We start from the raw sequence: 71107 nt of genomic DNA, 5'->3' as shown, positions 1-71107 counted from the left end.
GATTTGTTTTAGGTCTTCAAAGGGTACATTTTGTAAATAAAACTCAGAGCTTATGGTATTTAAATTTTCTTAAATTAATATTCAGTTTATCAAAGTCCCAGATATAAAGGCCTAGTTCTTCCTTAAGCCTTTAAATTCTCCTACTAAACTTATTTTGCACATAAAAGTAGCAAAATTGAACCATCATTTTGTGGAGGAAGAGTTTTGATTTATGCTTGGCCCATCCACATGTTTTATTAATTACACTCTTTTAAACATATTAAGCTACATTTGTACATTTAATTTTATTCAATTTTTAGTAATCTAGTCATGTTGATGAAAAAAAAAACTTCCTGAGTATTTAAGTACTGTTTTATAAATCTAATACATGAAAATATAGTGACTCACATTCTCTAAGTATTCCAATACCATATAAGTACTTAGATTTCTAGTTAAAAATCTCAAGCCTAAATTAATTACTCAATTATGGCTTTAAATTCTAATTAGACAGCTGGCCTATGACTCTACCAGATTATCTTCAACAGGACAAATGCTGAAAAGACCAAAAGCGTATGTTCAAACAACGATAAAATTGTGGGTTTCCTTCTCGTAGACATTTGGATAGACACTTCTACAGTGTTTTCATCCAAAATAATACCAGAGTTACCTTTCCAAGGAATGTCGGGCTGTGTTCTTGGCCCGCAGAGCTTTTACTCTCGGCAGAGGCCCTGCCTGGTGCCCACCTGCCCGCCAGGCTGTACTTGGTACATGGTGGCTCTGCCTATCCCTTCTCCAACCTAGCAGAGGGCCCATCTTGGCAATCGAGTCCCCGGACATGGGTCACCTGTCCCCTAATTCCTGACTCTATTCACAGATGTTGGTTCTCCCCATCCTCCTGTCTCCACACTTGTATCCAACTGGTCTATGTATTGCTTCCTTTGGTCTTGGATTCTTTGCCAGGTCTTCCTATATGTTAGCAGTTATTTATTCATTTACTTTTTTTTTTTAAGATTTTGTTTATTTATTTTGTCGGAGAGAGAGAGAGAGAGAGAAAGCACAAGCAGGCAGAGTGGGAGGCTGAGCAGGGATCCCGATGCAGGACTCGATCCCAGGACCCTGGGATCATGACTGAGCTGAAGGCAGAGGCTTAACCGACTGAGCCACCCAGGTGTCCTTATTTATTTACTTTTTAAGTAGGCTCCAGGCCCAGAGCAGAGCCCAGTGTGGGACTTGAACTCACAAGCCTGAGATCAAGAGCCGGACGCTTGCTTAACCGACTTAACCGACTGAGCCATCAAGGCGCCCCTGTTGGCAGGTACTGATCCGGCTGCTCGGTAATGTTGTCCTCTGTGCCCTGGCCTTCTTTCCCTAGCTAGACCATCTTAGACTGTGCTGTTTGGTGGTCACAGCCCACCCCAGGTGGGTGTCCAGCAGCATAGAGCAGCACAGACAGCAGTGTCCTTCCCCCCCATGGACCCGGAGTTCCAATCTGTGTGGGGGAGCAAGCCCCAGCCATGGGCGTCCCCCAGAACCAGCCTCCCCGCAACAACTCCCTCTACCCCCCCCCCACCCCACTGTGTTCAGAGACAGACAAGAACGAGTGTTGGTGAGGATGTGAAGTAACTGGAAATGTAAAGTGGTATGGATGGAAAACAGTCTGGCAGTTCCTCAAATGGTTAAACATAAGAGTTACCATGTGACCCAGCAATTCTACTCCTCGGTGGAGACCCAAAAGAAATGGACATCTGTCCACAGAAAAACATGTACGTGAATGCTCAGAGAAACATCGCTCATGATAGTCATAACATAGAAAGAACCCAAATGTCCATCAGCTGATGAACAGATTAAAAAAAGCATTCTATCCACTGAGTGGATTATTATTTAGCCATGAAAAGGAAGGAAGTACTGATACACCTTATAACATGGGTGAGCTTTGGAAAGATTATGTTAAGTGAAAGAAACCAGACACAAAAGGCCATATATTGTATAGCTTCGTTGCATGAAATATTCAGAACTGGCAAATCTGTAGACACAGAAAGAAGATTCGTGGTACCTTAGGGCTGGGGGTGGGGCATGAAGGAGAACAGCAGGGTGAAAGTAAAGGCTATGTTTTAAGGTGGTGAAAATGGTCTACAATTGACTGGGAAGATGGCTGCATTTCTGAATAATACCAAAATCCGTATCCACGGAATGGGTGAATTGCATGATCTATAAATTCTGTTTTAATAAAGTTGTCATACCTCTCTACCTATGTCCACAGGACTTCTTTTTGCAAAAGTAGGTGGAGTGTGTGTGTGTGTGTGTGTGTGTGTGTGTGTGTACACGCACTGGCAGGAACACCCATGCCTGCCGGTTACTCCATCTGTGTCCTGGTGATTCATGGGGGGAGGTTCCTGGATCCAAGTGCACGTGAGCACTTGTTGGTGGTAGGGGAGGGGAGGGCTGCTGGGCTCGCCCTCAGGCTGGGGCGCTGCTCCCTGCCGCCTCCGGCTTCTCACCTGTAAACCGGCTGTGGTGGGAGTCAGGCAAGTTGGTACCAGTCAAAGACGTACAACAGTGTCTGGGACATAATGACCATGATTTAAGTGGGAACTCTGATTATGATTACCCTCACCTTCAAGGCCAAGCAAACCCATGTCTGGCTGGGAAGCCCTGCCTGCCGCCTGGCGCGGTGCCCCCTCTTTCGTCTTGGGGAGAAGCAGCTGCAGCCTCACTCCCGAGCACAGTGGGGTGGAGTACCGTAAAGGAGGGAGACGAGCGGGGCTGTGAGTGAGGGCCTTGGGAGGGAGGAACAGAGGGTGCGTGGAAGGGGCTGTGGCGACAGCCTAGGAAGCACATGCCACCGTTGGAGCGATTCTGGGAGGGGCCGAGCGTGGTACGGGGCAGGTGTGCGCCTCGCGGGAGGAGTGTTTGTACAGACAGTCGCACAGTGTGAGGCACAGACCTTGATATCTGTGTCCAAAATGCCAAAGGTCCGGGGCAGGGCTCACTTGATGTACACCAGACTCTGCCATGAAGCCCTTGTGATTCCAACAAGGTGGGGGCTGGCAGGAAGGTGAAGAAGAGGCAGAGTTCTGGGAGAGGCAGGTGCCAAGTCAGGTAGGGTTCCGTGAGAGTGGGAAGGGGGTCATGTTCACGTTCTGATCACAAAATTATCCATGCATCTGCCTCTAGACTTGGAAGGCTCCTGCAGGGTCTGGGAGGGGATATTTTAAGTTGTATGTAGCCTCTCAGTTGTGGCTGCTGTCTTAGTCCAGGCAAAACAGAATGGGATCTGGAGCCCCAGGGCAGCACCGTGTAGGTGCTGCAAAGCCTTCAGAGAAGAATTAACTTTGATGATGGGGCCAACAGAGTTGGCATCTATCCATCTCCATGGGCAGCAGGGTCTAACTGGATCCTGGGCATGTCTCCAGAGTTGTTAAGTCTGTTAAGTCTATGTCTGGGGCAGAGACCTTCCAGAAGTTTCAGGAGGCCAGGGGAAGGGTTGTGAGAGGGGCAATAGAGGATATGCGTGTAGATCCCCAGATGGGGCTCTTGGCCCAGTTCCCACCTGACCCATGTGTGGGATCCGTGCAGAGCCCACACTGTTAAATAACATGAGCAGACTCCTCACTGAATTTCCAGAAGGACAACTGCCCAAGCTATTCTGCTTTCTGGTCCTTATACAGGTTCTCCCCAAGATATCCTTGGGAGTCCTCCAGACACTATGGCCCCAGTGACTCCAGAACATGGAGGAAGGATCCCCATGGAATGAAGCAGAGCAGCAGTGGCCCCCAAGGACAGGCATGAGGGGTCAGAAGAGACAGAGCCACTTGGGACACCACCATAGACCTTTCCAGTAAGTGAAGGACAAAGGATATGTGGTTGTGGACCACAGAAACCAGGGTATTCTGGTTATGGAATGGGGAACGGGGGAGAAGGCTGGGCCACTGGCCTCCTGGATGCGGCCCAGCAAGTCCTGGAGAGGGCTCCAGGCTCAGCCCGTCACTCACTGAGGCCACTGCCCAAAGGTGGCCTGCAGAACCTCAGTGGGCCTTCTGTAAAGGAGGATGGAGTCTCCCCTCCCTCTCCCTGGGGATCAGAAGCAGCCTTAGATGAGCTCATGCGAGTAAAAAGCACCTTAAAATTACAAAGCGCCAAGAAGAAAGCAAGTGATGATTATTGTCATTATTCCCTGAGACTACGACATCATTTTTCAATCGCGTAAGTGGTGTGCGTGCGTGTGTGTCCCATGCGCGTGCATGTGTGTCCCAGAGTGGCTTCAACACGGTCTCAGAACCAGAGGGCTGAAAGAGATGTGGGGGCTAGAAATACAAACCGTAGCAGCCAAGGGCAGCATCTGGGAGTCCTTGGGCCGTCCTTGGGCGGGAACCGAGCGCAGAAGCCGAAAGGGGCTTCCACCCGCGCCAAGGGCAGTGCCCGGCCCTGGTCTGGAAGAGGGCAGATAGTTCGAGGGAGGACAGGGGCACTCCCGGGGACACGAGATGCAGCCAGAGGATTCAGATGTAGGTGTAGAGGCAATGAGTGCCTGCGTGAACGTCTGGTGCGGGAGGTCCCACGGGTGTGGCGGGAGCCTGAGACAGAACACGGGAACGCCGTCTCCCGTGGAGCTGAGCGGAGCCGTGAAGGAAAACAGAGCTTTGGGAGGGGTGTGCGGTGACGGCCAGGGCTGGGTTAGAGGGAGAGATCCGAGGGGAGCACAGCAGCCCCCGTGAAGGAGCCCCCTGACTCTAGGCCTGCTGTCACACGTGCTGTTTCACGCCTGTCGGTCCACACAGGAATCCGGAACCTCCCTGGCTTCTATAGAAAACCCTCTCACGGAGCAGTTCTTGAATTTGGGGAATTTATTGGAGCCTGGGAAGCAAGGAGGGCTTCCCCGCCCGGCCCTTCTCTCCTCCCTCCTTCCCACCCCATCTCTCATTCCCTCTCCCTGAATGTTTCTAGGAGCCCCTGAAGGCCTGGACCCTCCAGTGTCCCATAGCCTCCTCCCACAGTCTCACCCAGAGCCCCGCCCACAGCCCCGCCCACAGCCTCACCTACAACTCCGCCCACAGACCTCTAAGCCCCGCCCACAGCCTCCGACAGTCTCCACAGCTTGGCCTATAGCCTCACTCACAGCTCAGCCCACTGTACCCCACAGCTCCACCTATAACCCCACCCTGCAACCTCTCAGAGTCCCCCACAGGCCCACACACACCAGCCCCACCCCACAGCCCCCCCCCCCACAACCCTCCACCTGGCAAAGGAGACTCATGCAGTGGAGACTGTGACATCCTTTCCTGCTTGGACAGCCTAGTAAGGGTGAGGACAAGGTGCTTCCCGCTGAGGGGGGTATGGACACGCCTGGGGACAGGGATGCTAGGGCAGGCTGGAAAAGGACGGGACTGTCTTAGAGGATGTATGAGATTTGAGTATAGAACTCTGTTCCAGCTCAGGGAGCAGACCAGGAGATAAGAGGGAAGGTAAATAGGAGTAAAATCCAGGACAGAAAAAGTGAAAGTAGAGGTAAGAGATACAGAAAGTTGACTCTCTATGTCCACCTTCCACTTATATGAAACAAAAAAGGAGACACCAGGAAGGGAGGAAAATTATCAATAAAACATCGAAGAAAATATTTCCAGTTCTCGAGAGACACATGGGATGAAGGATGAAGGAAAAAATGACCCGCTCTTACAAAGACCTGTTTGAAAGTGCGAAACAGCATGGAGTAAGAAAAACTTGAGAGACTTCAAAAATGGTAAAAGTAAAATGTTTGCTGCAAAGACCTGAGCAAAGGCTCAGACTTCCCATCAGTAGCATTGGACATAAGAAGAAACAATAGACACATGAAAAAGTGCTCCGCATCACTCGGCATCAGGGAAATACAAATCAAAACCACAATGAGGTACCACCTCACACCAGTCAGAATGGCTAAAATCAACAAGTCAGGAAATGACAGATGTTGGCGAGGAGGCAGAGAAAGGGGAGCCCTCCTACGCTGTTGGTGGGAATGCAAGCTGGTGCAGCCACTCTGGAAAACAGCATGGAGGTTCCTCAAAAAGTTGAAAATAGAGCTACTTTAGGACCCAGCAATTGCACTACTGGGTATTTACCCTAAAGATACAGATGTAGTGATCCGAAGGGGCATGTGCACCAGAATGTTTATAGCAGCAATGTCCACAATAGCCAAACTATGGAAAGAACCTAGATGTCCATCGACAGGTGAATGGATCAAGAAGATGTGGTATATATACACAATGGAATACTATGCAGCCATCAAAAGAAATGAAATCTTGCCATTTGTGACGACGTGGATGGAACTAGAGGGTATTATGCTTAGCGAAATAAGTCAGTCGGAGAAAGACAACTATCATATGAGCCCCTGATATGAGGAAGTGGAGATGCAATGTGGGGATTTTGGGGGCAGGAAAAGAATAAATGAAACAAGATGGGATCAGGAGGGAGACAATCCATAATAGATTCTTAATCTCACAAAACAAACTGAGGGTTGCCAGGGGGAGGGAGGTAGGAAGACGGTGGTGGGGTTATGGACATTGGGGAGGGTATGTGCTATGGTGAGTGCTGTGAAGTGTGTAAACCTGGCGATTCACAGACCTATACCCCTGGGGCTAATAATACATTATGTGTTTATAAAAAATTTTAAAAATAACAAAAAAAAGAATTTCCATATACCTCCCCCACAAAAAAGAAGACACTCAGGAGGTAATTTTGAACCTAGTGTTCTATATTTAGCCAAATTATCACTCCAAGTATGAGACAGAATAAAGATGACACCTTTAAAGACGCAAAAATACGCATATACACTTCACACACATTCTTTCTTGGACAGTTACTTGAGGATATATTGCAGCAAAGTGAGAAAGAAAACGAAGAAATAAAAAGACGCGGCGGAGGCACCTTACATTAGTTTGCTAACAAAAAGGAAGGGGATTAAAAGCTACAGAAGGAAAACATGTATATAATAAAATGACGTCTCCAATATAATGCAAACTAAAATGTGATATGATTTTAAGCTACTGATGGAATAAAATGTGTTCACCCAATTTGCACTGGATGCTAAGAATATCTTTCTGTAGGCTCACAGAGAAGGAAATGTCCCCTAGCCTAGGGCCTGGCTGTGCAGTGAGTGACAGGTGTGTCACCAAAATGCTCACAGCCCCGGAGGATAGAGGTGCTTCTTGCTGTGCCACTTGAGTCCATGTTTACTGTGCAAAGTTTGCAAGAGTACATGACTGAGGGGTGGCCTGGGCGGGGGTGGATGGCAAGGGCCATGGGACCCTCACTTTCCAGAAAGGGAATTAAAGACATGGACCAAAGGTGGGGCAGCATTCATGGGAAAACCAGCAGTTTGTAAAGCTTCAGAGAGAACCTACGGAGCTCAAACATTCCCCGTCATGTAAGCACAGGGTGGACAGATGGAATTAACCAATCCTCTTTCATATCAGGAAGCCCGTATATTTTATCAAATGCTCACAGACCACAAAACAGGAGGACAGACAAGCATTTCACTGAGGCTTGAGGGAATAACTAAAAAGATATTTATAAAGAGAAATGATAATAAGGAAAGGGTTAGGCCTGGGGTGGTAGAACTTGGGTGGGGGCGGGGGAGCAGGAGGAGGGAGATTACTTTATCACTGGATTTTCTGGCATTTGTTTTTTTAACCTTGTTCACATGTATTACTTTGATTAAAATTCGCAAATGTTAAAAATGAAACCAATGGTTGAATTGCTTCCAAAGTCCTTGAACACCATGACTCAACACTCCATAAAGCAAAGTAAACATACTTTGCTGTTTTACTTGGTAAAGCATGTCACTTTCTCGGTGAGTTTTGCAGTCATCACCAAATGTGTACAAAGCATGCCTTCCTTACTCTACCTGTGCACATGAAGGGGAAAAAACCTTCAGGCTTTTACCTAAGGGTACAGTGCTGGGCGGGGTGAGGAATAACGAGTCCCCACCCCCACCCACAGCTGGGGCTCCAGGTCCCAGAGTAGGTAACAGGGTCCCTTCCCAGCACTCAGGGCCAGCATCCCTCCATAGTCTCAGATCCGTGAACACTGCTCTCTTTCCGGAGGCTTCCCAGCAAAGAGCCCCCCCGCCCACTTCCCTTTGGCTGGAACAGGTCTATTTTTATTTCCTGTGATCCACAGCTTACATACCTAGCCAGCGGCCAGGCTCCTGGTGCCAGGCTTTGCCCAATGCAGGGGGCGGCCCGAGGCCATCACAGTACACTGCAAGGACGGCCTGCAGGCCTGCCTGGACGGGTGCAGATGCAGGAACCAAATCCCAGGACCGTGTAAGATTGTTGAATGTTTCACACCTAGAGCAAATATGCAGAAAGAAAAACAGCCCCCACAGTTCCCACCACCTAGCAGGTACAGGTGAAGGCCTCTGAGCTACCTGCCTCGACGCCCCCCAACCAGCATGGTTCCACACGCCTGGCTTATGGGGATGGATGCACTAGGAGCACCCAGCATTGCCCTGTGTTTTCCAGCTCATAGACATGTCGCCCTATGGCAGGGCTTCCTTTCTGCTGCTTGCTTTCATTACACAGCGCTGTTTCGGAACGCTCTAAGGTTGATGCCCTCGGTTCTACATTGCACCTTTGCATGGATGGGCCGACAGCCACCGCATATGTCCTTCCTCACCCGGCTGTGTGTTTAGGAGCTTTTGGGGTGTGTCTGAGTTTTGTTGTCCCCAAGGACACAGCTATGGTGGATAGTGGCCATCTCCTGGGGGTGGGAGGTAGGCCTCCTAGCTTCCTCTGACAAGCTCTTAGCCTTAGCCACAAAAGTGGTATTATAGTTTTTTTTTTAATTTTTTAGTTTTTATAAACATATAATTTTATCCCCAGGGGTACTGGTATTATAGTTTTTAATTACAAAAGTTATACCTGGGTCGTTTTGAAAACTTAAAAAATAAACAAAAATAAGTAAAGAATTACAAAAGTTATACCTGGGTTGTTTTGAAAACTTAAAAAAGTAAACAAAAATAAGAAAATAAAAAAATAATTTGTAATCTCCACTACTTGCAGATAAAAGTGCTTGTGTTTTGTCTTTTACCAGGAATTTTTCTATGCATATATACATAAGCACAATTATATAGGTAGAGAGAAAACTTTTTTTAAAAAAAGATTTTACTTATTTATTTGACAGACAAGGATCCCAAGTAGGCAGAGAGGCCGGCAGAGAGAGAGGAGGAAGCAGGCTCCCTGCTGAGCAGAGAGCCCGATGCAGGGGCTAGATGTGGGGCTCTATCCTGAGCAGAAGGCAGAAGCTTTATTTACCCACTGAGCCACCCAGGTGTCCCTGAGAAAACTTTTTAAATAACATGTGATTTTACTTTGTAAACTGTTTTATTACCTGCCTTTTTTACTTAATAGTATACTGGATACTAGACACAATGGATGTTACATGGTTCACTTAGCCAATCCCCTATTCCTATATATGCTATTTTAATCATTTTGGTGTTTTTCAACAGATGATTTTAAGTATTTTATTATTGAATATTTGCTGCGTTCACAAGAATATATATAATGGAGGTGCAAGGTGGGTTTTTGCTGTATTTTTTGTTTTGTTTTGTTTTGTTTTTTTAAGAGAGAGAGCACAAGCAGAGGAGGGAGGGGCAGAGGGTGAGAATCCTAAGCAGACTCCACACCCAGTGCCCAACCCCGCACAGGGCTCGATCCCACAACCCTGAGATCATGGCCTGAGCCAAAATCGGGACTCACCCAGGCGCCCCCAGAAGTATGAGTTTTGGCCTCCCCACCGCAGCGCCGGTCATGGCTGCCACTGGCCACTGGCTGGTCCCTCCACACTAGAGGCACCCACTCTTCTCCATGTGGGGTTTGTGTTTCCATGACAATCGAGGATCAAGCACTAGCAGCTGTTCTTCCTTCCCCAGGTGAAAGTTATATAAGAAACTCCCTGGACCAGGGTTGGGAGAGAGCTGGGAGGCCCGGACTGAGCTGCCCTCCCTGCTCTGGGCGTCCTACCCCCCGGGGGCCCTTCGATCAGTCTCTACTAACCTTCCAGAATGTGCTCATAGTTAGAAAGGGCAGGAGAAAGACCAAAGACAGGGAGCAGCTTACGTTCATCAGAGCCAGCCGTCAGTAACCATTTCCCAAAAGCAATAAGGGATCAATCAGCAGAGGTCTCCCGCGGTGGCTCTGTGTGCTGATGACTCCTCTGAGGAGGAAGCCTATTGATGGTGCAAATCATATTGATATTTCTTGTTGATACTCTCCTGGTGCTCCTGGGGAATTAATAAATGACTCGCTGCCCCGTTGTGAGGCTGGGAATAGAAGGCACTAGGGCCAGGACGGGGGTGGAGAAGCAGACTAAGTCCCCGAGTGCTGTTTCCCCACCTCGCCCTGCTGGGGAGCCTCCAGGTGAATGGGGGGCCCTGCCCTACCCTCTGCCTGTGTGGAGGGTCTTCACGGGAGGACTGAGTTTCCTAACTGCTTGCGATGGGGTTGTCTTGGTGGCCGCGAGTGGGAGTGGAGGCCATACCTGAGGGAGCCGTTGTCTGGGCACAGACAATTCTTGCTGACTTGGTGCCTGACATCTGGTGTATCCCAGTGAACTTGACAACAAGTGTGCGTGGCCCCCCCACCAAGCCGGTTTCCCCAGTGAGGCAGGAAGGTGAGGCTCAGAAAAGGATCTCTCTAGGGCTGCTGGGTGGCCTGCTCAGAACTGAGAGCTGCTGTGCTTGTGTCTGTGCAGAAACAGACCTTTGCTCTGCGTGAGGGTCCTGCCAGCCACCGCAGGCCCGCTGGGCTGCAGTTCTCAGACGATCAATCACTTCTTCTTCTTCTTAATGGTCAGATCACTCATTTTACTTTTATTGTTTTTAAGATCTTATTTATTTATCTGAGAGAGAGACAGAGCACGAGCACAAGAAGGCAGAAGGGCAGAGGGACAGAGAGAAACAGACTCAATGCTGAGCAAGCAGCCCCATGGGGGGCTTGATCGCAGGACCCCGGGGGGATCATGATCTGAGCCGAAGGCAGAGGCTTCACTGACTGAGCCACCCAGGCACCCCTCCCCATCACGTCTTTAGAAAGAATTGCAGCGGAGTGACTACTGTTTCCATAGTTGTTATTTCTACTTTTCAGAGATGACAACAAGGAAAATACCATGGAGGACTATGGAATGCACGTGGCAGACACTGGGTCTGGTTTAATTTCCCGTGTGACCACAGGGTTCTCCCACCACGTGGGGGTCGCTCAAGCCTGCGTCTCTCTGACGTGGCCCCGCCCTGCCTCTGTGCTCTCCCGTGGCTCGGGGTGGGTGCAGGAAGGCCACGAGGGCTGGGGCAGGTGCGAGGTTACCCAGCAATTCATCACAAAGGCCCTTATAAGAGGGAGGTGGGAGGTCAAAGAGGAGAGACGTTGCTGTACTCTTGGCTTTGAGGATGGACAGAGGGGCCAGGAGTCCAGGAGCGGAGGTGATCTTTGCAGGCTGGAAAGGGCAAGAAACAGATGCTCCAGAGGACACCAGTCCTGCTGACCGCTTGAGTTGACCCTATTAGACTCATTGCAGATTTCTGACATCCCAAGCCACAAGAAACTATGTGTCGCCTTAAGCTACTCTGTTGGCAGTGACTTGTTACATCGGTAAGAGGAAACTACGATGGGCCAATGCTTCCAACAGCATCTCTATCAGACCCTGCGTGCCCTGTGTACCACTGCTGTGGGCTCTCCAATCCATGCCAGTGGCAAGGTCAAGACAGAGGCGACAGCCCTGTCAGGAGGGACCAGGTGCCATCCCTGGGCCAAACTGCTGTATACTAAGGACGCTTAGGGCTCGTGCTAATGGCGGAATTTTTTTTTTTTTTTGAAGATTTTAATTTATTTATTTGACAGAGAGAGGGGGAAAGAGAACATAAGCAGGAGAAGTGGCAGGGAGAGGGAGAGGGAGAGGGAGAAGCAGGCTCTCCACTGAGCAGGGATCTCTGCATGGGGCCCCCGGGATCAAGACCTGAGCCTAAGGCAGATGTTTCACCAACTGAGCCCCCCAGGTGCCCCTAATGGCAGGAATTTTATCACGGAATGCATGAGGTTTGATTAAGGGGTACTAAGCCATCCATGTCCCCAAAGTGAACTACACAGTCTAACCCACCAAACACCAGCCGCATCCCCAAGATGACTGACATGGGCATAAAGAGATTGGTTCAGAGGATTATGCCCCATTGGGTCCCCCTGGAAAATCCTGTGACCTTAGTTTTGCCTGCCAACCAGGCTCCCATCCAGAGTCGCTCTGTGGCATTTGGGACGGGTAGCACCTCAGCCTCTGCTTGAAAACCTCCAGCAGTGCAGTCGGTGATCACTGCTTTGCAGACTCCTGCCAAATGATGGGAAGTTTCTGCAGTTGGTGGACCCTGCAGGGCTCTGCCCTCTGATGCTACCCTCCTATCCTCCCCACTCCACCCCGCTCAAAGCCAGCACTCCCGGTGTCCCCAGGAGACCCGAGGGCGGGTCAGCAGCAGCCAGACATAGTCTCCTCCAGACTCAGTGTGGTAAGGTGGGTCTGTCACATTTGGTTTTGTCGGTTATGGTCAGGGGCTTGTTGTCATGCTACTGGCCTGTTGACGCTATTTTGAATCCTCTGTTGGTCCAGAAATTAACTACTACATCCCCATCTCTGTGCAAACCCTCCCCTACAGTGCACACTTCAGCTAACAGCCCCGGGTGGGACGTTGTAATGCAACGTCCTGATAAAAAGTGCCAAGAGTGTTGGGCAAGGAGTGTCTGGGGGCTAACCACACTGTAACACCCAGTCCCTGCTCTGTTCTGATAGCCCATCACCACAGACCCTCCGCCCCCACATACTGCTCGTGTGTTTTTTTAAACACCAGGAAAACCTATTGCTTGAGCGTTTTCTTTTTTCTTTTCTTTTTTTTTTTTTTAAGATTTTATTTATTTATTTGACAGAGAGAGATCACAAATAGACAGACAGGCAGGCAGAGAGAGGGAAGCAGGCTCCCTGCTGAGCAGAGAGCCCGATGCGGGGCTCCATCCGAGGACCCTGAGATCATGACCTGAGCCAAAGGCAGCGGCTTAACCCACTGAGCCACCCAGGCACCCGCTTGAGCGTTTTCTTCCTTCTGCATGACTGGGTACCTCTCAAGGTCGCAGGACACACCTTGGCCCTGAGATGTAGCCTCCCTGATGCCAGGCCCCCATCTTCTAGAAAGGAGCCCCAGCAGGAACCCGGAACTTCTTGCAAACCTCAGCAGCAATGTCACAATGTCAGGATGGATGGCTGCATTCCCCCAACCCCGTCAGTATTTCTTTCTTTCTTTCTTTCTTTTTTTTAAGATTTTATTTATTTGAGAGACAGAGATCACAAGTAGGCAGAGAGGCAGGCAGAGAGAAGAGGAAGCAGGCCCCCTGCTGAGCAGAGAGCCCGAATCGGGGCTCGAACCCAGGACCCTGAGACCATGACCTGAGCTGAAGGCAGAGGCTTTAACCCACTGAGCCACCTAGGTGTCCCCCTCCCCCGTTAGTATTTCTAAAGCATCTGGGCTCCTGTCAACACACAGCTATTTATGGAAATGGATCCATTCATCCGGCTTGCTGTGATCAGGGAGTTCCCCAGCAGAAAGGAATGGTGTCTGAGAAGGCGGAACACCGGCTCTCCTGGGAAAATGCCCCCCCCAAGACGGGGTTCCCCATGTCTCAGCACCAAGAGACATTTGTCTGAAGATGCGTGCTTGTTTTCCGGCTGGTTCCTGTGTGCTCTGGGGCCTTCACTTGACGGGCCTCCCTCCTCAGCTGTGATACAGAAAAAAAAAAATTATATATATATATATATATTTATTTACATATATATTAAATTTTAATATAATTAATATAATAATATAAATATTTAATATAAATATATTAAATATTAAAATATTTTCTGGGAATATATATGTAAATATATATTTATATATGTAAATATGTATATATATATATTCCCAGAAATATATATATTCCCAGAAAATATTTTAATCAGGAGCGCCTGCCAGTGTAGATGTCGCTTTAGGAAAAATCACCTTTGATCAGCTCCAATGCGTGTCGCTCTTATCACTCATTTTACATTTCTCTGTGTTTCTGAGTGCTTGCTGAACCACAGGTGATAATGTGAGACACTCGCACTGTCCCAGAGGCAGGCCTGGCTCTGCCCCTGGCTGCGGGCTTCTCTCCGTGCTCTGTGGGCACAGACCACAGGCCAGACCCATCACCCATCTCTTCCCACTAGCTACAGGCTTTACACTGCCTGCTGCAGAAATGCCCTGTTTTGGGGGAGCCCCACAATCACGGGAGACTTAAACGAGCTTTGGCATTAACACGTACCATGCCAGTCCCCAGACCCCAAGACCTGTTGCCACAACTCCGGGTTGCCATCTGTGACAGAGTGCTTTAGGGTCAGTGCCCCCAGCCACCCCCAGGGGCATCAGTGGCTGCAGGCAGGTCATTCTTCGGACTCTGGGCAGAGGGGCGAGGGGAGCAGATGGGCATCTGGCTGAGGGACAGCATGGTCTAAGGGGCTGTCAGAACCTCCGAGGGGATCTGGGGTGGAAAAATGGGGCTGCTGCCCTGGGGAGACAAAATGCTGGGCTTTATGGGGAGTTCAAGGGACAGTCACTATGCCCTGCTCAGAAACCCATCATTGCTGCCACCCCAGGGCCTGCCTTTCTCCTTGATGCTCTTGGGGATGGAACTGTCAGGGTGACCTTTTGGGGGGAGGAGGGTGGGAAGGGGAAAGAGTTGAGGGATGAAGCTGTGACAAGCTAAAATCAGCTGAGTAGATGGGAGGGGATAGCCAGAGGGGCACCGACTCTGTAAAGCCTTCGATCCTACAAAGTCCCAGGTGGGTTTCTGCCCCCTCAGCCAATTACATAGAGCTGCTGGAGTTGGTCCCCTTTGATTGCTCCCCTCCCCCACCCTGGGGCTCTCCAAGGAACCAGCTCTGGCAAATAAAATAATGAATCATAAATTTTATTTCAAAATGTAAACGTCACTAAACATGCATACACGTTAAAACAATAAAATTTACAATTTAGTCATTTTTTTTCTTTTTGCATAGGACATCATTACAATATAGAATCTATGCCATACAAAATACATACAAAGTTTTATCCGAGCAAGCCAAGGCCAGATTGGGAACTGTACAACTGTAATACTTCACTGTAGTGATCCAGGAAGGATGAAACGTGGCCTTCGGAAGCATGGTGTGGTGCTGGTTAAAAAGAAAAAAAAAAGTTCCTACAGAAAAGGAAAATGTGTGCTCCATGGAAATGGTCTTGGACCCTTGGATTCTGCCTTGGGATTTTGGCAAACGGTTCCAGAGAGGCTCCATCAATGGCTTTGGATGAGGAAGGGGTCATTTGTGTGGGTCTGGGGGTAGCCGACTCATGTGCCCGACACACCCACACAAGGTACTCCCGGTTATGTGGGGACACAGCAAGCCCCCCTCCCCACAATGCATAGCTCCTGGTGATGCCACGGAGCCCTCGGGTTCCTCGGCACCAAGCACGCGATTCTCCAGGGGGAGATGAGAGGGAGCCCACCCGCCCCACCCCACTCCACACTGGCACCCTAACCCGGGAATGGCCGCCACACCACTCCCCAAGTGGCATTTGAGCCCAGCTGGGAAGTGGTCCTTGTCACCCCACACACAGGGCGGGCTGGGGAGGGATCCTGCCGGTACACCCAGCCCTTGTGCTCCTGGTCAGGGCGGGGATCGGTCAACCTCTGGCCAGACTGTGGTTGTCTCGCCGGCATTCAGCTCACGTACTTGGGTTTCTACATGAGCATGTACAGCATCCTGCCAACATGTCACTAGGAAAATGCCCCTGAGCCCTGGGAGAAAGCTGCTCTTGTGGTCCACTCACCTCCCATCCTGATCATCTTTAAATAAAAGTAGTAAGGTTTTAAAGCTGCATGAGAAGGGGAGAGGCTGGGCAGAGCCAGCCAGCGGCCGCACTGCAAGTCCAACATTGCTACAGGGGGTCGGAAGAAACCAAGTAGGGCCCCTCCACCCTCATGGATCTGGGGCCACGGCTCCCACCAAACCTAATCTTCACACCAGTGAGTGGCAGGGCAGGCGGTGGGGGAAGGGCCTCGCCCTAAATGACGTTCAGGCGTTTATCAGTAGTAAGCTGGATTGCACATCCAAATTCTGGTACAAAATTCTCTGGAATGTGTCTTGGACAAACCTTTGAAACTGAGCCTCAGAATGAGGAGTGTCAGTCACAAGAGCTGGCTCTTCCCTGGGCAAGCCTGCATTCGGCAAGTGGCCAACATCCTCGATTCTACCTTTGGAAAACATGGTCACCAGAATCACATATGGAATCTTTGGGTAGCAAAATATGCAGGTGACCAACAAAGCATCTCTTACTGTTTTCGATGCAACCGCTACATCAGACCCTTTAAACCTTCCAGCACTGTTTTTGACTGAATGACTTTTTAAAAATGGGTTAAAAAGAAAAAAAAAAAATCAGTGCTATCTGTCCGAAGTCAAAATAATCAGGTAGTCTTGTGAACAGCCCATACCAGGAGTCAAATGACAAGGGGATGCTATTGCTCAGATCCCGCTTGCTTGTTAGGTGGCACTCCTGCTAGCTGAGACCACTGATCACGTCCCTGGGGAGTGCTGTGACCCTGTGCTTAGCACCTGCTTCTGGCAAGAAAGGAGGCTGCGTCTTCTGAAGACTCTGGGCTGGGCAGCAGACAGCTCACCTGGAGACGCCAGCTCGGCCACACTTCACTTGGGACCACAGGAAGCCACCAGCCCTCCCTTCATGTCCCAACAGGTGGGCTGGGGGGGCCACCTGTGGCCTGGCTGTCCCTACCTCCGAGTCCCTACCCACTGGTCTGAGCTGTGACCCAGGGTACAGTGAGATCTGGGGACCCCAGTGCCCCTGATGTTTGCACCTGGAGGCTGCACTGTGGCAAATCCTGCACCTGCCTGGTCGCATGGCCTCGGAATACAGGGTGGGCGGTGTCCTGCACCTCCAGAGCCAGAAGTGGGGGTGTGGTGGGATGCAGGTAGGGTCCCTCCAGGACTACATTCCCATCAAGGGCATCGCTGCCTGTTCCTACATAGCACCCTGTAGAAGAGGACCCTGAGGCCCTTTGTGGAAACGGCTGTGTTCACCTGTTCCTTTCCGGATGGCTGTAGGATTCCATGGGCATGTGGGGAGGGGACAACTGGCTCCCTCACATGGCTGATGCAAAGAGGGGCTTTCTTATTTGGGATGTGATCTAAACACCAGCCCCCTGATGGTTGAGTCCTGGGTCACTTTTAGGACTTTTTGGAGGAAATCCTCCCTGTGTTCAGGCAACCTTCATTTTGAGATCTCTGCCCCCTTGGCCTGTGAGAACAAGTCTGCTACAAAATAAAGGTTTCAGTTTTCACTATTCTGTCTAGGAGTCCTATGGGCTCTTCAATCACACTGAAGCCAGTAAGCATGGCCATAAACCAGAAAAATGAAAGACCCTGAAATAGACCCAGGCTGGGAAGACATTCTACATCTTAGAAGAAAATGCAGGCTGTATCAGGAGGGCCCGCTCCATTAACTACTTCCAGTGGGGGGCCCTGGGGAGTCGCTTTCCAAGGCCCACCACCCCCTTCCACGAGCACTCATTTCATGATGATGAGATGCCGGTGAGAGCCCATTTAAACCTTGCCTGAGGTTCATGGATCTTTCCCCCACCCTTCAAGTGAGATGAATTCTAGCCCCAGATGAGTTAGGATGGTCCAACCGGAGCTCCAGGCCAAGTGCCCAGGGATGCCAGGTGGGAATTCCCTCCAGGTGCCCTAAGTCAGCTGAGCAGTGTCCCATCTCTCCGGCCAGGCCCACAGCGGAAGGACCGCACCCTGCCATTAGACCAGAACCACTTTGGGAATGAAGACACACTCGTTTGCCAAAAATAGCCAATGCCTGCATATTTCTGTTTTAAGGCAATGTTACCCTTCCATCTATCTGATGGAACAGCCCTGGGTCATTTAGAGGAAAAATTAAATTAAGTGCTCTCTTTGGAAAACAGCAAACACCCGCTTTCCCTCCCCCACCCCCCACCCGCCTCTAAAACAAACCAGCTCTTCTTTTATTCCAAGATGACTGGGTTTAGAGTCCTTACTCCCCTTCCTATGTGCAGACAGATGTGGGGTTAGAAACCCTCCTTCTGAGATGCCAGTGGGCAGATCACAAGGAAACTCCTGGCTCCTCAAGGGGACAGCACTGCGTGGCCTCCCAGAGACACACGGCTCCCTCTCCCTGCCTTTCGGGGACCCGTGGACGGTGAGCACACCAAAGGACTTTGGAATAAAATTCCTGAACCTGGAATGTGAGTTCCTGAGACATGAAATGTATTCAGTGTGGCTTTCTATGCCTCACACAGAAACGACTTTGGGAGGAGCCTCCAAGGGCCTTCTGGGCCTCACTTTGGAACTGGGCACCAAGACCTCTCACCCTCAGCACTCAGGGCGCTCTTCTGTCCAGGTCTCTATAGGATCTTCCACTCTCTCCCCCAGATCAAATGCAAGCATGGCTGTCATGCAGCCCAAAGGGGGCACCGTGGCCAGGGCCAGCAGCTCTGCACCTGACACCCCCAGCCCCGCTTGGCTTCCACCCACACCAAGAACGCTGCCGCCCAGCTTGGTACACCTAACACGCCACTCAGAGGCTACCACCATGCCACTGGCCGAGCCCAGATGACTCACAACAGAATTTGCAAGGGGTACCCAAGTATTGCAGAAAGCAGACTGTACTCTTGTGCTCACCATGGGCAGAGGGTACCAGCCTAAAGCCGGGGCCAAGGGCTGTGAGCACCAGCCATGCCTGGGTCCCTGGGGCTTCTCTGTGCTGCAGCCCACGCCATGAAAAGGTGGGGACAGAAGCAGGACGGCCACAACCAAGGCACTCTGGGCCCAGGAAGCCCATCTCTAGCCCTCTGAGGTCCCGAGGGTCATTCCTCCTCACCAAAATGAGCAGAGGTCTCTGCAAGATACCCCAGATCCACCCCAAACCCACACCCCCCACCCCAACACACACACATACGCACACACTGTCCTGGGGCTTGTATTTACACGCCCCAACTCTCAAGAGGAAGGGAAGGGAGGTGCCTGCGCAGCAGCACTGAGGTGTAACCTCCAAACGTGGCTGAGCAGCAGCACGCTGGAGCCCAGCCCAACTGCCATGCCAGTGCTCAAAGCCCGGCCCAGCCCAGGCGGGGGCTCCCGGAGATACCGCTTGGCTCTCTGCTCTTCCTCTCCCTGCAGGAGAACGCCGGCGACAGAGCCCCCAAGCCCCAATGCCCCCACGAGCAGGTGTGGGCTGGATCCTCCCGGGCAGGAGGGGACAAATGGGAGGGAAAGGGAGAAAGAAGTCCAGGGGGTGCAAAGCTCATGGAGAAGCTGGAGGTTTGCTAATTCCAAGCTGGGAACACGGTGGGTCTGAGCAAAGTATTTCCCACAACTTTCTGTCTGGCGTTCCCCAGGGAGGAAACAGAATGCACATTCTCCGACAGCATTTCCCTTAACATCTGCTTTACCACTCCCGAAAAGTTCCAAGTCACAATGTTCCGGTCTCTTGCTACAGAACTGTCTCTGTGAAGCACCGAGCGCTGCCACGTGCACGGCCACATACACTGGGCCTCTGGCCAGGTGGCCCAACGACCTTCCCCACGGTTGCAAACAAAGGTGTCTTGAGACCAGGGCCATCCAGGAGAACGCAAGAACTAGAGGCACGGAAGACACTTTCAGACGTCTCTGAAGACCAGGATTCCCAGGCTTTGTTTTCCAGTCAGAGGACGTGGCTGAGTGAGAGGTCTCCATGTGCCTTCTGCAGGACACAGACGACCAGGTGTCCCTCCACAGGGCACATACCTCAGGCAGGCCAAGGGCTGGGCAAACGTGGCCCCGGGCCCCATCACATCGGACTTCAGATGGTGCACTGGACTGACCAGCCGAGACTTGCATCTCTACTCTCAGTGCTCTGAGAGGCCCCAAAATAGGCTCCTGGAGGCAGGGGGAGGGAGATAGGCAGGGCCTCCCCCGCACAAGGCAGGCATTTCTGTGGTCTCCCCAGGTGGAGTGCTTCTTTTGCCCGGTACAGCTTAAGGCATCCCTCTGAATCATCTATGTCCTGAGCCCGGCCGGGCTGCTGGGGCAGAAGCTGGCAGCTGGGAGGCCCCCTGCTTGGGAATCTGGCCTGGAAGCAAATGTCAGTGACCGTGTCCGCTCAGAAGTGACTGATCAACTGACCCACAGGCTGGATGCTGAGCCCCACCTGCACTGCTCCATCTCCTTTGTCCCCAGTGTGTTCCCGAACCTAACAGAAAACTCCAGAGTGCAAATCTATGTACAGAGTAAGGCGGCAGGAAGGGGGTGTCCTCACTGACCTCGTGGAACATGTCCATCCCTGAGAAAGGGGGGGGAGGGGTTCAACACCACTGAATCTCACCTTTGTGGGTATGTCTATTGTGCAATTTGTGGATGGTGTTTTTTGAAAATTTTTTGTTTTTTTACAAATTTACTTTTGACACCTGAGGTGAAGAAATTGTGTTGTTGTTACTGACTTCATAAAGTTCTCTCTTCTTTCTTATTACAAAAGGAAAGACACGGCATCAGGAGAGGAAGGGCGAGCATCTGCTCATGGCTGTAGTGGGGGCGGAGTGTCCTCGGCCAGCCCTGGGGCGGGGCGCCCGCGGAGGGGTTGGCGACCCCGTGGAGGGGCGGGGCACCCGCGGAGGGGTGGGGTGGGGCCCCGGGGAGGGGCAGGGCGGGGCACGGGGTGGGGGTGTGGGGTGGCCGGGTAGCCGACGGAGGGGTGGGCGGAGCCCCGGGGAGGGGTGGGCGGGGCGCCGCAGAGGGGCGGCCGGGGCTGTGCTGCTGGGGGCGGGGCAGCGGCCTGGCTCAGGGCGAGCTGGCCGGGCTGATGGTGGGGCTACTGGCGTCCGAACGGCTGTAGTCGCTGAGGGAGCCGGTCCGCGAGCCCCCGCTGCGCCGCTGCAGCATGCCCGGGTGGAAGTTGGCGTGGCGGCGCGCGTGCTTCGTCAGGTGGTCACTGCGCATGAAGCGCTTCTCGCAGATGGGGCAGCTGAACTTCTTCTCGCCGGTGTGTGTGCGGTAGTGCCGGGCCAGCTCATCGGAGCGCGCAAACTTCTTGTTGCAGTCCTGCCAGCTGCAGGCAAAGGGCCTCTCACCTGTGGGCGACAGGGCAGAGCGTCAGCCCCAGCTCCTGACCCTGCCCTCCACGACAGCCCCTTCCTTTCTCCCCACCCCTAGCTGTCTTCCCACCCTCTGCGACAAACCCATCAGGGCAAAGGTGTGCCTTGCCAGTGCCCTCCAGCTGGTACCCAAGGCAGACAGCAGACCTCTCCCAGGATGAAAATGGCAGCATCTCAGGTAATGTGGCTGCAGAGCCCACGGCCCCTGGGGAGCTCAGGCCCATCTTCAGAATCAAAGACTGGTTGGTAACCAGGAGTAAAGGGTCTAGGGGCAGGAAGAGCTTTCAGGCCTGCACAGTCCAGCTGCCCCCACACTGGCCCTGGGGGAGTCACACTTCAGAGCCCCACACCTCTCACGGCCAAGAGACAATTCCCAGACCCGAGTGCCCTACCCCCATCCTGACCTCCGCTCAGTTTCCTCATCTATAACATGAGGAGCCCAGACCAGGTAATTTTCTTCTCTTGTTGCGCCTTCTCTTATAGAAGTTCCAACAGGGCCAACAGGCAACAGCCAGCAGAGCAGGAGAGTACAACTAGGCTTTTGCAGACCCAAGCCCAGAGACAGATAAGGGTGGCTACTCAGAACACTCCATGAGAGGGAGGTAACAAATATGTAGGCTATGATCAGAACCACTCCCTTCCCTCCTATTCCTTGCTCAGAGCAAGGAACAGTTGAGCATTTACCCAGGCAAACTCTGAACCACAAGAAAAATGACATCAACTGCTCAGAGAGAGCCAGCAGAAGCTCCTGGCACCCCAGAATACAGCCCTTATGGCACCTGGGTGGCCACACAGCCACCTTTCCAACCGTTTACTTTCCCCTCCCTCCCCTACTCTGGCTCTAAAGCTAACAGCCAGTCCTTATAGCTGGCCCACCTGTGCCTGGAGGAGGAAATCCACACCACCCACCCCAAATGAGGCCATCAACCTTAAATATAAACAAACACCCAGGGATAGCCAGATGGCCAAGGAAAATCAGCAGCATGAAAGGGAAAAATCCGAGAGCAACAAAACAAAGCTTACTCCAGGGGAAAAAGAGTGAAGCCAGAAGACAGAAGAGAATGTCAACCTAAAAATTCTAATTAGTATTCAAAGAGCAATTTCAGACAAAATTCATGCATCAAGCAAACGTGATACCATCAAATGGAAGTTCAGAGAATAAAAAAATGTGTTTAAAAACGGAGAGCATTGTTGCCCAAACAAAAATTCCACAGAAAAGCTGGAAATAAACTCAAGGAAATATCACAGAAAAACAGAACAACATCAAAAACCTCTAGAACATGTGAATGTTGCTGTGTTTTCTGTCTCCTAGTAATGCTAAAGCTAAGAGCTATGTGTGGTTGTATATGTTCTTATTGACTTTATGTGGGTTTTTTGGAGAGGGAAAGGGTGTGTGTTGGGGCGAGGGATTCAAAGTCAAGTAGGAGAGTAAACCATGATCATTTCCTAAACCTATCTAACAGTTTACAAATGATAGTTCAGAGTTACAGGGACTCAATCCTGGGGAGTGCAATATTTAACTAATTTCTGTTAAAGAAAAAAAAAAAAAAACAGGGAAAAAAGGGAGGAGAGCAAAGTACCAAAGAAACAAGAACACCATATCTGTCAGGATCAAGTAAGACTAGCTACCACAAATGTGGGCAGGCTAGTGAGTAAAGGCTCCCGCCATGAGAAATTCTGCAATGTCAGAACACTGAATAAAAAGAGACCACAAAATTCATTAGAAAGAGGTGAGAAACAAATGCCAAGTTATCTGGAAGGGAATAAGGCTGGGACACACACTAGACTTCTCATAAATCACACTGGATTCTAGATGACAAAGAGAGCGGGTCTTCATGTTTACCTCCAGCAAAAATAAGAAAAAAACAAAAACAAAAACAAACCTGAGAAGCCAGAGAGATGAGCGAGAAATGAAGGGGTGTTCAGGAGAGTGAGGTAGAGACCTGGGGACCACTGAGGCAGGATTCATGGGGGGTAGTTCCAAGAAGAAAGTGAGTTCCATGCATCAGAGAGTATGATCAAGAGGCTGAATATACTTCAGGACACAGTGAGGGTACGTATTATTCTTTATTTAAAACAAAAAAGAGAGGCAATTAGAAACTCCAGGAAAAACAGAAGACATGCAAGAAAACTGGGGTCTAAACTGGAAGCAAACTAAAATGCTGCAAGACTCTGAGCAATCAGGGAAGAGCTCTGAGCCAAACAGTGGTCTAGGGGCTTTTTGTATGTTAAACTATTTATCTTTCACAACAACCCCATGAGGCAACAGGAGGGAATGAAATCCCTGTACAGGCCCTGGCATATGGAAGTAATCTTTTCATAGTCATGGTCATGTGAACCCTAGCATCAGTTAGTTGTCAGTGTGTAGAATCAATGTTATAGACAAAGTCCACGCAACTGACTCGGCCCCAGGAGAAAATGATTTATAAGAAAGGTAGGAACACACACATGAACAGTCAAAGGAAATGTCTAAATGAGGTTAAAGTTATAAGGATAATCAATAAAAAAATTAATAACATATCCATCAATTCAGGAAGAGGTGATGGGAAGGGTAGGAATGAGGTAAATCCTTAAATTTCATGGCAGGAAGATCATACCTACATCTAAATCTAAATCTGAAATATCAAAGAACAGTAAAAAAAAAAAAATTCACATATGTTTATTTATATCAGTAACCACCAAGACAACTAAAATCAGAGCAGTGTTGGTCACTGGGGAGTGAAGCTGCACTGGGAACAGGATTTTTGTTGTTGTTGTTGTAAGCTCTTCTGTGTTACATGTCTTCTTAGAACTGAATATATTGTTAGTTGGTTCTGGGGGGAAAAACCTCGTCACAAAAATATCCGAGAAATGCTGCATGCTAAGTCCACTTTAGGAACTTCACAATGCACGCTGGTCATTAAATGTTTGGAAAGGTCCAGCATTAAATACAATGGTTTCATTTCTGGGTCGCTGGGTGCTGAGTTCAAGAGCTCGGTGTGCCAGGTGTGAGGTTTAGACCCATCCTCACAGTTTGCTGAGTGTGGCCTCAGATAAGCGTCTCTATGGAGGAGTCAAGAGTGCCTTCCCTCTAAGAAGTCCAAGTCCTAACCCTTGGAACAAGGAATCCTCGAATCCCTTTTCTTATTTGCAAAAAGGGTCTTTGTGCATATAATTAAGGTGAAGATTTTGAAATGAGATCACAAGTGACCTTAGAAAAACACAGACGAGAAGGCCAAGAGAGGACGGAAGAACGACCGGAGCACGCACCCGCCAGCCCAGGGCCAGCAAGCACCGTAGGGCGCCCCGGAAGCCAGGAGAGACACGTGAGATGGATTTCCCCTCCCTGCTGCCAGCAGAGCCTTCAGAAGGTGGGCAGGGGAGTGAGCTGCCAACACCTTGATCTTAAATTCTGCCCTCTAAAACACTGAGAAAGTGCATTCCTGTTGTCTCAAGCCACCCAGTTTACAGTGATCTGTTTCCAGTAATCTGTTCTGTCAGGCTACTTAATTTAAGGTAATCGCCCAGGAGACGAATAAACGACTCCTTCCTCCCAGTGGGGTACACGTGGTGATTCCTCGAGGTCACACACAACCAGGTCGTGGCACCGTGCCTGGCACGGGCCAAATGCTTACCTTTGAAAAGTTAAGCTGTTAGTTTTGCTCTTATCCATTATTTTTGTCACCTGTGTCTTCTCAAATTGAGGCCTGTGGTGGGAGCAGGGGAGGACCAACCCAAATTCAGACTCCCCTTTGCTTTCTAAGAAGCCCTGGGGCCTCACTGGGGGTTTGTCCTTTTCAGGGTCCTTAATGCTTACAGCTCTGGGAGGCACGTGAGGCAGGCATAGTCAGAGATGGCTCCAGTGATGTCAGGGCCGCAGAGAACTGCAGCATCCGGTGGCATGGGATGTGGTACCAGCCGGCCTGGCGCGGCAGTGGCAGAAGGGAGGGAAAGCCCAACACCACCCCTAGGCCAGCACGCGGCTCTTGGTCTGTCTAGGCGTCAGCAGCTCGGCACTTTTACTGAACACACACCCAGTGTCTGGCCCTGGGGACAGGGTCCTGATGCAGACAGGGTCCTCGATATTCCATCCTTCATGCCTCTGTCAGTCCACTCCAGGAGGGCCGATGGCAACAAAGTGGCCCACCAACAGATGAAGCAGACGCCTGCAGACACCTGGAAGTTATGATTCATGCTGGTAAGGAGCGGCACCAGGGTCTGGCTGGGCTGGGGACACTCAGGCAGCACCCAGGGGCCTAATGAGGAACAGCCAGTAAAATCGAGAACAGGTGGGGTTAAGGCAGCCTGGACGGGGGACAGAGTCACCCACGACAGTGTTTCTCATACTTGTGGAGAGGGACCCAAAGAGAGTCTGTTCATATGGGCTATATATGTTGGTATTTACCATATTAGAAATTAAAACAAAAAAATTCAAACTCAAGCACACATTCCAGTAGCTGACAGAGGGATGATGTCATCACTCATCATTTAGCTTTTGGAATATTCCATTATATTCTTTTGAGAGAATAAAGGATAAATGATGTTATTATTTTGAAAATAGTTTTCCTAGAAGGGTCTCAGGTACCTACAGGTGTCCCTAGGCCTCCCTCTGAAAACTGCTCTGCTTGGGATTGGCCCCAAGGTGGTGCGACCAGACTGGAGTGGGGACTCAGCAGGTCTGGGTCCTACAGGGTGTGTCGGGACTAAGTGGATCCTAGCTTCCCTCCTGCTGGGCTCAAATTCTGCATCTGCTTCCTCTTGGGCACATGACAGGGAGACAGCAGGAGAACCACAGGGCCATCACACGGAGAGTGCGCAGTCTAGCTCAGAAGTGACATGGGCCCTCTTGGAACAGGAAACCTAACCGAGGATTCCAGATCCTTGAAGGGAGCTCAGCCCTCCTGCAGCACCCTGCCTGAAGCCTAATCCTGGCATCGCTCACTTAAGACCCCCTGCCCTCACTTTCCCAAGGGGGCCAGGATTGGGGCTGTGGGACTGAACGGTGAGAGGGCCTTGGGAGGGGGAAGCAGAGTGAGAGGAAGTGGGTAGAGGTCAGGTTTTGTGGGGTACAGGGTACACAGGGAGGGAGGGAAGCTAGGGGAAGGCTGGAGTCACTGTGGGGGGCTGGGGAAGGGGCCAGGCCATGCTCAGGGTGGAGGGAGGGGCCTGAGGCTGCCAGGCTGCAAGGCCAGGGGATAAATGGTCTGTACTGAGCGGGGTGCTACTGGTGTGTAGTAAGGGGGGGGGGCAGCTGGGCAGCAGGGGCGCCAGGGCCAAGGGCTCGTGGGGCACAGGGCGGGGGTTACATAAATGTTCCCTGGCGCTGCAGTGAGGCTGTGAGAGCGATTGCCTCATCTTATCAGGGAACACTGCGTCCCACATGCTCCTCTTGCCCAAGCCACAGGCCTGGCCTGGGACAGCTTGTTCCTCCCGGAAGCCGCAAGAGGCCAGACTGGGAGCACAGGGGCTTTCCTCCTTCGAGCCCCCGACTGGGCACTGAGCCCTGGGCCCTCCCCTCGCCCCCTGCTCGGCAGCCTGCAGGTGCAGCTTAGGGAGTGTGCACCATCCAGCCCCTGCCCGGGGTGCAGGCTCCGGCCACAGGGAGACTCCCTCTGGCTCTCACCCCTGTCCAAAGGGCATGCTCCCAATTAACTCAATTGCTCCAACCAGTCTGGGCCAGACTGCCAGCTCCTACAGGTGAGTGGGTCCCTCCTGGCTCCAAGAATGCCTGCACAAGGCAGTTCTTTTCTATCTGTGGGCCTCTTGGGGGCAGTCCTGGGGGTCCTTTAGCATTGGCTCCCAGTGCCACTCACAGAGCTGGGGCCAGAATCATGTCTGTGGACTAAAGCCTTTCCTGCCTGTGGCCAGTAAGTGCCCTCGACTATTGGCCCCCTTGACCTCCTGCTGGCTCGTCTCAGCTCAGGCCAGCTCGACCAGCCAGGGCTCTGGGAAGCCGAGCTGAGCTCCTCTTTGTGGAAGTGAGAAGGGATAGGGTACATCTCTGAACAGAGGGCCCCAGAGAGAAGACCCATCGATGTAACGGCAGTGCCTCAGGTCCCATGAGCAGACCTCAGCGAACAGAAGGAATCCACATGGGTGTGTGTCTGGGCAGTGACAATGAGGGGCAGAGCTGGTCAGAGTCCGAGGCAAGCACAGGGAGAGTCTGCCCCCCGCCCCAGACACGCAGCTTCTCCAGGGCCCCCAGGCCCCAGCACCCAGGTCCTGGCTAGTCACTGCCAGCAAGTGGGCTGTCCCCTTTCAACAGCTAGCTCTGAACTGCGGCCACTGGCATGGGGCCACTTCCAGCTCCCCACCTTGACACTGCCATGTTTTCCCCTCCGGGGAATCCCTCCTGCTCACCCTCCCACCCTGGGGCAGCTTGGCAGTCGGCCAATCGCTGGAGCCAACCAAGGGCCAGCCTCCAAGGAAACCCGGGCTCACAGGCAGCCTCAGGGTCAGCAGAAAGGCCTGTCCCCTGTGGTGGAAAGCAGACTCTCCTCTCCTTAAGGAGGCCACTGGCTACTCAACTGATCACTGACAATGCCCACGGTTTATAGACCCACGTGGGGCTGACAGGAGGATGCCCTGTCTCGCAGAACACCCCTGTTGGAAGCCCCTCCCCACTACGGTCGGTGCAAGGGAGGGAGGTGAGGCCCAGCAGGAGGGAGAGCTGCCACTCAGTGGGGACCCCTCTTGCCCTGGGACTCTGCCCAGAGCTAGAGAGGTGCTTTCCACATGGAAGCAGCCCCTGCAGTGGTCAGGCCCCACCACACCCCTGCACCCCCCTCCCCAATTTGCTGACAGCTGCAGAGGCTGTCATCTTGCCTGTTTCTTCTCACAGTTACTGGAAGACTGAAGTGGGAGCACATACATGCTCATACGAGTGACACTGTTATCACCAGTTGCAGGGGGGTTGCTCCTGGGCTCCCCAGCCCCTTGAGGGGGGCTCTCATGAGCAAGCCACCAGCAAATGACCATGGTGGCAACCACTGGTTGCACATGCAAGCTCCACACCCGTGAGCATTCCTCTTTGCTGGAACTGCCCCCACCCCAGGGCACTCTGGTCTCCTGCGGCTGTAAGAGCTGCACCAGTGCTACCGATCCCTCGCTCCTGACACTGTGGCACGAGCCAGGCCGTGTGGAGGAGGGACAGGAGACTGCTGCACAGCCTGGGGGGCACAGTGGGAACAAAACCTGCCTTTCTACAACAGATGCAAGTGTATTTTTAAAGTAGGCGGTTTTGGTGTTGCTTTGCTTTGTTTTGGACTGGGATAACTTGATTCTAAAATTCCTACAGAAAAACAAACAAATAGAAACTGCGAGGAAAACAAAGATTGACGTGGGGGTACCAGACCACCAGATATTCCACATCTGCCACATAAGCAGGTAACGGGCCAGTGGAGAGGAGCAGAAATGCCAGAACTAGACCCCAAAAGAGCGGGGAAACAAGTATGGCATAAATGAGCATCTCAGATGGGTGGGGGGGAGAGGACCCAGGATACGCGCAAGGACAGCTAAGTAGCATCTGGAAAGAAAGTAAGGACCATGCTAGGGTAGACGTTAGACGTTCTTTCTATGCACGGAAGCCCAGTAGCCATAAATGAAAAGATGGATGAGTCTGACTACAAAAGCATAAAATACTTCTCGAAGCACAAAGCTACCAGAAACAAAGGCAGCAGATAAATGACAATCCGAGGAAAAAAATATATTTGCAGCTCGTATCACAAAAGGCCTGCTCTCTGATACAGAAAGAAAATACAGAAAAGGAAAAACCAACACCCAATAGAAATACGGGTAAAGACTATAAGACAGTAGAGAAAAAGAACACAAAGTACTCCCCAACACCTGAAAAGATGCTCAGCCTCACCTATCAGTGAGCAAATGCAAACCGACCCCCCACTGAGGTCCAACTTTGCACCTGCCAGGGGCCAAGGCGGCAGGATGCTTGCACTCCCAGCTTGCCCAGGGGAAGCACAAACTGCCCCAACCTCTACTGGGGGCCACCTGGTGAGGAGGCTGATCACAATTACAGACATGGGCAAAATTTGACTCCACAAAACAACTCCTGGGAACTTATTCTATAGACATACCTGCACCCCTACAAAATGGGATAGGTACCTGATTATTCAAGGCAGCAAAAGCCACAGAACAACTCATGCCCTTTCACTGGGGCCCATTAAATCAATTCTGGAACAGCCACAGCACAGAAGACTGTAAGAAAGAAGTGGACTGGGCTCCTTGTGAACTGATGCGGGAGATCTCTAAAGCAGTACTATTGATATTGAGGGAGGAAAGCAAGGTTCAGAGCAGAAGGCATGAAATAGGGTACATGGCGCTTGTACGTGTGTGCATCTCCCTGTGCATGCAGCAGGATCCTCTGGGAGGACACCTAAGAAAGTCACAGCAGAGGTCACCTGGGGACAGAGCTGGGAGGGTGGAGGGGAGGTTGGGACTTTCCTTGAAAACTGCTTGCATCTCTTGGAGTTCAAAACACTCAAACGTATTTACCTATTCAAATGATGAAAAATAAGAATCCACAGCAAACTAGGAAACGCTAGCCACAAAGAAGGCAAATTTTAAAACAGGAGTCAAAGAACAACATTCTCTGCCTTCCTGGCCAGGCCGACTCATACCACACGTGGCCTTGCATATCCCTCAGCAGATTCCGCAGACACAGACGGTCCTGAGAGCACCCCTTAAAATAGATTCTCCTCAGGATGGGGGAGGGGGCAGGGGAGCTCCTTGGCGTAGGAGAAATCCAAAAATAGCAATGAGGTCCAATCTACCTTTCTGGAAGGTGTTCCTGGGTGTCCCAGGACTTCTGGGGCTCGAGTCCCTGGGTCACACCACAAATTGCTAGCGTTGGAGGGCGCTCCCTGACACCTGGTTGGACAGACCGGTCTGACTTAAAGGGCAAGGGAGAAGGAAACGAATGGCAGCGGACCCAGATTTGTGACTGCATGTGCCCGAGGCCCCTTCAGGCTCCTAAGCACCATGCGCCTATCATTAGTGTCATTGGGTCCAGCCTCACAGGACTGGACAGTGGAGAGTCAGCCTCGGTAGATGGGCGAGGACACCTACCAGGACACAGGCCCCAAGTTCAAGACAGGAAAAATGGTCCCCTGGTCCCCTCTGCCAGGGACTGGGAAGAAGGTGGGGACTAGAGAACCCGTGCAGGCTTCTGGGAAGATTTTTCTCTTGTACCAAGGGAGAGGAAAAGGAAGGGAGGGAGGGAGGGAGGGAGCACAGAGGGCCAGGCGTGTGGGGGTGGGGGAAATAGCCACAGATCAGAAAAGCCTCTGGCAGGCTGTGCTGGGCTGTGACATCTGGGGTGGCACCAAGTCATTGGCGGCCACACAAGGAAGTCTGCAGGGACTCATAGAGAAGCCAAGATGCTCCTAGACACAGACGAGCAAACCTTGAACCGACCTGAGGCTGCCCACACCACCCCCTCCCCAAAGAAACAAAACTTTTCAAGGTCAGCCACGGCCCCTAGGAGAGGGCAGGGAGCAGAGCAAACGGGTTCCCTTCCAGACACCATCTGCCAGCGTGCACCACCAGCTGCCCTGCTCTGCACCCCAAGGGCTCTCTAGGCAACCAAGGGAGGGGCCCTGCTCTGTAGAGCCTTTGGCAACCATTCTGTCCCACTTCCTTTTCCTGTGTCTCCCCCCTCCCCCAGCCTTCATTTCCTCACTGGGTGGGTCTCGCCAGTGCCTCCTGGGTGGGCCTCGCCAGCAGGGACCTGGCCTGACCACAGCTGCCCCCGTAGCAGGGACAATCCACAGCGCAGACATCTGCAAGCACAGAGCCTACCAATGCACAATTTTTACTTCTGACATCTGCAAGCTCCTGGGACTCTACCCTGAGGGAAAGAAGGGTGTCGAGATGAAACCTATCTCAGAGATGGGGACTAAAGGCAGAACGTCAAAAGGGCCTCACCAAGGCCACACACCTGGCATGGCTTGCCCTCCAAGTCTAGATTTCCCTTAGAAGGAGGACATTCTCACAGCTTTCCCCACTGTGGAGCAGGAACTGCTACGGCAAGCTGCCCAAGCTGACCTCGGCCGTTAGTGTCCTGGGAGCTGAAAGAGGAAGAGTGACCATCAAGGCCAAGGGGCCCATCTCACAGATGAAGGCACAGAGGCCCAGCACACACACCACAAGTTGCCACCCTCGGCATCCTAGGGCCTCCAGCTTCCCAGGGAAGAGAGCTCCCCAGGAGCACGCCCAGCTTAGGCGAGCAGATCTGGGCCCCTCCGCCTACTGGCAGCCTTGGCAGGCAGCCACCAGTCCTTGTGCAGCATGTGGCCGCACCTAACGTGGGGACGAGCTGGGCAGTTTTTTTCCAAGAGGCCCTGCCCACCTGTTTGAGAAGGACTAAGCACCCCGAAGCAGTGCGCTCAAGATAACTGAGCTCAGAAGTGGCTCCTGGGGAGCATGTGCTCGTCCTCCAGACCCCGCACCTACACCTGGCCTGTTCCATGTACTAAAGCAGTCGTCCACTTCCCTCAGGGGGAGAAAAAAAACAGTCACAAGGTTTCAAACAGAATATAGCAGAACAATGTATTTGTTAAAGCAAATAAATCAGGAAAAAAACGAGTAAGTCATTTTTCTATAGTCCTAAAAATGCTTTGGTTTTTGAGGTAGCTGATGCAAAAAAAAAAAAAAAAAAAAAAAAAAAAAAAGGCAGTCACTGACCTACCTTTTCTAGAACAGCTGAAGAGTGCTGAGGAACTGCTTCAGACACCCCCGAGAGCTCCTAGGGCCTCTCCTTCAGTAGCCCAGGTCACCAGACCCACCACAGCCTCAGCCACTGGGAGCAATTTACACCCTGTGTGTTCTAGGAAAACTACATTTTTTGTTTTTGTTTTTGTTTTTTTAAAGATTTTTAAAAATTTATTTATTTGAGAGAGAGAGAGAGAGAAAGTGAGAGAATATGAGAGGGGAGAAGGTCAGAGGGAGAATTAGACTCCCCACAGAGCTGGGAGCCCGATGTGGGACTCGATCCCAGGACTCCAGAATCCTGACCTGAGCTGAAGGCAGTCAATTAACCAAAGGAGCCCCCCAGGCGCCCTCTAGGAAAACTATCTTGTTCACAAACCCACCTGCAGAGAACAGGATACTAGTACTGTAAGCCAGAGGCTTTGCTCCTCAGCAAATCTGAGTTCCGTCCCCAGAGAGGAGGTGGCCCCCCAATGCCTTCCGCAGCCAGCCCTCTCTCTACCTGAAGAAACCCACGTAGAAGGAAGAGCATTCCCAGGGCCCTTTGAGGCTCAGGGCACAAAGGCCAGCCCCTTCCCTATCACAGGACCTGCCCACTGCTTCTCATTCACATCCTGCCTCGCGCTCAACCCTGTTCTTGTGCCTAGCATGGAACAGGTCACTAGGGGGGCTGACCCTGAGGACAGCAGCCAGCAAGAAGCAGACACCCCTCTGCACTGCACCCCTCACCATCCCTCAGAGTGACCCCTTCCTTCTTCCGGTGACAGCTCTGTAGGAGTCTCTATGACCCAACACTACCTGCATCAGACTGATGACAAGGGAGGCCAGCAAAAGCTGGGACAAGCTGCTCAGGGCAGGTGTCACCCCCAATGTCACTGGAACCAGGCTTCATGTGCTGGGCAAGCAGACAAAGGAAAGGTCAGCACAGAGGCTGACTGGCTGTCCCCCTCTAAAGTCCTGGAAACCACAGACAGGGATGCAATTTTAAGTAGTTGTATTTGCACAGACCAACCAAGAAAACAGCACCGAGCAGGTGAGCCCCACTCTCCCAATGTGTGCAGGAAATGCACACACTACAGAGCTGTAAGGGCAGGAAGGAGAAAAAGCCATTCTCTTGGAAAGATAGGATTCACGCGCGATTGTCCTTTCTGTGTTTCTGGACTCTTCAGCTGAGCTGCTTTTTGCAGAGTGCAGCGTGTTATCTCATGAAACTGGATGCATGCGTATTTATCTGAATGTGTGTACTTATGTGTATGTGTTCTAAACCTCTGTTACAAAATGATAATAGCTCACCCAAAGTCCCGCTCACTAACTGGCCTGCTTCCATTGAACTCAGCACCTCTGGCCTCTTGTGAGGGAGTAGCACTAACTGACATGCACGGGCGCAATGTGGCTGGAAAGGTCAAAAGATCACATGCCAGAAATTTCACAAAGGTGTTTCCCCCATTTTGCTAAGGGTTACAAAACACATTTAAAAATTTCCATTCCCAAGGTCCCATTTAAAATAGCAGTAATAATAACGACACACTGGACCAGATGGACATCACGGATATATTCAGAATATTTCATCCCAAAGCAAAAGAATACACATTCTTCTCTAGTGCACATGGAACATTCTCCAGAATAGATCACATCCTCGGTCCTAAATCAGGACTCAACCGGTATCAAAAGATTGGGATCATTCCCTGCATATTTTCAGACCACAATGCTCTAAAGCTAGAACTCAACCACAAAAGGAAGTTTGGAAAGAACCCAAATACATGGAGACTAAACAGCATCCTTCTAAAGAATGAATGGGTCAACCGGGAAATTAAAGAAGAATTGAAAAAAATCATGGAAACAAATGATAATGAAAATACAACGGTTCAAAATCTGTGGGACACAACAAAGGCAGTCCTGAGAGGAAAATATATAGCGGTACAAGCCTTTCTCAAGAAACAAGAAAGGTCTCAGGTACACAACCTAACCCTACACCTAAAGGAGCTGGAGAAAGAACAAGAAAGAAACCCTAAGCCCAGCAGGAGAAGAGAAATCATAAAGATCAGAGCAGAAATCAATGAAATAGAAACCAAAAAAACAATAGAACAAATCAACGAAACTAGGAGCTGGTTCTTTGAAAGAATTAATAAAATTGATAAACCCCTGGCCCGACTTATCAAAAAGAAAAGAGAAAGGACCCAAATAAATAAAATCATGAATGAAAGAGGAGAGATCACAACTAACACCAAAGAAATACAAACTATTATAAGAACATACTATGAGCAACTCTACGCCAATAAATTTGACAATCTGGAAGAAATGGATGCATTCCTAGAAACATATAAACTACCACAACTGAACCAGGAAGAAATAGAAAGCCTGAACAGACCCATAACCAGTAAGGAGATTGAAACAGTCATTAAAAATCTCCAAACAAACAAAAGCCCAGGGCCAGACGGCTTCCCGGGGGAATTCTACCAAACATTTAAAGAAGAACTAATCCCTATTCTCCTGAAACTGTTCCAAAAAATAGAAATGGAAGGAAAACTTCCAAACTCATTTTATGAGGCCAGCATCACCTTGATCCTAAAACCAGACAAGGATCCCACCAAAAAAGAGAGCTACAGACCGATATCCTTGATGAACACAGATGCGAAAATACTCAACAAAATACTAGCCAATAGGATTCAACAGTACATTAAAAAGATTATTCACCACGACCAAGTGGGATTTATTCCAGGGCTGCAAGGTTGGTTCAACATCCGCAAATCAGTCAATGTGATACAACACATCAATAAAAGAAAGAACAAGAACCATATGATACTCTCAATAGATGCTGAAAAAGCATTTGACAAAGTACAGCATCCCTTCCTGATCAAAACTCTTCAAAGTGTAGGGATAGAGGGCACATACCTCAATATCATCAAAGCCATCTATGAAAAACCCACCGCAAATATCATTCTCAATGGAGAAAAACTGAAAGCTTTTCCGCTAAGGTCAGGAACACGGCAGGGATGTCCATTATCACCACTGCTATTCAACATAGTACTAGAGGTCCTAGCCTCAGCAATCAGACAACAAAAGGAAATTAAAGGCATCCAAATCGGCAAAGAAGAAGTCAAATTATCACTCTTCGCAGATGATATGATACTATATGTGGAAAACCCAAAGGAATCCACTCCAAAACTGCTAGAACTTATACAGGAATTCAGTAAAGTGTCAGGATATAAAATCAATGCACAGAAATCAGTTGCATTTCTCTACACCAACAGCAAGACAGAAGAAAGAGAAATTAAGGAGTCAATCCCATTTACAATTGCACCCAAAACCATAAGATACCTAGGAATAAACCTAACCAAAGAGACACAGAATCTATACTCAGAAAACTATAAAGTACTCATGAAAGAAATTGAGGAAGACACAAAGAAATGGAAAAATGTTCCATGCTCCTGGATTGGAAGAATAAATATTGTGAAAATGTCTATGCTACCTAAAGCAATCTACACATTTAATGCAATTCCTATCAAAGTACCATCCATCTTTTTCAAAGAAATGGAACAAATAATGCTAAAATTTATATGGAAGCAGAAAAGACCTCGAATAGCCAAAGGGATATTGAAAAAGAAAGCCAACGTTGGTGGCATCACAATTCCGGACTTCAAGCTCTATTACAAAGCTGTCGTCATCAAGACAGCATGGTACTGGCACAAAAACAGACACATAGATCAATGGAACAGAATAGAGAGCCCAGAAATAGACCCTCAACTCTATGGTCAACTAATCTTCGACAAAGCAGGAAAGAATGTCCAATGGCAAAAAGACAGCCTCTTCAATAAATGGTGCTGGGAAAATTGGACAGCCACATGCAGAAAAATGAAATTGGACCATTTCCTTACACCACACACAAAAATAGACTCAAAATGGATGAAGGACCTCATGTGCGAAGGATCCATCAAAATCCTTGAGGAGAACACAGGCAGCAACCTCTTTGACCTCAACCGCAGCAACATCTTCCTAGGAACAACGCAAAAGGCAAGGGAAGCAAGGGCAAAAATGAACTATTGGGATTTCATCAAGATCAAAAGCTTTTGCACAGCAAAGGAAACAGTTAACAAAATCAAAAGACAACTGACAGAATGGGAGAAGATATTTGCAAATGACATATCAGATAAAGGACTAGTGTCCAGAATCTATAAAGAACTTAGCAAACTCAACACCCAAAGAACAAATAATCCAATCAAGAAATGGGCAGAGGACATGAACAGACATTTCTGCAAAGAAGACATCCAGATGGCCAACAGACACATGAAAAAGTGCTCCATATCACTCGGCATCAGGGAAATACAAATCAAAACCACAATGAGATATCACCTCACACCAGTCAGAATGGCTAAAATCAACAAGTCAGGAAATGACAGATGCTGGCGAGGATGCGGAGAAAGGGGAACCCTCCTACACTGTTGGTGGGAATGCAAGCTGGTGCAGCCACTCTGGAAAACAGCATGGAGGTTCCTCAAAATGTTGAAAATAGAACTGCCCTATGACCCAGCAATTGCACTATTGGGTATTTACCCTAAGGATACAAACGTAGTGATCCAAAGGGGCACATGCACCCGAATGTTTATAGCAGCAATGTCCACAACAGCCAAACTATGGAAAGAACCTAGATGTCCATCAACAGATGAATGGATCAAGAAGATGTGGTATATATACACAATGGAATACTATGCAGCCATCAAAAGAAATGAAATCTTGCCATTTGCGACAACATGGATGGAACTAGAGCGTATCATGCTTAGCGAAATAAGTCAAGCAGAGAAAGACAACTATCATATGATCTCCCTGATATGAGGAAGTGGTGATGCAACATGGGGGCTTAAGTGGGTAGGAGAAGAATCAATGAAACAAGATGGGATTGGGAGGGAGACAAACCATAAGTGACTCTTGATCTCACAAAACAAACTGAGGGTTGCTGGGGGGAGGGGGTTTGGGAGAAGGGGGTGGGATTATGGACATTGGGGAGGGTATGTGCTTTGGTGAGTGCTGTGAAGTGTGTAAACCTGGTGATTCACAGACCTGTACCCCTGGGGATAGAGTATTATGCCTCCATCAGAAAGGATGAATACCCAACTTTTGTAGCAACATGGACGGGACTGGAAGAGATTATGCTGAGTGAAATAAGTCAAGCAGAGAGAGTCAATTATCATATGGTTTCACTTATTTGTGGAGCATAACAAATAGCATGGAGGACATGGGGACTTAGAGTGGAGAAGGGAGTTGGGGGAAATTGGAAGGGGAGGTGAACCATGAGAGACTATGGACTCTGAAAAACAATCTGAAGGTTTTGAAGGGACGGGGGGTGGGAGGTTGGGGTACCAGGTGGTGGGTATTATAGAGGGCACGGATTGCATGGAGCACAGGGTGTGGTGCAAAAATAATGAATACTGTTATGCTGGAAATAAAAAAATAAAATTAAAAAAAAATAGCAGTAATAAAATACTAATGATTTCTGCCAGCAGGGAGCCAGAAACCACCCTGAACAAGGGCCCTAGAGGTCCCCCACCCCCTTCACACAGACACACACAAGCACGCACACACATTCTGCCAAAGGGACATGGAGAGAGAGGTGTATCAGCTCCCATCCCCAAACACTTCCAGATTCCGGACTGGAACAGTCCACCAAGTGGCCAAATTTGGTGAGTGAACCCATGGGAGGTGCCCCAAAGCACAAACACGTCCATCTCTTTCCCATCTCTTCTGAGGGTCACATCGCTCACTGTCTCCAAAGGGAACCCAGGAGCACTTCCCCTGGGCTGACAGTGTGACTCACGTCAGGCTCCCCAACCCCCCTTCTCTCTGCAATCTCAGAGGGAGCACCCCCTGTTTGGGAAGCCAGAATGCTGTCCCCAACCCTGTTCTTGCATCTGTGATCTATGGCACATACGGCACTAACAGCAGCTGACAACTTAGGGATGACGTTTCAGTTGCTCTTTTCAGAGGTTTTCTCAGACAGCAAGGACATGAGTTTGGAATCCGTGATTAAAGATTCAGGTTTATTCATTTGATAAAAATGTTCTTCATTTGAGGCTGACTGAAAATAAAGGAAACTTTATTTTCCTTATTTTATTATATAGAGCAACTGGAACTCTTGTTCATTGCTGGTGACAACGTGTCTTATCATAGTCATGTGATAAGACAGTGTGGCACTTTCTTATAAAGTTAAATACAGACTCACCATACAGCCCAGCAACCCCAGCCTTCGGTATCTACCAAGTGAACTCAAGAGCCATCTACAAATGTTTATAGCAGATTTACTCATAATCAGTGAAAATTAGAAGTAAGTATTGATTCACAAACAGAAAAAATGGTTGAGTATCAAATGCATTTTGCTAAGTCAGAGAAGCTAGATCCAGAAGTCTATGTATCCTATGACTCCGTTCATATGACATCTGCCAAAGGCAAAACTGTAAGGACAGAAAACACACCAGGGGTTGTCAGAGTTGGGGAATCAGGAAGTGGCTGACCTCAAAGGGGAATTTTTAGGGCAGTGGAACTGTTCTGCCTGGTACGGGACTGGGACGGTGGATACAAGACTCTTCATTGGTCAAAACCCACAGCACTGCACATCGAAGTGTGCCCTTCAACGTACACAAATTCTGAACACGTAAAGAAGGCTGGGGGATCCCAGGATGGAATGCAGACTGTGACCACAGCTTCTGACCATATTACAAATGTATGGTGTGGCCTCTGGGAAGGGGGCGGGGGTGGAAAGCAGCTGACTTAAGTATCTTGGGAAAATGGTGTTTTGACCGGAAACTGAAAGACTGCAGACATAAGTAACAGTACTTAAACACTGCTCTAGCTTCTCACAAGATAAACAATTACGAAACCATTTCACATGTGTGCTGGGATTGAACAAACAGGCGACCGCACAGTGAATGGTGGGAGCTGGTGTCTCACTGTTGGCGAGAGAGGTTACAGATTAGCAGAGGGAGGCAGGATGAGTCCTTCCTGAAGGGCTGCCCCAGCATCTGAGATAGCTGTGTGAATGTATGCTTAGCTCAATGTGTACACAGAGGGCCAGATAAAGAAATTATTAAGGGCATGTACTTGTAAATGGGCTGGGACACAGACATGTTTCCTGGGTCCGTCCACTGGGATGGGCTAGAAGCAGTGACACCCCCAAAACAGGGAGCACACTCAGTACCCAGATCTGGTTTCTAAATACCATTTTCCAGCAAAAGGAATCAGGGTTCCTTAGAGAAATAGGTGATCCTAGGACTAGAACAGGAAAAATAGAAGACGAACTTGATTTATCTTACTAATGCCAGAAAGTAAGGAAGTGCACAAAAACCCAAAAGGATGGGAATGGGTTAAAGGGACAGCAAAACTGACAAGAGTTCCTGGCCAACGCTGGAACAATGAGCAACAAAATAAGTATCTGCAGCAATCACGTGGTAATGTTCTCCCACTGATACAGCCTGATGAGAAGGGTACTTCACCTCTGGTATTTTTCCCCCAAAGCCATAAATCAGTGTCATCGCAAGAAAACCACCAGACGAATACAAACTGAGGGACAATCTACAAAATATCTGGCCACTGTTCCTCAAAACTATCAAGGTCATGGAAAACAAGGGAAGTCTAAGAAATTGTCACAACACACAAGGAGCCTGAGAAGGCATGATTACTACAGTTCCGCTAATAAATTACAGAAAACCCATTTCACTCACATTCTGTGATAACTGCAGCTGCGACCATGTAGCTCATTTCTAAGTAGTAAGTCAGTACTTCCTAGCCAGGACGAATGGCTGCTATAGCTTCACTTGCTGGGGAAAAGGTAAATGATGGAGAAAACATTTGATTTCTGAGGTTCCTCAAACACTTTGGGAGCACTGGCTCATGCAGTGGTCACCTTTGCCAGCGGGGCCCTTCTCTGATCAGTGCTTGCTGCCTTGAGGACAAATGCATAGGAGTCACCCAGCGACCATGACAGTGACAACCCAATGACAGCTGGGCCAGCGTCTGTTCTCCGTCTCTTCTTTCCCTAGACAGCACGACTGACGTTTACAGCCACAACGCACCCAGAAAAGGTGGTTCCTTTCCGACTCCCTTGCAGCTAGGATTGGCTTTGTGAACTGACTGCGGCCAGTGAGTTCTGGATAAGTCACCGGGTAAGTCTCATCATGATAAAGAGGACCACGTGCCTGCTGCTGCCCTTCCTCCCGCCTGGAGAATGTGCCAAGGTTGTAGGACCAGCAGCTGTCATGCGGTCATGGGTGGAAAGCACAGCCTAATTCATGTGTCAACAATGTCTAACGAGAAAGATACGATGAGACTTGGTCCGTTGGTGGCATTCTAGAGCTGCTATACCAGCCCTGGATATCCACTCTGGGACCTGTAACTGAAGAAAGGAACCCAAACCTACCAACCTTAGGTTTAGACCTTCTTCTTTTCCCGGGCAACTGTGTTCTTGTGAGCTGCCTACAGTTGCTTCAAGATTATTGCTCACTGGTAGCTTGGGGGCTGGACAGTTCGGCCAGTAGATAGGAGCCTATGCGGGAAGGAACTCTCCTGCTACTGAGGGAGGTCCTCGTCTTGCCCTCTCATTCCTCCCTAGACTTCCCTGCACTGGCCCACAGGCCAAACAGGAACTCTGGATAAACACAGTAGATCACCACCTTCGCATCCCCAGATCCCTCTAAAATGAAAGGAAAGGGATTTTTCAAGGACTAAGTGAAAGGGAAAGGAGAAAACAATAGTAATTTGGAAGCTGGAAATTAGAGGGATGGCAGAGAGAGAGAAGCACGTTACCCTGCAGGACGTGACCTCCCGAAGGCTCAGGAGCTGGCAGTGAGGGTACAGCTGGGCAGAAAGAGGGGGCACCCGACACATCACAGGCGCCCGCCTCCTCCCCACCTGTCGAACAAGTTACTGCTGGTAGGTCAGGGCAGGTGGAGGCTCCGGAGACTCCAGACACACACACACAGCTCACAGCAGGCAGGACAGCCTCCCCAATGGGGGCCTCACGAATAGCTCACCTGCTCCCTGCCGCCACTCCCAGCCCTCTACCCACCTGGCCCTGGATTACCCCCCAGGCAGCGGCAGAAAGACACCGGGCCCCTCCGTGCACCAGTCCTGGCCTTTGAGCAGTATCCCCAGAAACCGAGGACTAGGAGTCAGAGAAGTGCCTCTGAGAAGGGCTGCCGGGCAAGCAATCTAAACCAGCAAGCAGAAAAACGCAACCCAATGGAGCACTGGGTGTGGTGCAAAAGTAATGAATACTGTTATGCTGAAAATAAAAAATAAAAAGAAATTAAAAAAAAAAAAAAGGAAAAGAAATTAAAAAAAAAAAAAAAAGAAAGAAAGAAAGAAAGAAAAACGCAACCCAGAGGAGGCAGAGTCCATGTGACCTGGGGGGAAGAAAACTTCCAGAATGGCGAGTCACCACAGAGCTAAGACACGGCACCATGCGGCAAGGACAGGATGCGCCTTACCAAGAGACAATCCAGTGGAAACCTGAGTCTGGAAGTTGAGACACATCAGGGGAATATGGCAGAGGTTAAAATCTCCATTTCAGGGTTGGATGAGAAAATGGAGAAAGTTTCAGAGAAAACAGAGCAAAATGACAAGTAAGCAGACGATACAGGGAAGAGGTAAGAAAATGGAAGGCTCAGCCGACCGCTTCAACTCCTGACAAAAGGAACCCCGAGAGCCCTGAGGACACAGAAAGTGGACATCATCCAGAACACGTGCAAGCATGGGTCCCAGAAGCCCAGGGCGCTCGTGGCCACACCGAAGGGACTGCTGCAGGAAACAGGGCCTCGGGCCCAGCACTTCTGCCACAATCAGATGAGGGGCAAGACACTTCTAGACACCAAAGTCTCTAAGCCGTGGCCCCCCACGCCAGCACCAGAAGGCAGAGGCATAGGGTCCAGGATATGGGGCCTCAAGATGGGGAGGGCAACCAGGGAGCTGCCAGAGGTCTGGAGAGGGACCTCCACCCCAGAGATAGCCCCGTGGACAGAGGCTGTGGGGACAAGTCAAGGACAAAAGCACTGAGAAAACCAAGCAAAAAACGGAGCAACTATTAATTCTACAGAAAAGAAATGTGTGACACTAGGGTCACCAGCAACTAGCATTCAGGTAATCCTGGTCATCTGTAAACACTGAATGCAAAATACCCGGCTAGCCCAGTGAGGCAGCGGGGACAGGGACGGCAACAGGGAGCTCACGTCTCATCTGCCACTGTGGGAAGTCAACGGATGATGCTCAGAGCAGAAACACGGAGCAGAGCCCCCAGTAGAGCACGCAGTGGAGAGCTAGGATAGTAAATCCCAAAAGAGGCCGCTGAAGGAGCCCACGGCAGCCGCCTCTGGCAGAGGGACGGGAGGAAAGGGGCACAGGCTGGTCCTTGTTTATCACAATGTGCGGCAAGATTTGGTCCATGTGTTACCTGAAGCACTACTCTAATACATTTTTATTTTTATTTTATCTTTTAAAGATTGTATTTATTTATTTGAGAGAGAGACACAGAGTGCTTGAGCTGGGAAGAAGGAGCCACTGAGCAGGGAGCCCGGCGCAAGGCTCCATCCCAGTACCCTGGGATCATGACCTGAACCAAAGGCAGACGCTTTACCAACTGAGCCATCCAGGCGCCCCTCCAGGATATTTTTTAAAGTGATTTACAAAATGGGGCAGAGATAACATTCATGGTGGCCATGCCCTTCCATGCAGAACCGCGGTGCCATCCCAATCACCACTCTGGAAGCCCTGTGAGGCCGCGGGCTGCGGGTGTTACCCTGCTTTGCTCCTCCCTGGACCCTCGCCCCGAAGGAAAGCCCTTCCTGGGGAGCCGGGCCTCCTCCCTTGCCTACTTGTCTTACCCCAGTAGCACTTCGGGTTGTCTTTGTTGCCACTGCTTCCGAATTTCCATAAATACCCGTTCCAGGACAGTTCAGCTCCAGCTCCCTTCTTCTGCCTCCAACAAAGCACTGCCCTGAGAAGGTGTGGCCCGCACCACGTCCCAGTCTAACGAGTACTCTGGGGGGACTTCAGGCTGTGGCTTTCTTTACTCCATATTTAATTAGTGTTATTCTAGCATTAGACACCCTGGACTTTCATTTAAAAATGTGTGGCACTGAAATATTAATGAATAAAATGATACGATGTCTGGGATTTCCTTGAAAACAATGGGGGGTGCTGGAGGGGACCCTGGGGATGTGGGCATTCGTTACATGGTCCTCTCACGGTCTCTCTGTCTGACACTCTCCCTACGGCAGGGACATGGGGTGTAACCACAGGTCCAGCCTGGGGGCCCCTCTGCTCACCGGATTTCAACCCTCCTTTGGCTCTCCCAAGGCTGGCTCACTGCACCCCAGGCAGCTCTCTGCCCGCCCTCCCATGGGCAGACAGACACCCTGCAGGCCTGGCCAGTGCCCTGGACTCGCCACTGCCATTTATCCACGCAGGCCCAGTGCTCACTCCCACAGCTGGGAGAGCGGAGGGCAACAGGCAGGACTGGGTCTGGCCAGGACCCTCTAGCCTGATGCTGTCTCTAGAGCCTCACTGTGGCCACCAAGTGCCATGTCTGAGCCCAGACTGTGCATGCCCACTTGGTGCTGGAGCCTGGGAGCTCTGGGGAGTTCCTGAGTCTGTGCACTAGGCAGGGGGGCAGGGGTGTTGTTGTCCAAGAAGCAGCCTGGCTTCCGCTGGAAAGGAAAAAGGGGAAAAAGGGGTTCGGAGCAGAGTGCTCTTTTGCATGTTCGCACCTTGTGGGTGCTGGGCCCCTGGCAAGAAAGGGGCTGGGGGAGGGGGCGTCCTGCCTGCTGAAGGCCCCCAGACACCTCCCCCCGCCCCTCCCCCATCCGCCTGGGGTAGGGGGAGGCCAACGGCAGGGAGCTGCCCCAGAGAGCACCCTGCCAGATCACTGTGGGAACTCTGGCCGCAAAGGCCACAGCCCCCCTTCCCGGCAGCTATTCTCGGTCTGTGTCTCCCTTTGGGGGGGAGGATAAGGGTGGAAATGATCAGAAGCTAAAATTAGCACACGGCAAACAATTGAGGCCAGGAATCTGAGGTCAGCTGAGGATAACGGTTTGTTTTTTGCGGCCCTGAGGTGGTTTGAGCAATAAAGGGAATTGAAAATGAAAACAAATCTGGAAGCAGCCCAACCCCTGCAGGGACCAAGGCAGACACTGAGTCAGGCAGGGGTAGGCCAAGGCAGATAGCAGGGATATCGCTCAGCCCAAGCCCCCTGCAGGACTCCCCTCCTGCCACAGGACTTCCTGCTGTTTTCCTCTGAGCCAGCCTTCCACAGCCAGGACGACACCTACAGCTGTGAGTTACAGAAGGCTCAAAGGGTTCCCCAGGCACTAGTCTGGTTTTGAATTCCACTCCCAGGAGGGCCAGCAGAGGCAACGGTAAAAGCCCCAGTCACGGTGCCATGTAACCAGGGCTACGAGCCTCAGCTCTGCTTCTGCGGGCACCTACCTTTTCAGAACCCAGTAAACTGCCTAAGTGACGGGCAGCCAATCGGCCCAGCGAGGGTCTGTGGCACACAGGGCCACAGAGCCAAGCCTGAGCCTGGTTCCCTGCCTGGCACACCTGCCCCACCTTCCACCTGCACACCTCTGGGAGACCCGGACAGAGCTCCTGACCACAGCGGGCTGTGAGCCGAGGGTCCGGGGCTCCAGGTCAGAGGCAGGCAGTAGTTCTGAGTCCTGACTGCCCCGAGGTGGGCCAGCTGCAGACAGATAGGGGGAGGACAGCCCAGCGTCAGCACTGCTCAATGGTCAGGGGGCTACCTCCTGCCCAGAGCTCCAAGCAACGACCCTGGAGTCCCCGTGCCCAGGGGTCCTAGGTTTCTATCTGGATGTTCACAGCTTGGGCCCTGGAAACAATGTCCTCCTGTCACTCCTAAGGGCACTCATCTTGGCCCTGTGATGCACAAGACTTTACACGGTCTTTTCCTACAGTGCATGGGAGCCTGGAGAGCCTGGAGAGCCTGAGCCCGAGCCCTGGGGACAAGGCTCCTGCCTTCAGGACACAGCAGGTGCCCAGAGGCTTTGCCACGGGGCCAGCCCCAGAAGAGGGGTGAAAGCCACACCGAGTGACACCACTGCCCATGTGTGCTCATCTCAACAGTCACCCAAGCTGCTCCAAGACCTGCTCCCCAGCCATACCCAGGCCAGGCAGGCCGCGTGCGTCTTGCCCCTGACCAGGCCCTCCTCACCAGCGGGCTCTGCATGATTCTAGCCAGCTCCGACCAGAGCCCAGCCGGCCAGCAGGTCTATGCGCTGAGCGGGGCCGAGGATGCTGGGAACCAGGAGAGCCAGAGGGACGGCAAGGCGAAAAGTCCAGGCCACGTGGAGGGCCCCAGGTGGACTGCGGGGCTGAGAAGAGGGGTGTGAACCCCCGGGTGTGGCTGCAGCCCTAACGAGGAGAAGAGCTCCCGCAGCCGCCTTCCCAGGCTGGGCGCTGCTATAGGAAAACTCCCCTTTTCCTGACCAGGAGCTCTCCAGACGCCTGGTGTATGAGGCCACACCACACACACCACTACAACCGTGAGCGTCCAGAGGTAGGGGACGCAACAGGGCAGTGTGAGGGTCCCAGTGTAAGAGTGGGCCTGGGGCTTCTGTCAACTCTGTAAACCAACTACCTCGGTTCACCGTGGAACCCTTCCAGGTCTCTCAGAAGGCTGCCCGCCAGGGAGCCAGACCGCGGTTCTCACGTATGGCTGTGCTGTTGGGCTCATGCTCCCTTTTCCCTAACTGCACATTCCCCTACTTGCTCCCAGGAGTTCATGCTGTGAAAACAACAAAGACAAGTCCGTTGCGGAGTGCCCTCAGTCATGGGATATCCCAGAAAAGCAAGTCGCTGGAAGGCGGCACAGCCACCGACCCCCAGGGCCTGTTTAGGTTACCGGAGATGACCGTGAAAGGCCAGGTCAAAAAACCAGTCGGCATCTCAGGGATGTGATCATGACAGAATGTTCCAGTGGGAGAAGTACGGAACATGAAATGACTTCTGTGAAGCAATCCTGAGTTTTGTACAAAAACACACAGAGGCAAAAATGTTAACCGTGGTGACTTGTGGACGGGTGGGACTAAAGTTATTGATATTTCTTCATGTTTGTCTTTCTCTTGATACTTCACTGTTTCCCAAATCCTTTTTCATGAACATGCCCAACTTTTACAATCAGAGATGAAAATGAATGCAGTGCACCCAAGCCAGGCCTTAGGCAAGCCGAGTTCTTGTGAGAAACAAGAACACGCATCTCACCCCTCCCACAGCACCAGAAGCCGGTCCCCGCGACGGGAGGAGCACACAGTTTCTGACTGCTGGCTACACCCAACTCAGAAGCTGCCACAGGTCCAGGCATGGCGGATGTGGGTTATCTTGAAGGGCAAGTCATTCCTGCAGACGCTGTGGGATTCTCCACTTGGATGTCCACCAACGACCCCCATCCGGTATCCTGATTCTCACCGCACCACCATGTTCCTACACAAAGGCCATGAAAAGCTAGGCTCCTCACCTATTCCAAATTACTGTAGCCCCAAAAGCACGCTGGGCCCTGGGTGTCAGCCTGGGTTCTAGCCTGGCTATGAGGCCTCCTCTTGATGAAGTTCTAGAACCTAGGTGAGGTTCGGTGGGCTGAGGACCGGAGCCGATGACCAAGAAAGAATTCTTGAGACATCTTTGGTGCAGAATGGTGGTTTATTAAAGCACGGGGACAGGACCCGTGGGCAGGAAGAGCTGCCGCCCCGGGTTGTGGGGATGGCAGGTTATGTACCCTGCGGTTGGGGGAAGGTGAGAGGAAGGGAGGTTTCAGTGGAGTTTTCATATGCTAAAGATGCCTACAAGGTGCCAGGATGTCCCAGGCCTACTGGAGGCCTTGCCTTTGCAGCTGGATCAATGTTGTCTTTAGACCAGCCATTAACATTAAGATAGTTGGGAGACTTTTTGGTGGGTTGTCACAATCCTTTGTTAGTGAGATTTAGAACATTTGTAAGCCAAGGGAGACTCCTGTCTAGCAGGATTGTGAGCTCTGCAAGTTAACTATTTGCTTATTGTTCATGGCAGTCTGAGCTGCCTGAGGGATGCTACACATATGACAGAGGGAGAGTGGATGGAGAGGGGGGTGCAAGCCGCCAGCTTTTGCTTTGTCTTCAGCCAGCCCCGTGCTCCCTCATCACTCTGAAGCCTGCCTAGCGGACTGTACCCAGACCAAAGTCACCCTGTGGATCCTTTGATGTCGACCAGAGGCCATGCTACACACCAAACCGTGTTCTCTAAACACTGAGTGGGTGAAGCAGGTGCAAAGCACCAAGCCCTAGGCCTCATTTCTTTTACCCCACATCCTGGGGGACACAGCTCCCTATACCTCAAGTTTAAGCATCTGATGAAAACAGAACCTAAGGGGGGCGTCCCCGCCCGGAAGCTCACATACTTGCCCCTGTGATATATAATGAGATGCAGTTCCCAGACGTCTACCTGTGACCCAGACAGAGGAGCCCAGGGCAGGTTCTGAAACATGGGCCTACGGGACCTGTGGGACCTGGTTTTAGCCCTCCTGTCCCCTCCCCAAGCTAGGATCCTGGATCCAGCATGCCCACTCCCTGACTGGGACTTGAGCAGACTCTTCCCCTTCCTAGCTTGCAACCTGCACACTGGTTTAAAGATGAAGACCACATGCCACACCACCCTCCCAGTTCTGGGAGGTCAGGGGAATTCTCTGTAGGGCTTTACTTGGTGGAGAAGAGCCACATCATCCGCAGAAATGTTCACAAATTCTGCAAGAGCTTCTCAGAGGACTTGGCAGTTTCAGCAACTCTCCGAGTACCTCTGGTTCAGCCAAGGACACGTGGCCGATCACTTGTTCTACCATCTAGCTTCATGTGGAATTCCAGGGACATCTGAACTTGTCTGCTTTCTGTTAATTCACACCCGACTTTGCACTGGCAGGAGGGGTGCTGGAAGCTGTGACGGCTCCCTGCCCCTAAAGCCCTCCAGCCCCAGGAGAGAGAAGCCTAATGCTACCTCAAGCACCTGAGGACCCCGGCTCCTGACTCAGGACCCCCATCCGCCTGGTCCAAAGACAGTAACCCAAGTCTGGCCCACACCCGCCCCCCAGGGGCCTGGCGGGCGCCCAGTTCCTCCTCACCACCTGCTAGACCCCATGAAGAAGGCATTGCCTGCGTGATCACACAGCCTGTGGGAGTATCCGAGGTGAGTGGAGGCTGGACGCTGCCAGTGCCCAGTCGGGGCCCTGGAGACTCAGGTCCAGGGTCAGGCAAGGCATGAGTCAAGTGCACTTTTGATCCCTGGCCTCCCTGACTGTGCACCATTCAATTCAGGAGAGTTGCTCCTCCCACCACAGCCCAGCAGGACGCATGCTTAGCATGCTTATCACATGGGCCAGGCCAGGTGGCTGTGGGGGGGGGGGGGCAGCTGCTGTGGGCCCATCCCCAGCTCTGGGGAAACAATGCCTAAACGAGGACCTGTCTAAGTCAGGAAAGCACTGGGCAGCATTTCCATGGTCCCGGGATTCCCCCAGAAGGAATTACAGTCACAGACCATGACCCTTCAAACTCAGGCATCAAAAAGCCCCTGCAAGTGGGGGTGATGGGCCCCGGGGAATACAGCATCTCACCCAACCCATCTGCACGCCCCGGCTCCTGAGACAACATCAGGAGCTTAGGCTGTACCCCAGAGCCCAAGCACGGAGGCTTGGCTACAGCCTGAAAGAGGAAGCCAGGAGGGCCCTGAGCAGGCCGGCCATGTGCCGCCTTCGTGGTTGGCCATGCCGTGGGCTCCAGGATGGGCTTCCTGGGCTGAGTGGCAGTGAGTTACCAGCTTGCCGGAGGTGAGAACGGCCGAGCAGCAGTGCCCTCCAGGAGGTAAAACCACGTGTGCTGCTTCACCTTGGCTTTGACGCTCTCTCTATTTGCAGAACTGTTCGCAGCTACTGAACACTTGCAGTAACAATCTGTGTGCGTGTGCCATGCACGACATCTTTCTTCCCTGAAAGCACACAGAATGGGCCGACCCCCAGACCTTTAGCACAAAACCAAGCTCAAAGGAGTAGCAGGGCCTGCCCGCGCTTGTCGGCTTCTACGGCCTGCTCTTCCTCTGACACGGGATTGCTCCTGCGGCCATCCTGAGTAGCACGGCCCACCTGAGCATCTTCCACTTTTCTCCACCTGCAGGAAAACCTGGGGTGGGCTGTGCCTTCAGCCACAGATGCCAGGTGCCCAGAAGAACAGCAGGAAGCTTCCCAAGTTGAGGCAGATGCTCCAGGGGAGGGAATAACCAAGCAGGAGACAGCAGGCATGGAAACACACATCTCCTCCTTGATGAGGGAGCAGGAGGCTGGCTGAAGACAAAGCAAAAGCTGGCACCTTGCACCCCCTCTCCACCCGTTCCCCTCAGTAATGTGTGTGACATTCCTCAGGCACCCCTGACTGCCATAAAGGAGAAACAAACAGTTAACTTGCAGAGATCACATCCTGCAAGACAGAGTCTCCCTTGGTTTACAAATGTCCTAGAGATCTACAAACAAAGAAGTTACCTTATCAATAGCACAATTTCCAGAGGCAAATAACTCAGTTCCTCAAGCCCTAAATAAAGTTAAATTTCTTCTAAAACCCAAATCTCACTAACAAAGACGCTTGATAGCAGAAATGTGAATGGCTTGCCAAAAGACAACATTGATCAAGCAGCAAGGCCTCCGGTATCCTGGCACCTTGTAGGCCCTCTTTAGCATATGAAAGTTCCGTTGAAACCTCCCTTCCCCTAACCTTCCCCCAACAGCAGGGTAACCTGCCATCTCTCACAACCCAGGGCAGCAGCTCTTTCTGCCCATGGGTCCTGTCCCCGTGCTTTAATAAACCATCTGGTTTTAATAAAACCATCTTGCACCAAAGATGTCTCAAGAATTCTTTCTTGGTCATCGGCTCCAGACCTCAGCCCACCGAATCTCACCTAGGCTCTAGAACTTCATCATCCTCAGTGTGGACCAGCTCCATCCCAGCCTGGAGGGTGCTGGCCCCAGGAACGTGCAGTTTGGGAGAAGCCAAGTAGATGCCTGAATGTTCCACCAAAGCTGCCCATGGAGGAGGGGCCATGCACACAGCCACAGCACCTGGGAGGCCAGGGGACCCAGAAGGGCAGGACGTGCCAGCTACCATGACACCCACTTCATTCTTCTCCCCCTGGTTTCCCAATCACGTGGCCTCCCTTTTTCTTCTCCCCTTTTCTGGTGCTCCCCACCCCAATCCAGACTCCGGAGGCAAAAGGCTGCTACAGGACCTCTTTCCCCACCCCACCATCTCTCAGGAGCAACACAATCCCCTCTATCTCCATGACCCAAGGGGGCTTGTCTCTCATTGCCAAGGCCACGCCTCCTCTCTGCAGACAGGCCCCTAGCCCTCCCTCTAACTTGTCCTCTGTTACCCAGCCTGTCAGGTTTCCCAACCCCACCCCAATGATGGGGTAGCTCCTCCCTGCTCCCACACCAAGCACAGTCCCCCTGCACACCAACCCCTCAACAACATGAGCATTGCTCAGAAAAGACCCCCTCTCCCCAGTACCCCCACCCCGCCCAGATAAGCACCAGAGATCACACCTCCCAGACTACCCATCCATCCAGCTCGTCTCACAGAAATCAGTCGCCTAGTGGCCCTGCACTCCCAGGTGGTTCCCAGACTAACCTCCGAAGCCTTCTCCTTGGAAGCCTTGGTACTGCCAGGACAGTTCTGGGGGAACACCTGCTGATGCAGGAAGGTGTCCAAACCCGTCCTCCTTGCCTAACTAACCTCGTTTCTCAAGCCTGCGAGTACTCCTCGTCCTACCTACTGAGTCTGGAGCCCTGACACAGACCTGACCCCACCACACTCCCAGCTGAAGGCCAATGACCAAGGGACCTGAGATTCCTACCCAGAGCCCCTCTGTGCTTGACTCTTCAGGCTGGCCCCCCTCCCCTGCCACCCACCCAAACCACCACCCCAGTCTGCACTTCCCTGACCTCAGCCACCTGGCCGCTGACTCCAAACCCTGACCGCACCGGGTGGGAGTGCAGTGCCGAGGGGAGGGCAGTGATGCGCCAGGCCCAGCTACCGAGTGCCTGGCACATCCCTGTCTAGAAACTGCATGGTTCTGAGGCACAGGTGGTGTTTTCATTTCTTCTTCCAGTTGAAGATGATGCCTTTGAAAGAGAAAAGAAGGTACGGAAGTGAACCGCTGTGACAAAGCAGGTCACTGCCTCATGGGAGGCCCACCCCAGAGCAGAGGCTGTGGTTGTGGGGGAGGAAGCCCCTAGCCTGGGAGCCCCGGAGACCCTGAGAGGCCAGGAGACCAGGAAGGACCTGAGGAGAAGGAAGAGAAAGGAAAGGTGGCATGGCGTCACGGGCGGGATGGGGATGTAGGAGCACAGGGTGCAGGCCTGTGGGAGACAACAAGGAGCCACGCCACGACTGGGGAAAGGCCAGAGCAGGGCCTCATGTGCAGGCTTCCCGGAGCCAGGAGGGATGGCCCAGGCCCAGGCTGGCAAAGTGAAGGGCCTGCTGAGGACAGCTCTGTTCCTGACTCAGGGGGTAGGGAGCGAAAGCTCCAAGTTTCAGAGAAAAGATGAGGGAGCTTTCTGGGAACTAGGGTTGGGTGATCTTCCCAGAGACAAGAGAGTCAAAACCATAGACCTAGTAGTATTCCCTGCAGAGCAGGCCTGGATTCCCATGGGGATAGACCGGAGACTCATGAGAGGCACTGGGCAAATGGGGGCATGTGCCAGGACCAGGGCTCACACTGGGCACACACACAGGAACTCAGGTGTCCTAGTCCCTCTGTGCACAAGCTCCATCTGCGTTCTGGGGATGTCCTGGGACATGTCTGCCCTCTGGTACTTCTCCTTCAGAACCGGGATCAGAGCAAGCTGATGTGTCATCACTGCCAGTGCTGGGAAACCTTACCCAGGGGGCAGCAGAAACAATGAGCTGGTGGGAGCGGGGTGGGGGGAGCAGCTAGAGAACCCAGCGAGGTTGGCCCATTGTACATGGGTGGTGTGAACGGGATTTCACGTGGCTAGAAACATTTGAAAACCTTCCACCAGGTTGGCTGAGCAGACACCCTGGGGCAGAGAACTGGGCGCTGGCCCAGCACTGCTGTGGTCAGTCCTGTGACAGGGAGGTTCACCCCTGGTCCCGGAGACAGTGCGCTGGCACAACTGGGCACGGCAACCTCAGGCCGCAGGAGACCTAGCCTGGCATCTCTGTGATGACACCCCTGGGCACAGCATGCCAGCTAGGTGGGGCACTGCCAGTCCCCAGTGAAAGGAGGCCACAGGGGCAGCTCACTGCTCCGGCTCTCCTCACACTCACTTCCTGTGTGCGACACACACACACACACACACACACACACCCCGTCACACACTGCTGGGCAGACAGTGCTCACTCGGGCCTGGATCTGCACCACCACCACCACCACCGCCCCCCCGCCCCGGGCCTTCTGAGAAGGCATGTGAAGGAGGGACAGACCTGGCTGAGTGGGATGGGTGGAGCATCCAGGGTAAAGGAGGGTTGGAGTGAGGGATACAGACCCCCCCCCAACCCAGGCCCAGAGCAGCACAGGGGTAGGGCCATGTGGCACTGGCCTCACAGACACCGAGTCTTTCCCTCAAGGGGCAGAAGCACCAACTGGAGCCAGGACCCTTGAGGCACTCAGGGAATGATGGACAAATCCCATGCCCCACATCCCTCACCCCAACACTGTCTGCTGACACCCCACAAATGCAGCTTTACACACCAGTCCAGGGTGTGCCACTGGCTGGAACGAGCCCACTCCCACACCTGCCAGCCCATCACCTTGACCCCTGACCACCTTTTATCCCCACTCCTGAGAGCCCAGTGCCACTCAGCCAGCCTGCAGGGTGGGTTAAGACCCTGTTGACCACTCTCTTGGGACCTGGTGTACCTCCTGTCTGCCCCTTGCTGGGGCCAGGGTGTCATCACTAGTTCTGCTTGCTAGACCCCAAAGAGCCCTAAACCCAACCACCCTTGACTAAAGCCTGGGCAGCCAGGGTGGCAACCTTCTGAAAGGTGAGAGAACAGTGACCACAGACCCCAAAAGTTACCCACCCCAGACTCTGAGGGTCCACCTCCCTCACCCAGCCCCAAGGGTTAGCCTGTACCTAGCCTGCAGCCTTGGGGGTTGAACCCCATTCATCCACTTTCTTCCCCTCCAAATCATTGAAGTACAGAAGCAGGACCTATGCTAGCCTAGGGACAACACAGCCAACCTCGTTGAGGGGTATGTGGAGAGTGACCCAGAGTACTCAGTGATAAAAGGCGCCATAGCCAAAACCCCTCCAGCCCCTACAAGCAATCCTCCCCAGCTCCATTCCACACTGGAAACCATGGGATTTGGTTGAAGGAAATATTCTGCAGCTTTTAGGGAAAACAAACAAACAAACCCCTATAAGCTCAAGGACCAGGACTCATTCCCCACATTCTTAGGACAAATCCTGTGACCACCATGTTTGGCCCTGGGGAAGGGTGTGGAATGACAGCCCAGACCTCGAAGTGTTCTCCCTTATCACTGGGGTCAACAGACCCCTCAGGCCAGCCTCCTGAGAAGGGGATGACCCCTCACCCCACCATGGATCCAGCCCATGACAGTGGGACAAGAGCAGGCCACCCCACGAGAAAGGTCACCAGCTCGGATACTGAGGAACCATGTCTGGTGAGTATCTGGGCCTTTGCTGGGTCCTGGCCTTGCTCCCAACACCCTCAACCCCCACCCTGGAACCCCAGCCAACTGGAGGGGCATGGAAAATTCTGAGCCACCACCCATTTCAAGTGGAACAGCCTGCAAATTCAGGTGAAGGGAGTGATGCTGACACTTAGGAGACTGCTCTGCTGACACCCCAGCCCTGCGCCAAGTGAGGGGTGAGGCCAAGTACCATCCGGCCTCGAGGTACAGGCTGTTGTCAGGACAGATCTGAGGGTGCCCCCACCTGTATGAACAGGGTTGGGAGAGTAAGTCCCACCTCTGGAGCTGGAGGGAAGGGCTCCGGGCTGCACGGGTACCAGGCGCTAACCTGAGATAGCTGGGGAAGTATTGGGGTATTTGCCCAAAGGGCTTGGGGAGTGTCTTAGTTTGCTCAATCTGCCACCAAGTAACACCATCAGGATTTCTTAGAAGAACAGAAATGTATTTCTCACAGTTCTAGGATAGGAAGGCCAAGATCAAGGCTCCAGCATGGTTGGGCTCTGGGGAGGGCCCTCTCCCTTGGTTCCTAGCTGATGCCTTCTCACTGTGTCCTTACGAGGAAGAAGGGGCAATGGACAAGGGCAATAATCACATTCATGAGATCTCAGGACCTAATCACCTCCCCAAAGCCCAACTGCCAAGTATCAACACACAGGGCATTAGAATTTAACCTGAGAATCTCAGGGGACACAAACATTAGAGCAGGGAGCATCCCCCAAGATCAGTGTCATCCCCAAGACCCAGCCATTTGTGCCACAAGTAGTTACTGAGTAGGCATGGGCCTGTTGCTCTGCTTGGTGTGACCTGTTTCACTGGGAGGAGGGAGACACACTATTACAAAAAACGTACCCAGAGGGAAAGGAGGTACAGCACAGGGAGGGGCAACAGTAAGATATCTCCCCATGAAGAGACACAAAAGCAGGACAAGCACATGGAGCACCTCGGAGCTGGGCAGGAGCCCAAGAAAGGCGACTCTGCCCTCCAGAAAAACTGAGAAGGCTGACTCCTAAGGCCCTTCCCAAACTGGTTCAGGAACAGGAGACACCAACACTCTGTGCCTGGGAGCTCAAGGTGCCGTTGGGATTTCTACCTGGCTTTTGCAAGGCTGTCTTCCAAGGAGTCAAGGCAGTCCAGAGTCAGAACATCCAAATCCCAGAGGGCATGCTGAGCACCCAGGGCTGGCCCTCTTGATAATGGACAATGTAAGCAGAAAAGTTTCCCAGGTCATTTCCTTGTGGCTGGAAATGGTCCCCTAACATATGACAACCCCATTTGCACTCCTGTGGCCCAGGATGTGGCTAGCACAGGTGGTCACATGGCCCTGCGAGAGCCCATGAATGCTCAGGCCACCCACCAGCTGACATGCCTCCCCATTGTGGGCCGCACAGAAGGCTGGACACCTCTCTAGCCTTCTGGTCTTCTCCACGCTGGGAGCAGCCTGCGGGAATCCCTACTGGAGGCTGCACCTGCCCACCTTTCTGCACTGACAGCCCTGGCTTTTGCCCCTGCGCCCCATGAGAAGGACAGGGGCACGATTGTCTCTGCACTTCCAAGAACACCCAAATGTGGCCATCACAGACCTGGGACTGTTTCTCCCCAGGGGAGATGTCGAGGGGACACCTGTAGCAACTACACCTGAGACACCTGAACCATCCTGTGCAGGGCTGGGGGCATGCCCAGCTCAGGGGGCTCACCACAGCCCCAGTGCTCAGCACGCAAGGGACACAGCCTACCCCACGAGCAGGGCACAGCAACAGCCCAGGCCCCCAGTGGCCTCTCCTGGCAGAGCAGAGGCGCCAGTCCGCGGGAGACCGGGGAGCCCCTGCCCCTACCCAACATTCATAAATACCTTCCAGAACAGCGAGGTACCAGGAGAGAGGAAGGAAGGCCAGGCTGGTGCCCAGGTGTCACCTCAGAAGTGATGCCCTTAGTCCTTATATTCATTCAAAATATTCGCCTCAGACCACACAGGAAGCATCTCGATGCCAAACACACTCAGACGGAGATGAAAAGCAAGCAGGAAAGGAGTACGAAACTGTGGTCCGAAAGCTGAAAACCCAGCCTCAAGAACGCTTTTATGCTTCCCTTTAGGAAACAATTCTCATATCTAGCAAACTGTCCCCCTTCCCCTCAAAAAAAGAAAGAAAAGAAAGGGGGGAAAATCCACAGATGGCCCAAAGCTCACGAAAGCAATCACTCCTGCAAACAAGTAGACTGCATGCTGAAAGCAGAGAAGCCCAGGAAAGTTACAAAAATAGCAAATGTAAGTCCCGAGTGGGATTCCCAGCCACCTGACAGTGGAGCCCTGTGCCCTCCCCTTGAGGAGTCGCTCCGAACTTGGGGTGAAACAGGCCCCCGGCAAACACAGTCTCTGCTGCTCCCGGGCCGCAGAGCTGGGCGGCCGGTCACCAAACTCTTCCATCCCAGCACCGGGGCCTCCCCGAGGGGTGGGCAACCTCCTCCAAAGACTGCACAGACTCAGGAAGTCCTTCCACTTCCACAGGGGTGGAGTCGCCTGGCAGGGCTGGCACCGCACCTGTCACCACTAGACCGACCCTGCGAAGGGGAGGAGCTGCCAGCCGGGTGCCCATCTCTGCTGGAGCCCACCGGAGCTGCTCTGGTGACCAACGACGGGGTCACCTCAAGGTCCCAGGCCAGCTGTTTCTGAGCCTTAAAAACCGTCAGGCCTGGTGCAGCTGGCTGGGGCCTGGGAGGGCTCCGTCACCTGGTAACAGATGAGGCACACCTGAGATCCCGGCTGCTACTCCCCAGGCTGAGCGCAGCTCCCCCAGCAGCAGGTCTCCATAGCAACAAGATGCTCCCAGAACCTCCCAGCTACACTGGCTTTCCATGGCCAGGCTCCGGCTTCATCCTCCCACTGCCAAAATGGGCATTTTCTGGCCTGGGGCCCTCCACAGGGGGCCGGAGGGTGGAGGTACGAGCTGGCACCAGCTTCAAAAAAGGAGTTCTAAATTGTCTGTTGTTGTTGTTGTTTTTTGTCCAAAAGAGAAGGCAGCAAAAATGGTCACTCAGGGGCAGTGGATGAAGTTCTGTTCCAGCAGGTTAAACACAGACACACCCACACCCCACCCAGACATGTGCAAAAGCCACCGGCACACAACACCTTCACAGGGCACAGGCCACGCCACTCGCACACCTCCCACCAGGCCCCTGGAGCAGGGCACACTTGCCTCCCGCTCCGGGTCAGCACGCCCCGACCTGCTTTCCACAGAAGAACACCAGCCCGAGGCTCAGTCTGTCCTCGCTCCAAAGCCCCTCCACCCCAGTCCTCGACAACACACCATTTTGTCTCTCTGTTCAAATGACAAAGTGTATCAGGCAAAAAGGACTTTCTCCCATAAAAACAGAGAGGCTCCAGGAGAGCTGCCTGGAACACGGCAACTTCAGCACAGTGGGGAGGAGAGCGCGGCACTGGGCTGGGGCTCTGGGCTGGGGCTCCAGGTCCAAAGCCCAGGTTGTTAGGCAGGGCTTACAGAGTGCACAGAGACACTGGGTTTTTGACAAAACTCCCAAATGGATTAGGACTTTGGACTTCCAACACTTTTCACACAGTTTAATACCTTTAATTTGTGTCTTTTCACCAACTTTATAAAAAAAAAAAAATACATTCTTCACAAAAAAAAAAAAATCAAATTCTGCACATAGCCTCGAAAAGGGTCTCTTAGAAAAAGGGAGAAAGGGTGACAAGAAGTCTTCTCAGTGCCCACCCAGGTAAGGAGGCTGCCCAGCACTTGACAGAAAAATCTGGAGAAGCTGAAAGGCACAGGGCAAGAACTGGTAACACCAGAGACTCACCACAAAATAAATGCAACCAACAGAGACATTTCTTTCAGTTTGGGGGCTGGGGGAACTGTCCCCCCATGGTGACTGCAACGGCCCCTGCTCTCGACACAGGTATACACAGGGCGCTGGCTGTGAAGAAGACAGAGCGGCCTCAGGGCAGCCATGCCTAAGTCAGCAAGAATTCAGCCTGTCTGTGTAGATAGAAGGGCACCAAGAGGCCCTTCAATGAAGAGGGGACCCTGGATCCCTGGCTGGGTGTCAACTATAAGGTTGCTTAAAGGATACTTCACCCCCCCAGGTGCTGCCTGGCCCAGAAGCCCTTTCGCAGGTCCTCCCTGGGACAGCCAGCTGGAGGCATGACCTGGCTCAGCCACCCCAAGCTTCCTACATGGCAGTTACTGTTTAACAGCAAGCACCAGGGCATCACCTGGTCCTGAGGTGTAAAACTAGTTCACAGGATGGCCTCCCACGAGAATTCCGTCCCAGGTGGAAAGAGCACTGCTGGGGCTCAGAAAGACTTCAGGGTCTGTCAGATGGCTTCCAGAAGCTCCAGTTATAGGCATCCGAACACCCCGAGTTAAGAGGCATCTCCCCCAAATTTTCCATGGAACTTACTCAACCTCAAAGCCAATACAATCCTGGTGTGGTGTTTACGTAAGTGCTCCTGGTGCCTGGACCCCTGCCAGTGCTCCCCGCCTGTGGCCCAGCCAGCTGTCTGCAGTGGGGGCCCTCGGTGCCACCCCCGCCCTGCCTCGCCACAGTTTAAAAGAAAAAGTCAATGAATCACTGGAAGGAACATTCCTCCTATAAACGGAATATAAAGGTTTATTAAGAAATTATAGGAACCGGGTCAGGCATTTTGGTATCTTAGTCACTCCAGCTAATTAAAGAAAAAAAATCAAAACAGAGCAGCATCCCAGAAACTTGAGACAATGAGAACTCTCACCACAAGCACTTTGAGCCCCAGCTCTGCCAGTTGCCGAGGTGACCCAGTGTTTACCTCCCAGTTTGTAGGAGGAGGCTGTCTGCCCAGGAACAGCCCACCGGGCTAACACACTGGGAAGGGCCAGAGCTACAGCACCAAGGAGAGGCGTCTTCAACAGCTCTCAAGCCCCCAGGGCCCTACTCCCCAGCACACCTCCAGTCTTAGTCCTGTGGGCTGGAAACCCCTGAAGACAGATTAAAAATGTGCTTATATCCTAGGGTGCAAGGAAGGTGAGGAGAAGGGGGAGGAGGAGAAGGGGGAGGGAAAGGAGAAGAGGTGGAAGGGGAAAGAAGGGAGAGATGGAGGAGGGGGAAGGAGGAAGGGAAGGGAAGGGAGGGAGGGAAGGTGTCAGGAAAGAGGGAGGAGGAGGAGGAGAAAGGGTAAGAGAAGCGGAGAAGGGAGAGGAAGACTAGCGAAGGGAGGGGGGCTGGACTAAGGGGAAGGGGGCAGGAGGAAGGGAAGGGAAGGGAGAGCAGGAGGGGGACAGGAGAAGGGAGAGGAAGACTAGGGAAGGGAAGGAGGAGGAGGAAGGGGGAGGAAGACAGCATAAGAAATGAGGGCACATGGGGCTGCACACTTAGCTGGGTAGCTAAAGAGCTTTCATTCCCCTGGCCTCAGCCAGGCCCCTATACCAGGCTACCTGCCCCAGTGGAAAAGGTCAAGGGCAGAATGGCTTGAGAAGGAGGACTTCATCAGGGACCAGGAATGCACGCGCTTCAGCTGGGCTCCAGGAAACCCACTCTACCCTGAAGGCCAGACCTGCCCAGCATGCACTGCTCCTTCCTTCTGTGCTCTTATAAGGCACCAGCCTGGATGTAAAACAGCCCTACTGGGGGTCATGGAGAAAAAGCCATCCCCGAGGCAGCCTGTGCCACCCGGCCAGATGCCCTGTGACTGGCTTACTTCCAAACGAACAATCCCCTGAGCTTTAGCAGGCGGCTGACAGTGCACACGCATGCACACACACACACACACATGAATATGTCTTCCGGGGCCATATGTGATGCTGAATGTGGGACAGGAGGGCCTGGGTATGGGAAGGAGTTTAAATGCTCAGCTCATATTCAAGGAGATGAGTGAGATCAGGGAAAGGGAAAGGAAAGTAGAAGTTTTAGAAGACCAAAGTTAGTACACTTTAGAATGAGGCAAGTGAGCAAAATGCTAACATGAAATACCCACCAATCATTAGGGAAAGACAGCTTCAAATCAGAACCTCAAAGAAGCTGAGGCTGAATTTTCTGCAAGACCCAGAGGCCTGACAGTAACTCAGGACAACCACCTTCGTGCTCACCACGGATGCCCATGATGGCAGATGCCTGTCGCGGGACCACGGACCCTCCACAAAGAGGGCATGGCACAAAAATGCCGAGACTACATTTCATCACAATAAAAGCCAGTGTCTTGCAAAGCCCCTCAGACCCTCCTGAGAGCCCCTGATGCATAAAGCCAAGCAGCAAAGTAATTTTAGAAAGCAGGAAGTGCCACGCAAGCAGCCACAAAGGGGTATCCTGGAAAAGATGAGGAAGCCTTGGGAACCGCCCTCAGCACACAGGGCAGCAAGGAGCCGGAGTCCCTGTGGACCCTCACACGCTGCTGGGAGGGGCTGCGTCTCCCACCACAGGGTCCAGAGATCCAGATGGAAATCCAGGGTGTGAGCCTGTCAGAGGAGGCAGGCAAGATCTCTGGGAGGAATCAGAGGGGACCTATGCATGGCGTCTCCAGGGCCTGAGTCCCCACTGACCCTACCAAGGCCATTCGGCACGCCTGCTAGGAGACCACTGGGGCTGGGGCCCAGGGCAGGGGACACCAGTGACCAGAGGACACACCAGACACGGCTGGTCGGAGGAATGAGGACAACAGGCAGCAAGTCAGGGAAGCCGACTGCGGAGTGCTTAACTAAGACAATGGAGAGACTGCTAAGGAGCTAGACTGCCCAACACTTGCTACAATGGCAACTATGCAATTCGCTCATATTTACTATTTCTCTTTCAATGAAAATATGTTGAAGTTTGTTACTGGGAAGATGTCTGAGGTGCACCCATGGTGCCAACACCCAGTGTCCAGACCCTTCCCCTGATTCCAGACATGGATTTGAACAACCAGCCCAACGAATGGCCCAGGCAAAGCATCACTGGGTGCCAAGAACACACCTAGGTTCCTGGGCCCCCGCTCCTCTCCCCACAAAGGGCAGAGCTCTAAGCCTCTTCTGTTTCCTCTCTTTCCCAACACCTCCTTGCAAAAACCTCTACTCTTCATCTGCCATTAACTAACTTCTACCCCTAGCCTCAAATCAAGTTCCCTTTACCCTCTCTGTGTGAACATGTTTACCATTAAAGAGAGTTAAAGACAAGTGTAAAAGCTCAGAGGAGTTCACGGGGGTGGAAATTCCTCTCTATATGATAGAACCTATTCTACTCCAGGAGAATGAGCTCAGGTCTACCTAATTCAAGAGTGTCAGGAGGCCCCAACCTGGGTCCTTGACCATGGGCCAAGCTGCCTGGCCATCACCTTGCTTATGTCCCTCCATGTCTCTGTGGCAGTCCTGGGTGGGGAGCAATAAGCCTCCTGAGCTCCTATGAGCCCACTTCATCTTCTCTCCATTCCCAAGCTTCCTTCCAGTTGGCTGGTGTTTGCAGGACACAGGCATGTGCCAGAACTCCACCTTCAGAAGCTCCTGGGACAGGAGCCCAATGCGGGAGCCAAGCCACGTGCTCTCTGGTAAGTGATTTTTATTTGGGCCCCCAATCCTTGCAAAGCTCTTCCATGATGTACCCTGGGCTCTAACTCCAAGGAGACCAGCTTGTGCCCTGTGCTCAGGGACCATGGGTCACCCACCCATGCAGGGAAGGCCATGCCCCAGGCGCAGCAGCACAGGGACATTTAATCTGAGGCATCAAGCCTCAGTGCTCTTCCAAGCAGGTCACCTTGGGACAGACTGGCCAATCACCACGGAGTATGGCCAAGTTCCTGGTTAGCAAGTGTGTTTGTGTGATGAACTTCAAAAAAGGAGAATAATAACAGATCCCCCCCGCAAAAAAAAAACCCAACCAACCAAACAACACAAAAAAAAAATACAATCCGTACCCTCTGTTCTGTCTGTCCAGAATGATGTTAGTTAAAACTATGGACTGAGCAAGGCTACTTGCTCCCACCATGCACACAACAAGCAACAGCAAACAGGGATGACACCCAGGCCGTGGGTTGGAAGGGAACAGGAGCTGGGGGTACGGCACATCAGTGCTGGGGCACTGAAAGTGGCAGGAGGGTCAGTAAGGCAGACAATCCGTCTCTATACCACCACCTCCTTTCAGCTGAGGGAACTCCAATGCCTCCAAGAAGCCTTGGTTGACCCACAGATGCTGGAAGATAGGGTTCAGAGTGACCCTAAGGTCAAAGTGAATAAACAAACCAGAATCACAGGATCACACGTCCCATATAAACATGTTCTAGGTTTGAACACAACAATAAACAGGATAGCGTGTGTGTGTGTGTGTGTGTGTGTGTGTGTGTGTGTAGCCAAATGGCAGAGCTTTTCTTACATCAAGTGCCTAGTGTCAAATCACTGCCAACAAAGTAAAAAGTTAGCATTTGAATCTCCATTACACTGACCTAGAGCAGGGGCCAAGGCCTTCCGAGCTCAGGGTCCCACCCTGGGCCCTGGCAGCCAAACGCCCAACACCCTCCCATCCCAGTCCTGCCATGGCAGCTCCTTCAAAACTGCCAAACTGGAGAGAACACTCCAAAGTCTAAGTCCATTTTTATGGGAAGCTGACTTCTCAAGAAATAATCCCACTTGGGGCTATGAAAGGGAAGTAAGACAGACTAAGGTGTGTGGACTTAGATCAGTATTTGTTTTTTCTGGAAAGCAAGCAGAGACCCACCAGGACCTTGAGGGTATCACTGGCTACAGGCCCCACCCAGGCCTGGAGGATGGGTCACCTGTGGCCACAAAGCCAGGGTGCTGGTGGGCTAAATGAAAAACAAACAAACAAAACAAAACAAAACAAAGGCTATAAATACCATCTGGAAACATTTTCTTTCTTTTTTTTAAGATTTTATTTATTTATTTATTTATTTGACAGACAGATCACAAGTAGGCAGAGAGAGGGGGAAGCAGGCTCCCTGCCGATTCCAGGACCCTGGGATCCTGACCTGAGCCAAAGGCAGAGGCTTTAACCCACTGAGCCACCCAGGTGCCCCTGGAAACATTTTCATTCGAAGTAAAATTAGGGCGTGTTGTTTGTCTGGGAAGGGAGAGCACCTAGAACTTGGTTGAGCTATCCTTTGACTTTAAAAGGGCTCCCAACAGTGGGACCCAGAAACCCCAGTGCTTGTCCAGTCAAGGAAGTTGGAAGAAGCAGCACAAACCTCCCAGATGCACCAGATTGAAGGAGGTTGAATGAAGGTGACCAGGCACCCAGATATACACACAAGCCCAGCAGCACCCTAATCCTCCCAAAACCCAGTATCAAAGTGTCACCCTAAGAGTTACCTATTATCAAGAGAAGAATGTCCCTTTATAAAGAAGAAAGCCAGCAGACACTGCCTTAACCACAGATGTGATCCAGCAACCAGGTGACCTGACATCACCTGCTCCCACAGTGGTACATGCCCAACACTACCCTGTCTCCTTTTCGACCAAAGTCTGTTTAAGCTGCATGTAATCAGGGGAAGCAACCAGACAAACCCAGACTGTAGGATATTCTACAAGACGACTGGCCTGCAGCCCTAAAATGCCAAAGCAACAAAAGGCTTGCAAGATAGGGGACTCCTTCAGACAGCAGGAAACTGAAGAGGCCGACCAAACGCCATGTGTGATTAACTGGATCCCGCATCCTATAAGGGACATTTTGGGAATCATTAGGGAAACTGAATATGGACTGTATGTTACATAACACATACTATTTAAAGACAGAGAAGAGACAGGGAAGGGACAAGATACAGTACTTAGAGGAAAAAAGAGGAGGAAGGGGAAAAAAATGATAAAGAAAAGGTGACAAAATATTTAACCAATGAGTCTGCGAGAATGTCTGAGTGTTCACTGTATTTCAGAGTAAGAATTTGGGGGCTGGGGGGAGCAGCATGCTGGCGACACACAGGCTTCTAATCCCCTGAGGCACTGCCCACCTGTTATGCCCCAGAACGCAGGTCCAGACAAGAGTCGCAGTTGGGCATGGCGGTGGGTACCTAAACTCAGCAGTGCCCACAGTGCACAAACCTCAGCTCCCCCCTCATTTGCTGTGCGACCTTGGGCAGATCTCTTAACCCATCAGAGCCCTGGCATCTGTACTGAAGACTAGTCACAACAGCAGTGCCTTTTTCAAAGGGTCCTTGGGAAGGTGAAACTGCTTACTGGAGACGAATGCAGACGGAACCATGCCTGCCCCAAGCAGGCAGTCCACAAGCATTAGATACAACTCTGAGAGATGAGTGCAACCTTCTAGAAGTTTTCATTTCAAAAAGTAGCTTAACTGCTTCCCTAAAGCACAGACCAGACACACATTAACGGTGTCCTGATACCTCAAGATCACTGTTATTAAATAACAGTTATGACAGAATACAGGCCTTGGGGACTGCTGGGGAGCGTGACACCCCTGCACTGACAGCCCCACCTGTGTTTCAGCTCTGTTTGGTTTTGATGGGCCTCTCAAGTTATATACTTAAGGACGCAAGCAGATACAGATGAACACATACTAATACCTCGTTGGTTTCTTTCCTTCCTCACTTGTAGCTGCTATCAACACATCTCCCTCTTCCCCTTTCGATTTGCTACGTCTAGGAACCCAACGACCAACTGGATTCAGAGCGAGGTCAGAGCAAACGGGCCCTCACTGTGTCTGGGCTGCTGCGAGCTGGGTTCGGTAAGCCGGCTTCAGAGCACCTCCTCTGAAGGGGCAGGGCCCCACCTCTGTTGTGTTCCAGATCTGACGCCCCACACGCAGGACCTCTGCTCACTCAAGTGTGGTGCTAGTGGCTGGTTCACACGGGAGGGGCTCCAGCCCTCTTTTAGCCAGAGAATGGAGAGTTTCAAATAGCATCACCCCAGCCCCGTGCCCAGTGCCAACAAGCCAGGAGGCACAGGGGTGGGGGGTGGGGTGCACACACCTGACCCGGCTGGGGCCACAGGGTAAGCCAAGTAAAGATGGTGGGAGGGCATGAGGCGTGAGAGTAATGGCTGTTTTGTTCGTGTTGTTCTAAAGTGTTCTCAATATGACGATCTCACACGTGCAAAAGGAGAACTGGGAGAAGTTTAAAAAAAAAAAAAGGGCAGCAACACAGCAGGAACCTCAGTACTGGGGAGACCAAGACCTCCATCTATTTCCTTTAAAAACATAATGTGCTATTTCCTTTAAAAACATAATGTGTCTTTTAAGTCAACAGAGAAACTCCACAGTGCTTTGAAATACCGTCTACACTACGGTCAGTAACACTGCCAAGGCTCGATCTTACAGAAATGCCAGCTCCCCTGCACCCACGCCCACACCAGAGTCCACTGCTACAGGCACGAAACAGCAGAACACAGGAAAGGCATTGCAGTATCCTTCCAGCAGATGAGGGGTTCACAGGTTGTGGACCGTGCAGCCACGTGGAGTACTGCGCAGGCAGGAAAAAGAACGAAGGTGCCTCGTTAAACAAGCACACAACAGAATCCTGTGGTAGAATGTATTTGCTAGGATCCTGCATGTGTACTTTTCAAATGTCTGCATGTGCATGCATAACATAAATCCGTTACAAGGGCCTGGAAAGGGATACACCAACACGTGGGGAGGGTGGTTAGCCAGAGGAGGGGAAGGCTGGCACGTTCTGTCTACACGCTTATGTGTTGTTTGAAGAATTTCACAACTAGGCCCCCTGGCAGGCTAGGACCATGCGGGAGCAGGGATGGGAACTGCCAGCCTGCCTGTATCCTGAACAAAGTGCTGGCTCTGTGCCAGCCTGGCTTTGCCCGGGGTGAAGGAGAGCTAAAGTGGCTCACACTCTACCCGGCAGGCTGCTGGTCCAAGGCGGCTGCGCTGGAAGGCACCTGCGGGGGGGGGGGGGGGGGGGGGGGGGGGGGCAGGAGAACAACGTGGCTGGAAACTAGGCTCTAGGGCCGGACTTTGTGTTGGGGAAGGGAGCCTAAATACCCTGCCCCGATAATCTCATTCATGATCAAATCCCTTGTTTGGAGGCTCAAGATAAACTTCAAACTAACCCCACCCAAATTATTACAGGAAATGGCTGAGAGAAGGCAATCTTACTCTACTTCCACCCCTACCCCAAAAGGGCCAGGTAACCAGGGATGTGTCTCTCCCGAGTTAGGCAGGAGGGAGGAGCTGCGTACAGCACAGTATCCCCCTTTTCAGCCAGGCCCCCAGAGTTGCTAAAATGGACCCAGCCTAGGCAGCTCACAATCGGATGTTTTAGCTCCTCGTGCTGTAGGGAAAACAGGGCACAGAGGCATTCTGAAAACAATTCTTTGTGGAAACAAATAGGTAGGAATGTATTCAAGGCATCTCTGCCAAGAAAGACTGAGTGACCATTCTGCTGGGGCCTGCCAAGCCCCACCACTCCAGACAACAAGCAGGAATCTCCAGGTGAAGGGCCTGGCTGGCTCAGAGGGAAGATCTGCCCTCAGAGGGCCCCAGGCCTTCCCTTCTGCAAGTCCTGAATGTTCACATCAAAGCCCTTCAGCCTCCAAGAAAATATGTTCCTGGTCTTGCTATTCCCCAAGGCAAGACTTAGCAAATTCCCAGATCTGGACTGGGAAGTTCTGACTAGCCAAATAAGTGGCTTTAAAAAAAAAAAAAAAAGTGTGTTGAGTTGCAAAAACCTTAGCGTCTTTGTTTCATCACATGTTTGCTATAATATCAACAATTACCTTAATGTAACAGAGTAATCAGTCCCCAGGAAACTGGCATACGACTCACCAGGACAGGCAGCTCTTTTGCATTCAGTTGGACAGGCAGTGTAGGTGGGAGACCACAGCAGAGTCAGGGAAGGCTGGGTCTCCCTAGAGTCAAGGCTCAGCCCTGTACTTCCCGAAGGGTTCTCAAACTCATAGCCTCATTTTCCACACCTTCCAAGTGGTCAGGGGAGACATCACCAAGCTGCAAGGAGGTCTGGGGACCTGTCCTTGCCCACAGGGCTAGACAGAGCAAGCTGGGAACTGCCTTCTTGGCTAAAGTGGTTTTGATATTCACACACACACACACACACACACACACACCCCGCCATAAAATCACTATGGGTGGGTGGGGTGGTGGTGGTGGTTCCTAGTGGAGTAAAAGGCCTGACATGACCTGAACCACTGCCAGCAGGGACCACCCCCCCCCCAACGAAAGCTGTTGGAAGCCCACAAACCAAACCACAGCAACCTCAGAACCAATGTCTGCTGCTCAGGTCTTTCCAGGGTAGCCTGGCCTCTCAGTCACCACAGTAGCCGGTGAGCTACCCCCTTCCCCTCTATGAACACCAGCTAATTATGTTCTGCACACCTGGGCACAGGCTGGAAATGGGCTCCCTAGAGGTGCCCTCCACCAGAGGCTGAACCAGACACCCTCAAGAGGCAGGCTCTTGGTTCATAATCAGATTCACCTGAGGCACCACTTAAACTGTGTGTTCAGTGGGAGGTCAATATCTGGGACCTGGAAATCTACATTTCCAAGGCCCCCAAAGGAACCCTGTACATTCCTGACTCGAAGGTCTACATCTGCTGTGGAGGTAGGACACACTTGGAGGGCAAGGCTGGCTCCCTGCTCTTAGACTCAGCACACTGCAGCCAGAGTGCGTTCCATCCTCTCTTGCCTGTTTGGGGTTTCAAATCACCCCAGAGAGACTGGGTTCCACCCACTGGGGGAGACCCGGTTTCCCATCGCCTCTAATCCTCTCGCCAAGAGACCCGCTCAGGGACACTGGAGCCTGAATTAGGGAGTGAACCAACCCACCAGCTATCCTCCAGCTCAGGCCCCCATCCAAGCCTGCTCCGCCCACGCCAGCGAGCCCCGCCCCTCAGCCAGCCCCTCCGCAATTCTCGACCCCCGCTAGTCGGCTGGAAGGCCACAGTGAAGCAGGCTGCGAAGTATCCAATCCTTAAATTACCGGTCCACTACGGACCTTGCGCCCCAAATCGGTCCTCGAGCCAAGCTCACGCACTGACCCCGCCCCCGTAATCTGGGTGCTCCAGGATCCCAACCTAGCTTGGTCCCTCCCCTACGGCCACACCCACCCTTGCAATAACGTTCCTAAATTGAACCAACATCCATCCCTACACTAACCCCACCCCCCATCTCTGTCCACACACACTTAATTCTGACTCAGAATGAGTAGAAATGGCCCCGCCTTCACCCTCGACCCCACCACCAGCCACGTGATTTAGGGCGCTCACAGCAAGTGACCAAAACCGCGGGGGCAGCCTCCGTGGTAAAGGTTTGTCTGAAATCCGCCGGTCTTGACACCTTTAGACCTTGGGACAGCTCAGTTCCAAATTTACCAGGAGAAAGGGGTCTTTTAGCTCCAGGGTCTTGAGGAATGCCGTTTTTACGCCAGTCTTTTAACCAGTTTCTGTACTGTTTTATAAATGTGAAGTCTAAATCGTTGGTAACAAGGCAACTTTATTTATACGGGTTTTTAACCTGGTCCAAATGTGGAAGAATTAAGTGTAACAGAAGAGTTGGCGTGAGCCCAGGAAAAATACACAATTCTTTAAACCAAACTGGGAGAGAAAGGTTGCATCCCACCGTTGTGTTTAAGAAAACGAAAAACAACCAACGACGAGGTTCCGGGCCCATGGGAAGGGGAGGGCTGCCCGGGGGTCGGGGGTCAGGCGATGGTCCTCTGAGACCGACCGTCCCCCGTGCAGGTGCCGCCTGGCAGGTGAAAGCAGCGCAGAGAAGAGGGCGGCGCGTTGGAACCGGCAGTGGAGTGGGCGCGCTCCTTTCTGGAGAAAGCGCCCCCAGGCCTAAGAGCCCTCTCGGGTCGGGCGCGCCCCCGCTGGCCGGATGGGCGGGGCTCCCACAAAGAGCCTCCGGCGGAGAACCCGGACCGCCCCCCGCCTAGGCCGCTGCTGGCTCTGGTTTCGACAAATTAAACCTTAGAACGCTGGAAAAATTACAGGAAGAGGAGAGCGAAGAATGTGCCGAGTGGCTGGAGGGAGCCCTGTCCCCGCGTGAACTTCGCCCGCCGCTCGCCCGGGCCGGGCCCTGCCGGGCGGGCCCCTCCCCTCCCGAGAGCGCGCTAGGCCGGCGGGGGAGGGGCCGGCAGGGGAGGGGCCGGGGCCAGGACACCCCTCCCCCGCGGCCCCGGGGCGCCCCCGCCGCCCAGCTCCCGGAGCAGCACGCGAGGTCCCCACCCAGCTCGCCCGCACCTGCCCGCGCAGCACCCCCCCCGCCCCCCGCGGGGTCTACGCCCGCAGCCCCGATGACGACATCCGCCCCCGCGGCCCCGCCCGAGAGTGCCCAGGGAGGGGGCGTGCCCGGCGGGGGCGCGGTCGCCGGGCGGGCGCCGGCTCCCAGCTCCCGAACCCGCCTCGCTCCGCGCGCGGGGCCGACCACTGGACCGTGTGGCGGGGGAAGGGGCGAGGCCCCGACCGTTCCCCGCCCGACCGCCCCTCCCGCCCCGCCGGCAGCTCCGGGGGCGTGGCCCGGTGGCTGGCGCTGTCCCCGTCCGCGCGCTCGGGGCGCCCGGGCGGCCCTACTGACCTGTGTGAGTTCTCAGGTGCGCCTTGAGGTGCGAGGATTTCCCGTAAACTTTCTCGCAGCCCGCGTAGTGGCACTTGTGCTTTCTCTGCGGGGACTCGAGGTCGGCGCGACTTCGGCCCCGCCGGCCCCTTTGTCTGAGGCCGGGTTCGCCGCTCCCCGCGGGCCCTGGCTCCCGCTCCGGCTCCAGCCCCGCCTCGAGCTCGGCCTCGGGCTCGCTCCACGCGGGGCTGAGGGGCGCGGCCGCACCACCTTCACCGCCAGGGGAGGCCGGCTCGGGGGCGGGTGGCGGCGCTGGCGGCAGGCGGCAGGGGGTCCTCGCCTTCCGGGCCGCGGCGCCCTCTCTGCGCTCCGCCGGGGCGGGCGCCGGCGCTTGCTGGTTGAGGTCCGCCAAGATCCGCGCCACCACGAAGAGCGAGGCACTGTCCTTGCCGTCGCGGCGCTCCTCGACGCGGGGCAGCGTGGCGGCGACAGCGGTGGCCGCGCCCTCGGGTCCGGGCTCCGGACCCTCCCGCGGCCCGTGCACGACCGCGCGGCTCGACATGGACACGAGGCACTCGGCGGCGAAGTGGTCCACATAGGCGGCGGCTGCCATGCTGCGGGCTCCGGCCGGCGGGCCGGCGGCACTGCTGGTCGCTGCGAGTCGTCAGCGGCGCATCCGCACCCACGGCCTCACGAGAGCGGGCGGGGGGCGGGGGCGCGGCGCGCCCTCTCCGCGGGCTGGGCTGGGCGCGCAGCCGCCTCTGCCGTCACCCGCGCGGCTCCGCGTCCGCAAGGCGCCCGCCCGGCCGGGCACCAAAGAGTGAACGCATGGAGGGTGCGGGCCAGTGGGGTCCCCGCGCGGCGTCAGGGGCGGCCTGTCCTAAGGATGCCGAGCAGCGACGTTAGGGACTACCTCGCCAAGTCGCGGCCGCAGCCTCGCCGCGCATTGTGGCAGGCGGGACAGCCGCCGTGCGCGCCGCGGCTCGGTGTGGGCGGCCCGGCCCCGGGGGTGGGCGGGGCCGGGGCCACATCTGGACCCGACGTCAGCCCCCAGCCACATCCTGGCAGCGCAGGTTACAGGCGGCGGCGGCGGCCGCGGGGAACTGCGCGCGCGGAGGGGGCGGGGGATCCCAGAGCGCGCATCATCAGGATAGAGCGGTCGCGCGCCCGCGGCTGAGGAGGGGGCGTGGCCTAGGACAGGGGCTGACGCCGTTGGTTCGTCGGTAGGCCGTCGGACCAATCCAGGCGGCCAGAGGGGCCGACCCGGCCTGGGGGCCTGCGCTCGCCAATGGGCGTGCCCTCTTGGCCCGCGGGAGGAGGAGCGGAAATTTGAGCCGAGAGCCGGGCACGCTGACGCAGGACGTCTGAGGGCGGTGGGCCGGGGCGTGGCTGCGCGGGGACCGCTCCCCACCCCACCCCACCCGACCCCACCCCCCTAGCAGCGGGGAGCCCGCGGGGCATTTTCTTGCCAGGGTTCTGTACGGTGACAGCCTCGAACCCTGGAGTGGAAGCGAGCGCTTGGGAGGGCGCCCCTTTGTCCCTCCGTCCCCGCCTGTGAGGGGCGCCGGGGATGGGCGCGCCTCCGTGGGGGCTCGCCTCCGCTTCTCTCTTTCCTTCCAGAGCTGCATTTGCACGCGGGGAGGCGTGTCCGCTCCGGCTGGGCGTGGGGCTGCCGGCCTGGCCTGGGGGCGGAACAACGCCCCGGGCACCCCGCCGTAGCAGGGTTCCTAGGTGGCCGCGCCTCGAGGCGCCGGCCGCTCGCCCCCTCCATGCCCTCTCCCTCTGCTCAGCTCCGGACCTCGGTGCGGTCCGGCTGGGAGCGAGGTCACGGGTGGGGCGAGGCCGCTCCGGCAGGAAGGACCGGCTGATTCCCCGACCCAGCAGCCGGAGACCCCGAGGAGATCGCGCTGCGGGTGAGCCTGTGTCGGCCGGAGTCGGACTGGCCGCCGGCTGGTGGCTAACCTGCCAGCGTGGGTGACGTGCCCACCGCGTACTGTGCTTGCAGGAGTGAACTACGT

The 71107-nt window shown here is 52.8% G+C and overlaps 1 protein-coding gene across 2 annotated transcripts; it reads right to left on the bottom strand.

Moving 5' to 3' along the window:
* Positions 1 to 17927: 17927 nt before the first annotated feature.
* Positions 17928 to 70224, bottom strand: KLF13 (Kruppel like factor 13). Of its 2 annotated transcripts, none has more exons than XM_032342259.1 (2): positions 69111 to 70217; positions 17928 to 21179 (listed from the first exon to the last, which is right to left on the bottom strand). In XM_032342259.1, exons 1-2 carry the CDS (start codon positions 69700 to 69702, stop codon positions 20890 to 20892), a joined length of 882 nt encoding a protein of 293 aa, XP_032198150.1. In that variant the 5' UTR covers positions 69703 to 70217; the 3' UTR covers positions 17928 to 20889. The 2 variants fall into 2 exon arrangements, with proteins under 2 accessions (XP_032198150.1, XP_032198151.1); XM_032342260.1 differs by lacking the exon at positions 17928 to 21179 and adding an exon at positions 68007 to 68293 and having other exon boundaries at positions 69111 to 70224.
* Between the last annotated feature and the right edge of the window lie 883 nt (positions 70225 to 71107).

Source organism: Mustela erminea, chromosome 5 (assembly GCF_009829155.1).
Source record: "Mustela erminea isolate mMusErm1 chromosome 5, mMusErm1.Pri, whole genome shotgun sequence".
In the NCBI taxonomy this organism is placed as follows: Eukaryota; Metazoa; Chordata; class Mammalia; order Carnivora; family Mustelidae; genus Mustela; species Mustela erminea.
The sequence above is the reverse complement of the archived record's forward strand: the minus strand, read 5'-3'. Positions and strand labels throughout refer to the sequence as shown.

Excerpts from the sequence above, each read along its gene's own strand:
- KLF13 (XM_032342259.1), bottom strand. The coding sequence starts at position 69,702 with ATGGCAGCCGCCGCCTATGTGGACCACTTCGCCGCCGAGTGCCTCGTG. Across the intron at positions 21,180-69,110 it reads GCACCTGAGAACTCACACAG|GTGAGAGGCCCTTTGCCTGC; the intron begins GTCAGTAGGGCC and ends TGTCGCCCACAG.